Source organism: Onychomys torridus, chromosome 3 (assembly GCF_903995425.1).
Source record: "Onychomys torridus chromosome 3, mOncTor1.1, whole genome shotgun sequence".
Lineage (NCBI taxonomy): Eukaryota > Metazoa > Chordata > Mammalia > Rodentia > Cricetidae > Onychomys > Onychomys torridus.
In genome coordinates this window covers 28,172,985-28,245,073 of record NC_050445.1, presented here as the reverse complement: position 1 = coordinate 28,245,073, position 72,089 = coordinate 28,172,985, and the positions used below count along the sequence as shown (strand labels likewise).

The 72,089-nt window shown below is 42.0% G+C and overlaps 3 protein-coding genes and 1 pseudogene across 3 annotated transcripts; all 4 read left to right on the top strand.

The window, feature by feature from the left end:
• The first annotated feature begins 21,005 nt into the window (after positions 1–21,005).
• On the top strand, positions 21,006–21,890 carry LOC118579995 (taste receptor type 2 member 143-like). The gene is given in 1 exon segment (XM_036181837.1): positions 21,006–21,890. A coding segment is annotated over 1 exon segment (885 nt).
• Positions 21,891–23,253: 1,363 nt separating this feature from the next.
• Positions 23,254–27,458, top strand: Tas2r60 (taste 2 receptor member 60). The gene is made up of 2 exons (XM_036181836.1): positions 23,254–23,263; positions 26,449–27,458. Exons 1-2 carry the CDS (start codon positions 23,254–23,256, stop codon positions 27,456–27,458), a joined length of 1,020 nt encoding a protein of 339 aa, XP_036037729.1.
• Positions 27,459–57,362: 29,904 nt separating this feature from the next.
• Positions 57,363–58,113, top strand: LOC118579313 (annotated as a pseudogene).
• A 2,861-nt stretch (positions 58,114–60,974) lies between these two features.
• Positions 60,975–61,901, top strand: Tas2r41 (taste 2 receptor member 41). Its single transcript, XM_036180510.1, has one exon. The coding sequence runs from the start codon at positions 60,975–60,977 to the stop codon at positions 61,899–61,901; it is 927 nt and encodes a 308-aa protein (XP_036036403.1).
• The last annotated feature ends 10,188 nt before the right edge of the window (positions 61,902–72,089 follow it).

Genomic DNA, 72,089 nt, shown 5'->3' with positions numbered 1-72,089 from the left:
AGGGAAGAGAGCACACATGTCTTAGTGAACTGAGGCATGTCAAAAATTTAATAAGGGCAGGCTGAGGCAAGTGCCAAATGCAATCCCCCGGGAACACGGTGAGATCTTGGTCATTGTCAAGAGTTTACTGGTTGGATCTTGGGAGGGGAAGGGAAAATGGCAAACTGATCGTGGTTTAAAGTTGGTTTTTAGTTTAGCAAGCATGGGCGGGGAGAGGACTAAAGTAGACTGCCAACTACATGTTCCAGGCTAGAATAGTTTAATTCTAGACTGTTTTGCCAGTCTAGGCTAGCATCTCTAGGGAATTCATTTCTACAGGGAGCCAGGAAGAAGGCTGGCATAAGCCGCACTTATTTTTAAAAGGCAAAGGTTCCTTTGGCTTTAAAATCGTATTTATTTATTTATTTATTTATTTTTTTATCTTGTCAAAGAAGTTCTCCCAGCACTTGAGAGGCAGAGGCAGGTGAATTCTTGAGCTCGAAGCCAGCCTGGTCTACAGAACAAGTTCTAGAACAGCTGGGGCTACACAGAGAAACCCTGACTCAAAAGCAACCCCACCTCCCCCCAGAAAGGACTTGGTAGTGTGAGATCTCTTATTTGAGCATAGATTGATTTGCTCTTTGAGCTGCAGAGGTTTTGTTAAGGAATTCTAACAGATAACTTAAAACTTCATCTTAGTTTCTCTTCTATCGCTGTGATGTGGCTGAGGCAACTTGTAGAAGGAAGGGTTATTCTGGGTTTCTGTTTCCAGAGCTTTGGAGTCTATGATGGCGGACCACAGGGAGCAGGGAACAGGCAGCTGGGCCGGCAGCTGGGGGCTCACAGTTTGGACACCAAACAGAAAAACAGAGAGAGCAAACCCAAAATTGTGTGAATCCTTTGAAACCTTGAAGCCTTCCTCCAGCATGATTGCATGCACCTCCTAATTCCTTCCCAAGCAGCCACCCACAGAGGACCAAGTGTTCAAATGCCTGAGATTTATGGGGGATATTTCATTCAAACCATCACAGATTTCTTCTAACTTCATTAGAAAGTTGCTTTTATAAGTTACTGTTATATATGCTGTATATTATTATATACATCTTATATACTGTTACATGTGCATTATATATATTGTATGTATTCCAAATACTATTATAAAGTTACTGCTATAATACTATATATTGTATATATTCCAAATGTGTTTTAAAGTTACTATTCTATAGACATACAGACAATAACAACCGCTGGTAAGAGACTAATGTATAGACCTTTCTAAATCTATCCCTGAGCTTCAGAGCTCCCCTGCCCCCAAAACCAGGCCGTACACTCTGAGAGCCACCTAATGGTCAAGGTTGGTAACTGCATCAGCTCCTTTGAATTCCAGGTATGCCAGCCAGGGAAATTTGTTTACAAATATCACAGAAAAGCAGGTGAACACTTCTCAATGAGATGTGTTGGTGATGTGACGTATTGTCATGATCGTAAAGATCGGTAGGCTGTGAGGCAGAAAGCTTTCTTGTTCTCTTCATTTCACTAAGAACGGCCTTGCCACCAGACCAGGAAGGAAGGGAGGAGTTTGCGAGCAGATGGCTTAACTCTTAAAATGCAACAAAACGCAGAGAGCAAGTGGTCTAGGAAGTGCCTGCTGTTATCTGCCCCTACCTCCCATGTGTGTATGTGTGTGTGTGCTCCAGTTCTGAGCTGGAGACAGGGATTTGCACACTGAACATCTTCTGCTAAAGTTGGCATATCTTCTGGGCAGGGCACCAGTGAAGAAAAAGGTGGCTGTGTGGTGTTCTTTCTTTTTCTTCCTCGAATCCCCTCTAAACTCACGACTGTTTAAACTCTTCCTTAGTCATCCCTTCCTCCTTGCTTTCTCTCGTCCTCATTGATTTTCTGCCCTCCATGTTTGGAATTCCTATCTATATATTAGAGTAAAAGAAAGGCCCAATGCCCCTGTACTGGGTGCTTAGTATACTTAGTTTTTATTGTTTATTTTGAGAGCTACTGAAGTTAGTAGAAAGAGTGTAAGACCTTGAGCTAACCTCCCTGAGTCTGAGTGATTTTTCAGATGGATTCCATAGATTTCCATGATCCTGTTACCTCTTTGGCTAAGGTTGTATTCATATATATGAAGGGCTCTAGTTAGGCTCAGAAAGAGAAAGCTGAGGAGTGCAGCTAACTTTGGCAGGATATCTATGAAAAGGTGATTTTTTTAAAAAAGATTTATTTATTTATTATGTATACAGTGCTGTGTCTGCATGGCCAGAGGAGGACACCAGATCTCATTACAGATGGTTGTGAGCCACCATATGGTGGCTGGGAATTGAACTCAGGACCTCTGGAAGAACAGCCAGTGCTCTTCACCTCCAGCCCATTTTTTTTCTTTTTTTTCTTTCTTTTCTATAGAATATTTATTAGTAAAACAAACACTCTATGAGTTGCTACTGGTAGGTGGATTTCTCATTGAAACAGTTTTTAAAAACTCAGCTCTCTCAAAAGACTAATGATGGACTAATAGTAACAAAGCATCTATTTGGAGTTCAGACATTAGAAAGCAATATCAAAAAGTCTGGCATCCTGGCACATGCCTAGAATCCCAGCACTCTAGAAGACCTTATTCAGTACTGGCCTGGGCTACACAGTAAGATCCTGTTTCAAAATCAAATTAAAAGACACAGCAGCTGGGTGTTGGTGGCACACGCCTGTAATCCCAGCACTTGGGAGGCAGAGGCAGGTGGATCTCTGTGAGTTCAAGGCCAGCCTGGTCTACAGATCGAGTCCAGGACAGGCTCCAAAGCAAACAAACAAAAAAAGACACAGCAGACATGAAAAGGTGATTTTTTTTTTATGTTCACCCTCCAGTGTGACTTCAATGTTGTAGTTCATTCACTCAATGGCCCATTCATTCAACAGAAATTTACTACACTCTTCTGGTAGACTGGACACTGTCCTAAGCATTTTAGATACAATGGCAAATAAGAAAATACGAACCCCTGCTCACCTGGGCTCACTGCTCACCTGGGAGGAGGAGGAGGAGGAGGAGGAGGAGGAGGAGGAGGAGGAGGAGGAGGAGGAGAGGGAGACAAGTGGCACCTTGGTAAGCAGCAGAACTTAGTTTTCAGTTAGTGAATTGAAATAGGTGGAAGGGAAACTGGATTATTGGAGGTGGTGTCGATGATGTAGACAGAGTGAGGATTGAACAAAGCAGGAACAAGCTATATCTGCTGTCAGAGGAAGAGCAATTTCTGAAAGTTAGGCAGGAAGCTAGGACACAGCAGAAGGGCAGGGGCCTTAGCAGAACAGGAGAGGAGAAACCTTGAAGCTGGGAGATAGTGGGGCATGCTGGCACTAGGGACAGGTGACTTGGACACAGACATTGCTTCATTCTTGGGCAGGCAAAGTTTGATAAGAACACACTAGGAGAGTGGTATCTGCTCGAGAACTGTTGTGGTATGGTGGGCTAGGCTGAGGTTAGCAAGGAGAAGGGGAGATAAGCCCAATAAAGAGGCCAGGAGCTGGCCTTGGGGACTGGCTTATGGAGCTTGAAATTCCTTCTCTGTAAATCAGAGCCAGCAATAATTCTGTACATGGAAGCCATTTGCTTAAATAAAACTGCTATGGACATCAATGAGCAAGTGTCCTCGTGGTATACTTGAGCATCCTTTGGGTATATGCTCAACATCAGTATAGCTGGGTCTTGTGGTAGGTTGATTGCCAGTTTTCCGAGAAACTGCCACACTGACTTCCAAAGTGGCTGTACAAGTTTGCACTCCCACTAGCAATGGAGGAGTGTTCCCCTTGCTCCACATTCTCTTCACCATGAGCTGTTGTTTGTGTTTTTATCTTAGCCATTTCGACAGGTGTAAGATGGAATCTCAGAGTAAGAACAGGCGATGTTCTTAATGGACATGGAAGGTTTGCAATGGATGGGGATGGGGATGGGGATGGGGAGGCTTCTGTCTCCCCATGGAGTTTCTATGCAACTGTGTAGTGCTCCTGGAAGGATGGGATAGAAAGAAGAGTATGACCTGTAGGAAGGGTAGCCTTTGTTTTCCTCCGCTGCTTGTCACCTGATAGCAGGACAGAGCAAGTAGAAATTTCAGTCAAACTCTGACATGTTTTCCCTCTCCTTTTTTCTTTCCAGTGTATATCATTCCTGCTGGCTGCTCTTCTAGCCTTGCCCTTTGCTCTGTGCTTCTGCCCTGTGATTTGAGTTTTGCTTTGAATCCCCCAGTAGTGGCTGCAATGGAAGTCTGTGAGCTTCTCTGCATCTTTCTGGTTCTTTCCTTTAGTGCTAGCCTCTCCACTGACCTCAGATCTAGGCTTCTGCCAAGGGTTATGTTTGTACAGATGGGGCTCTTAAGTCTATCCAGTTCTTTACTTGTCTTTCATGTCCTCATGGGGATTGAGTTCACCTTCTTTTATTACCTTTCTGGCTCAACGTATATCCCACACCGTCTCTGTGCAACTTTGAGAACTGAAAACAGCTCAAAACAAATGGCAGCTACTTTGTTGTTATCATAACTATTTTAACCTTCATGAAGTTCTTCATGAAGCATCCAGTCGTAGCAGGCTGATAAGGAGAGCAAGAAAAAGCATAGGTCTTGTGCAGGGAGCTCTTTTGGTGCTTGAAGTGTTAAGAGTGTAATATCAAAGTCCATAGACATTCACATACAATCAAAGCAACCAAATGTCCCAAATATATTGGTCGATGCTACCACTCTTTTGCCTTTGATCTTCATTCACTGCTAGCTGTGAGCCTGCAGGCAAATCTTTTGAGTTCTTTTGGCTGTGAGTAGAAGATCTCACCTGAGTTCTGGGGTAGGACTTCATGGTCTACCATAAAGACCCTTCAACATTAGAGATCACTAATTAGAGAATGCCATCTGCTTGGCTCCCAGAAACAAAGTCGCTGGTGATCTAACACAATTTCAGAATGATTTCTTTTTCCCGTGTAAGAATTCCCAATTAATGTCACAAGAAAGAAACGAGCTGCAATGTAGCCTTTACCATACATGCCGCTGTGTGGGGAGGTTAGGAGTGGAGCTCCCTATGCACACCGCTGGGAGGTCCTGAGACAGAGCACTGATGCTGGCTCTTCTGCCAGACTGGCCGGAGCCACCATTGTCCTGAGCATTCTACATTCATTGCAGTTTGATCATACAGGGACTTACGAATTGCTCATCTGGTGGATAATGAGACTTAATCCAGTAAAGGCCAAGTAACTGGCTCAAGGCTCTGCATCTGTAAACACAAAGGGGACCTTCAAACACAGATAGTCTGAAACTAGATCTCAGAATATCAGTTGCTGCATTGGCTCCTGCTTGTGCATGGACAGCAGGGATCTGATTTATGTGAGTGTCTTGGTAGGGGTGACCAGGTTCTTTGGGGTCCATCCATGGATTGAGAATATTCAAAAAATAATGAAATAGTAAAGAATATTAGATGTCAGGGAATGAGCATCCAGGTCTGGAGAGAATGAAGGTAGCTAACTAACACGGGTGGCTGGTCGTAAAATCAAAACTGTGGCAGGGTTTGATGCCCATCTAAAGTGTGTCTCCTAGGGCTGCAGAAGAGGCTTAGCAGCTAATAGTACTTGTTGCTACTGCAGATAACATGGGTTCTGTTCCTAGGACCCACGTGGTTACTCACAATCATCCATAACTCCAGTTCCAAGGTGTCTGACACCCTCTTCTAAACCCCTTGGACATAAAACATGCATATGGTATGAGTATATACCTATACATACACACACACACACACACATATATGTATATATACATACATATATACACATATAATATATATGCATGTAGGTGAAACACTCATACATACAAAATAAAATAAATCTAAAAGCATGAGCAATTGAGGGACTCACACAAGCTCCTATGAGATCCAACTGCAATGTGTACATAGTGCTCAGAAGAATTCTGGCTCAGATGAGCCCAGCAAAAGAGTTATCCATGGTCTCTTCTCAGAGCCCACCAAACAGTTATAGGACATTGTTACTAGAGAATGTTCTGTCACTAATAAGGAATTAGCTAAGACCACTAATATACTAATATGGGGAAGCTGTATGACTAGTAGTTGAATGAATAAAGCTATTTCAGAAAAATTCCTACATGTACTTGTTTGTCAATTATAAAAACACACATACACAAAATATAGTTGTCTGAATCTTAGCAGTCTTGGGATGATGGAAGAACGAGAAGCACCCCCCTCAGAAGCTCAGGGGCTCTTGTCAACGTTAAGGACGACAGAATAACAAGGACTCACCCTCAGGCAAGGCAGCTTATCCAAATATAGAACACTTACATGTCCCAGTTTGAAAGATGTTTTACACTTAAAAGATCAATTTGTACCCAGCCTGGGGGACAGATGACACATAACAATGGCACTAGACTCTGTGCATGCTGCCAACTCGTTGTGTGGGTCTCTAGTCAGGGTCCTCCCCTTGTGCGCTTGCACGCCTACACACAGCTGCTCAACCTTCTTCTTCCACAGCTGTTGTATTCCTGCTGTTGCTGTCCATCTCGGCGGCTGCTTCCTGCCCTTGACCTTGCCTCCCCACCAGCTTCCTGCTGCTCCCAGGAAGGAGAAGGCCCATCTACTGGAAAGATGCCTTCTCCATCAACTCTGGAGAACTGATTCTTCAAATGACCACTGAGACCTGTTTTCCTGCAGAAGACACACTTGGATTTCTTTTAAAGATTTTCCATTTAGTTTTCTGTGTATGTTTTTATGTCTGTGCCTGTGTGAGTTTTAATGCATAGAGGTGCCAGCAGAGGTCAAAGGGCAACTGAGCCTCTGGAACTGAAGTGACAGGTGGCTGTGAGCCACCTGATGTGGGTGCTGAGAACTGAACTTGGATCCTCTGAAAGTACAATCAGTGCTCTTAACCTTGAGGTCGCCTTCCATTCCCCAGGAGATGCAGTTTATTATTATTTTTTTTTGTGTGTGTTTTAGATTTATTTATTTTATTTTGTGTGGATGAGTGTTTGGCCTGCATGTATGTATGTGTACCATATGCACGCTCTACCCAAGCAGTTTAGAAGAGAGGATCAGATCCCCTGGAACTGGAGTTGTGGATGGTCGCAAGCTGCTATGTGGATGCTAAACCACTAACTAAACCAAAGTCCTCTGCAAGAGTAGCTGGTGTACTTAACCACTGAGTCATCTCCTCAGCCCTCATTTGCTCTTTTGATGGGGAAGTTGAACTCAACAGAGGCCAAGTAACTATCTCCAGGAACTCTGGACTAGGGTTTCTGCTCTGGTGTGAATATGGACAGGATCCTCCAAAGGCCCACATGTTGAGGACTTGGTCCCAGTGGTGGGGCTTACTGGAAGGTTTGGAAGCTTTAGGAAGTGGGCACTGGCAAGAGGTTTTAAATCTATTGCATGTAGTTGTTTTTTTTTGTTTGTTTGTTTTTGTTTTTTTGTTTTTTTTTTGTTTTTTTTTAACTCTTTGCTTTTTGAGGGGGCCAGCCACCCAGCTCCCAAATAATCCCACTGAGGCTTATTCTTACCTTTGAATGCCTGGCCTTAGCTTGGCTTATTTCTAGCCAGCTTTTCCTAACTTAGCCCACTACCTTTTGCCTTTGGGGTTTTACCTTTTTGCTATTTCTGTATATCTTTTCTTTCCTTCTTATTTCAAGTCTAGCTGTGTGGCTGGCCCCTGGCCTCCTCCTCTCCTTTTCCTTTTCTCACTCCCCCCTCTTCTTTTTTCTCCTTCTAATTATTCTCTCTACCTGGCAGTCCCACCTGTCCCTCTGCTGCCTACCTATTGGCCATTCAGCTCTTTATTAAACCATCAGGTGTTTTAGACAAGCAGAGTAACACAGCTTTACAGAGTTAAACAAATACGACACAAAAGAATGCAACACATCTTGCATCATTAAACAAATATTCTATAGCCCAACAAATGTAACACATCTTAAGTTAATATTCCACAACAATACAACAATGGTAGTTGTGTCTTGAAAAGAGATCGCAGGACCCAGTTGTCTGTCCCTTTCTCTTTCTTGAGCATTTCTCTCTTAGAGGCCGCACTGCTTTTCCATGCCACTGGCTGCTGCTCTCATGAGGTTAGAGCAGTCAGGGCCTCCCACTGTTGGGCTTTGGAACTCCAAGGCTGTGAGCTAAATGAAACTCTCTTTCTTTCTTTCTTTCTTTCTTTCTTTCTTTCTTTCTTTCTTTCTTTCTTTCTTTCTCTCTCTCTCTCTCTCTCTCTCTCTCTCTCTCTTCCTTCCTTCCTTCCTTTCTTTTTTATTTGAATCAAATATACTACTTTATTTTTCATGCAGCCTTCTTCCTAGAAAAATCTTAGAGAATAACCGCTAATACACTACTGAAATTAAGTTAATAAATAATACAGTTTGCCTTAAATATGATTATGAACAAAATAATGTCTTCATTGTAACAGAAATATATAAAGAAATCTATTCATAGTAAACAAATACTCATTTTGATCACTTGGCATGGGCACATACAGCAGGTGGCATAATGGAGCAGATAGTTGCTTGCCCCTATATGTAGGGTTCAAATTCCATATATAGGCAGATTGAAGGTGTGTGTGTGGCTCACTTAATTCTTGACTTTTCTCAGATGATCAAGAACTCATGGGAGAGATTCAAACCAAACAAGATTTTAATACTTTTGAATTTATTTAGTTGCTCTATTCCTGGAAAAATCATTACATCTTAGAGCAGCGCAAAAATTACTTTGAGTTTATATTTAGTGTAGTTAAATTCTTAGCTCAGATATTTTTCACCCACACAGATGTCTGGTGGGAGACTCGGTGTCATTGTTGGGGGTGGTGGACATTCTTTGTTGTGTGGGACAGACACACCTTGGCCCCAACCAATGAGTGAATAAGTGCCAGTAGCACTCCCTCCCCTGAACTGGTGACAATCAGAAACACCTAGAAACATTTCCTTGGAACATCTAAGGAGGCGGTACTGTCCTCATTTAGAACAAAAGCTTTTGTTTATTGTTTTCTTTACCCTTCAACTTTTGTTTGAAACAAAGCTTCGAATAGCATCCTTATATGTCAGGAAAATGTTCAGTGAAGAGGTGGCCCATGATGTTTTAGCCAAGGGGTCTTATACTTGTGTTAGAGCATGAGGTGTGACCTCTCCAGAGGAACTTTTCTCTCCCTTTCTCCTCTCTGTGTCTGACCTCCAGACCTAGTTTCACTTGAAAAATTCAGAACCCTGGTGTCCTTCCCTTCTCTAGATTTTTGAATCTATTTCTCTCTGCATCGGGACACGTTCTTGATTTCTAAGAGCTTACCCTACTCTACCAAGAATGGTCCGCTCAGGCATTCTGACTCATCCCCTAAATTTAATACATGATTTCTATAGAGATGTTTAATCCTCATGGGACACTCTTTTGGTGGGTGTGTGATAACGTGAATAAATCAGGATTGGAATAGGAACAAAATAGGCATAAGCTAATGTTTTTAGCCTGCTTTTGATGAATGAGGTATCTTGATTGTACATATTGAAGATTGCAAATGGCTGGAGGCATTTCTTGGAGAGACAATACTAAGGTTTGGGTGTGTGCTGAAGCCCATGTGTAGGAGCCTTAACCCCCAGTGCATTAGCACTGGAAGACAGGACTTTGGAGAGGTGATTAGGATATGAAAGCTCAGCCTTCATGATCAGATTATTGGCATTTTTTGTAATTTGCTGTAATGGTGAGCTCCATGCCCCTTTGTCCTCCTTTGCCCGTCCACTTTCTAGCCATAGGATGATGCAGTATGAAAACCTCCTTCAGGTGCCAATACTCTTTCCTTACATTTTCTAATCTCCAGGGCTGTTAGACAAACATTTCGGTGCTTTAGAAATGACTCAGTCTCAGACATCCTGTTGTAGCAGAGCCAAGGGGCTGTGATAAGTGATAAAGTTGGACTTTTTAATCCAGAGAGGCTGATGAAAAGGAAAGAGATCAAGGTTCTTAGACAGTAACAGGAAAGAGAGAAGAGTCAGAATCCTGGAGTTGCAGATGGCAGGAAACTTTGAGGATTAGTCTTGAGCTTTGAATGAGATGCCATGAGGGGGGAGCCTTTTTGGGTACCACAGGTGATGGAGGAAGCTACTGAGTGTTCTGAAAGAAAGAAGCCGAGCTCCAAATCATTAAAAAGATGTGGTTAAAAGACTGGAGATTTATTTATATATTAAAACATACAGTCCTTTTTGTTGAAACTAAAGAAAGTATATTGAGAGTGTGGTGAGATGGCTCACTGGATAAAGGTGCTGCTGCCAAGCTTAATGACCTGAGTTTAATCCCTGGGACCCACATGGTGGAAAGAAAGACTTGATTTCCACAAGTTGTCTCTGACTTCCACCAATGTGTCATGGCACCCTCCATCCCACAAGTATACAGATAACATAATTTTTTGTTTGTTTGTTTTTCAAGACAGGGTTTCTCTGAGAAACAGTCCTGGCTGTCCTGGAACTTATTCTGTAGACCAGGCTGGCCTTGAACTCACAGAGATCCGCCTGCCTCTGTCTGCTGAGTGCTGGGGTTAAAGGCTTGCACCACCACCATGCAGCTCATAACATAAATTTTAAAAAAATTAACAAAAAGTTTTTAAAGTACATTGTCATAGGGATGCGGTGAGAGAATTTCCCTCCAGGAAAAGGAAAACCACAGAAAGCATTGTAGGCTTGCATTTTGTTTCTTTTTACGTTACATTATTTCACACATATATGAGTGTGAACACATGTGTAATCAGAGAACAACTTTTGAAGGGCATTTTCTCTGTCCACCTTGTGGGTTTTGAGGATTGAATTCAGGCTTGGAGGTGAATGCCTTTACCTGCTGAGCCATCTTGCCCACAGCATTCTGTTTCTTGTTTTTTTTTTTTTTTTTTTTATTCACAAAATGTGTGTGTGTGTGTGTTGGTGTGTGTGTGTGTGTGTGTTGTGTTGTGTCTGTCTTGCTAATGACTGGACTGTAAAGAGCTTAGCCATGCACAAAGCACAAAACTTTCTCTATTTGTAATATTTAAGACAGGGTCTCACCTTCCTAGTCTTAGGTCTCACCAAAGCTGGTCTACAGCTTTCTATATAGCTGGGGGTGACCTTGAACTTCCAATTTTCCTGTTTCCAGTTCCCAAGTGCTGGGATCACAGGTGTGTACTGCCATCTAGGTTATTCAGTGTTGGGGATTGATCCTAGCTACATGCAGGCCAGGCAGGCATGCTACCAACTGTGTTGTAGCTGGAGCTCCTCCCCATATGTTGATTGCCTGATCATGACCTTGTCTAGTGTTATTATCACAGTGGTTTGAGGAAGAGACATCCTAGATTAGAATGAGAAAGCAACAAATACCAAAAAGAAGGCAGGTCTAGACCTGAACTCCATCTTCCTTTACCACAAACCAGCTCTAAGTTAATTTTATTCTGAGACTGTCAAGATGAGCATTTTCATTTTGCAGCTTTCTTTGGAATGGCATGCTATTTTCTTAGACTGCTTCTCATGTTTGCCTGCTTGGGCGTATTTGTTCATTGCCACCTGGTGGTAAATAAGAAATATTATGAGGAACTAGAGAAGCAAGAAGGTGAGAAAACAGTTGTTAGTGACTCAGAATGGCAATCTTAGTTCAGAACTGTGCAATGTAGGCACTGAAAAATGGCAACAAGATAAAGCCTGTTTGTTTTGACCAGGATAGGCAGTAGGGAATACAGTGAGACCCTGTGGTTTTAGGATGCTCAATTCAGGGCGAATGTTAATTTGCAGAGTCTTCCTTATAGTTTTCTAAGAACAAGGTGGAGGCATAGACTTTGTGTCTAACGATAAAGAACAGAAGTGGACCATATATGTCATTCCTAAATAAAATTACACAAGGAAAAGATGATTGCAAACGAGCTTTACACAATGCCAGCCATATAGGCTTTCAAAACAGCTTAGTCAATCTGAGATCAAGTTTCTTTTCTAGGCTCACTTAATACCTTGTGATTAATTTTTTTTTTTGGGTTCTATCCTTGTTTTTGCTTCCTTGGTGTGATGGGAAGAAGTGAGCTCACCAATGATAGATAATTACATGTCCACATGGTTGGGCTTGCCCTGGCCGACCGCCTAACTATTTCCGGTTCAGAATAGCCATCTCCGGGTCAGACATCTCGCAGGACCAGGACTCTGTGGCTTTACATGGTTGCGTCAAGCACGCGCGTGCTTAGCCATGTAATCTATGCGCATGCATGGAGTACCCACAGGAGTTCCTGTACGCATGTGCAGCCCAACCTTTAAAAAGCCAGTGCCATCTTGCATGAGTCCCCCCCCCCCCCCCCCCCCCCCGCCCCATCTCCTTACCCACGTGTGTTTCACACAGGCCTGTCACCTCTATCCTCTTTAATAAAACTCTTCTGTGGTCTTGTGTTCGGGACGTGTTCCTAGCGCCACTTAAATATTAACAACCAACCTTCCCGCCTACTCAGAAACACAAAGCTTGTCTACTCTGGCTTCATACTGAACCTATCCAGTGTTGGTGCAGCTGCTGGCTGTCTCTCTCTCTCAGAGACAGCCCGGTTTAGCCACACTGGAATCCCTCTTTTCATCTCATGCAGATAAACACAAAGACTGGGATTTTCTGCAAGAACGGTCAGGGAAAGTTGCACTATGGAGATTTGTTTTTTAAAACAACTCTTCTCCACTGACTTCAAGGGAAATTGTGGGAGTTTCCACATTGTTTGTGAGAAATAGTGGGTGCTTCTTCATTTGCTTGTCTTTTATCCTCTCCTTCCCAGCACTACTTCAGAGAGGTATGTAGGTCATCACATTTTGGCCTCACCCCAAGAACACATTTCATAACCTGCTACCACCAACACTCCCCTCAGACAGACCTGTGCCTGTAGGAAGGGTTGGGATAGTGTGTGGTTGGGGGTTGTTCAGGATGGGAGGAAGTGCAAGGAAGAGGTCACAGGGCAGAAAAAAAATCAGGAGAAAATTACAATTTGGAAAATGGAAATTTTGGATTATGATTTTTCTTTGTAAGCAAGATTAAGCCATTTCAGCAAATGTGACTCATAGTGATTTCTACCCCCTTCTTCCTCCAAATGATTATGAAAAACACATACTTGGAAGATTTTATGAGTATTAGAAATTATGAGTATTAGATGATTATGATCTTATTCATGGACATGAATCCAAAACTTAATTGAAAGAAGAAAGTGAACTCTTACTTATAGGAGGTACCACTGTTGGTAAACATCAAGGGAACATAACTTGACTCTTTTTGTGAGTAGCCCTCACTCCATTGGCTGCTTTTCCTCATTTTCCCCTTGAGAGTTTATCAAAATTACATATGCATCTGTTCCAAGGAGCCAGATATTTGTACCAGATCTATTTTGAAAAAGCAAAACAAAACAAATAAAACAAACTCTGAGAACACTGATTCTTGTTCCCATCCTTTTGACCTTTCCCCTTTTATGGGAAGCTGTTTTTACCCCTTTTAGCTTGTGTGTGTGTGTGTGTGTGTGTGTGTGTGTGTGTGTGTGTGTGTGTGTGTACATGTGGATGTATGTGTGTGTGTACATGTAGATGTGTGGATGTGTGTGTACATGTGGGCATGTGTGTATGTGTACATATGGATGTCTAAAAAATATATTACCCATCCTGCTTTTGTTTTTTCAGCTAAGAGCATGCTTTCCACTCTAGAAAACGGTTCTGGTTCTTCCTAACCTCCAGCCCTGGTGCACCCTTCCTGCAGCCCACTCTTCACTGTAGTTCTAACGCTGGTTAAATGCACACGCACCATTTGGCTCTGACAGTGGAAATGCTCTTAAAGCATGTTTTAGATGGAGACAACTTCTCTTTTTCTGTACACAATTTGTTTTCTTTCAGCCTAACAATTGCTTGTGTGTGTGTTTTGCTCTTAAAGCCCGGTCATTGGTGTAAGTCTTTTTCAACAATTTTGGATGCACCAGTGCTCGGGTTAGTTTTTATTATCAGCTTGACACAATAAGAGACACTGGGAGGAGTGTCTCAATTGAGTGATTGCCTAGATCAGATTGGCCTGTGGCCATGTCTGCTGGGAATTGTCTTGGCTGTTGACTGATGTGGGAGGTCTTAGGCCACTGTGAGCACTGTCACCTGTGGGCTGGTGGTCCTGGGTTATATAAGAAGAGGGCCTGAGCATGAGCCAGAGGAGAAGAAGTCAGGAAGGAGTGTTTCTCCTCAGTGTCAGCTTGAGTTTCTGCCCTGACTTCCCTTGACAATGGACTCGAAGTGTGCACAGACACAAACCTTCCCTTCCTGAAGTTGCTTTTGCTTAGCATGTTTCGTCACAGCAACAGAAAGCAAACTAGACTAAGTAGGTACAACAGAATTTTATTTGCCTGGGATTGTCCTCCCGGAACCTCTTGCTTTGCTCCAGCTTGGACTTTTCATCCCCCCCTCCCTCCCTCCTTTCCTCCATCCCTCCATCTGTCCCTCCCTCTGCACCACCTCTCTCTCTGCCGCACCCCTGTGGCACCCCTTGTCTCTGCACATCTTGGAGCACGTATTGCTATAACCATGTCTTCTGTTGCCCCAGCACATCCTCTAAGATTGGAGAGTATGTTCTGCAGTGGCTCCCTGGACAGGTGGATACAGAATGAACTTCTCCTTGATCTTAATTTTTGCATTACCACAAAACATAATGGATTTTTGTCAGAGCATTGTCATACCTAGAATATGTATGCCACTATACTTTTGATTCTTCATCGTTTTCCTTCCCTCTCTCCTTCTCTGGCCCCCCTTCCCTCTTTGCCTTCCTTATACTTCATCTTTCTCTCTCTTTTCTTCCCCTCCCTCGTTTCTCCCTCAAGATCTCCCTGATCCCCTTCCAGTTTCCTTTCTAGTTTCATCTGGATGAGCACGTGTACACACACATGCACACACACACACATACATGCACACACATATACACGCACACATTAAATCTAGAGTCTTTGTATGAGAGAAAGCATGCAGTACTTGCCTTTCTGAGGCCATTTCACTTAAATGGTCTTCGATTGCAACCGTTTTCCAGAGACTGTCCAGATTTCATTTATCATTACAGGTGAGTGATTACATTTTGTGTATTTACTTCGGAGAAAATAAACATCTTTGAAAGTTTGTCTGTAAAGCCTGTAAAGTTGCTTTTGACCTACATGTGGCCACATCCCAGTAAAGCCATTGTCAGTTGAAAATAGTGTTAGTCGAAAGTGTGGTTGATATATCTAACCTCCTGAGTAGCACAGCTTGACAGCTCAGCAAGCAGAAGAGGACTGGATGTACCCTTTGTGACTACATGGTTGTCTAGAAGCTGCCCAGCAACTCAACTGTGTATCACTGGCCTGGGAAAAGCTTAAACACAAAACCCAAAGTGTGATTTCAACCAAATTTGCAAAGCTTTTGCATGGGTGTGATGTCAGAAAAAAAGAATGGGTTTGACCTTGCAAATCAGGAGGAATTTACCCTTGCATTTGAGCATCCAGTTAGGGAGTTCTAGGTTCATGCTAGTTTTCCTTCAGCGAGGGAAACACATTTGTTCCTCTAGTCTCTCTGCTCTAAGTATGTTCCCTTGTTTCAACTCTGACAATTCAGCCCAGAGAACCTGTTTACCCTCTACAGAGAATTCACCTGAACCTTTTCCTAGGGGAAGGACAGGTGGTAGCCCCAGTTATGCAAAACAGGGGAACCTGGGAACCCGAGTCCTTTCCTCTCCACTCACCTCCTTTCTTCCTCCCTTCCTGCAGTGTTGAGACTCAAACCCTGGACCTTCTTTCTGCATGTCAGGCCAAAGCTCTGCTACTGAACCCAGCTATTGGATTCTAAACTGACACTTCATTGTCCTCCAGTGGCAGCTGGTGCCATTTTCCCAAGTACAGGTCGGGCTCATTCTTGACTCTCTCTTCATGAGAAGGATTAAGTTCTCACAGAGAGGCTATGTCTTTGACTGCTTGTCCATCTACTTTTCAGCTTTCCAAATGAGTTTTGTTTTCCATTCTCTCTGTTATTATGGCCCAATGCCCTAAATAATTTTTAAAAATAATTTTGCTGTCATTTTAGAAGAGTTTTGAGAATTGAATGAGACAAAAACAACGAAACCCAGGCTCTGTCTGTCTGTCCTTGTCCATTTGTTTGAGTTTTGGTCAAGGACAATAGCTTCACATTTGTTTCTTTTTGCAATGGAGTGAAGTCCTGATTTTGAAATCTCCTGGCAAAACTCAGTATAAAAAAATAATTGTCAGTAGATCAGCTCTGTTGGATGAGAGCTGGAGGTTTTTCTTTCTCTAGTTCTTCTTAGTCTGGCCCCTGAGAACGTCCTGGAAGCACGGTCTTCAAACCACTGACTCAGTGGCTTGGACGCTATCATCTCTCCCACAGACGTAATACGTTAATGAACTTTATGGCATTAAGGAGGGAGCATTGATTTATTCCTATAGAGTTCCCTGGAATTGTTCCTGGTTATTCAAATGGTATAAGAAGGTGAGAAAGCGAGCTGGAGAGATGGCTCGGTGGTTATGATCCTGTACTGCCCTCACAGAGCACCTGAGTTGCCTTCCCAGCACACATGTTGGGCAGCCTGTCATGGCAGTTCCAGGGGATCAGACACCTTTGGCCTCTTTAGGCTTTGTACTCACGTATCTAAGGTACACATGATTAAAAACAGCAACAATAAATATTAAAAAAAGAAAGTGAGAAGGAAACATTTCAATGATTAAAATAAAAGTGGATGAGGACTCTCCTTGAAGGATACTCTTACAGTTATGAAAATAACCTGAAAGTCCTGTTTTTCAATGGAAAGGAAAACAATGAGAAATTTATTTGAATATTACCAATATTAACTGTGTCTAAATTGGTTATTTTTTGTGCTAGGTTATGATTTTTGGTATTTAAAAAACTGTTTTCTTTTGCTTTTTTAATATATTTTTTTAATGTGTGTGTCTTTGTATGTGGATGTTAACATGTGTGCTGGTGCCCGCAGAGGCAAGGAGAGAGTATCAGACGCTCTGGAGCTGGAGTTACAGGCAGTTGTGAGCTGCACAGCATTTGGGGATTTGAACTCCGGTCCTCTGCAAGAGCATGGAACACTTTAGTGTCTGAGTCATCTCTCTGGCCCCATTCTGTTTTTGAGATAGGAGCTTACTGTATAAATGATAGAAGCTGGCACTTAAAATCCTCTTTCCTCCTGAGTGCTAAGGTTAGAAGCCAGTAGCCCCACACTCAGATACGTATTTTGGTGAATGAGGTTATTGGAATTTTCCAAATTTGTTCTCAGAGAGCTAGAATTTTATTTTATAATGGTATGTTATTAGAATCAATGCTACAATCTTAAATTATTTACCTAAAGAGAATGAGGAGAAGTTGGTAGGTCTAGAAACAGATATTTAGAACATTTTTAAGAAATATAACTCAACTTTATGCATAGTTTGGCCTAAAATGTGTATACTACTTAGACATTAAACCATTATTTCCTTCTCCATTCACCTTTTCCTGGCATCACTGCCTGCAGAAACCTTGCAATAATATGGAAGTATTCATGCACTCACGACAGGGCACCTAAAGTTTCAATGGAGAGTGAGCCAAAGGATTAACAAACCTTGTCAAATGTAACATATTTTTACATATCTCAAAGATGACACAATGCATTACAATGTAATAAGGAAAAAAGCAAAACAAAATGAAAAATTAATGAACAGAAATGAACAAACAAAGACATTTACTAGTGTAGAGAAATAAAAGGAAGGAAATATGCATAGCTCTTTGCAGAATTTTCCATCTGGAACCCAAGATCCTGCTGTGACTCCTTCGACACCAGTCCTCTCCTAGAGGACTCAAGCATCATCCTGCAAAACAATATTGTGTCACAGAAAAGAATTTATTACCTTCATTCGTAGGCACCTTTAGGAAGAGAAACAGGGTCTAGAGTTTTATGAGAAGGTTTGATACTTTGATTACTGTTTTGTGTTTGAAGGACTGTGGAAAACAGCTAAAGTGATGGGCCTGCTTGTACTGCCCTTTGGTGGTAGACTGTGAATGGGACAGGGGACCTCTGAGACCTGTCAGATGAACCACTGTGAGCTAGAACAGGTAGCTGGGGGAATCCTCTTCCTTCTCTTCCTCCTTTTTGTTTTTTGGAGACCGACTCTCACGTAGCCCAGGCTGGACTGAAATTCACTACAGATTTGATGACCTTGAGCTTCTCCTCATCTTCCCTCCAGTTCCAGCGTGTTGGGATTACAGGCCTGTACCACCATCTACAGCTGCTGGGGGTTGAACTTAGAGCTTCCACAGACAAGGCAAGCATTCTAACAACGGAGCCACATCCCCGTTCTGAAGTTGGCTTTCTCACGGGAGGGAATTGAGACATGGCATTGTGGTGCTGTCAACTGCAGAGAAGGTAAAGTCTTGGGACGGACAGACTCGTTCTGACCAGGGATGGGCTTTGGTGGTAGAACAAATAACATGAAGGTGCCTGTGAGCACACAATGTACACTTGGTTACACATGGCTACAGCAGGGCGTGGGTGTCATGGCCTCAACTTGCTCGATGATGACATCAGGAAGTTGGCCTCTGGCCCAGGAATTTTGAGCAGAGCCAAACATTGTGAAATGCTCAGGGGCTGCTCACTGCTGCTGTCTTCGTGGAGAGCCAGAGGGAAGCCTGCAAGGCACTCAGCCTAGACCCCAGGGCTGCCTGCAGAGCCAGTCCTATTGCCTTATTGTTCCTTCGAAGACCTTTTGAAAATTTAGTAAAAAAAAAACAAAGCATTTTTTTTCAACCAAATGCTCTTCTCTAATTGGCTATATTTCTTTTCCCTGTAGTTGCCACTGTAAATCCGTAAATGCTTGATTTTATTTCACTTTGGTCTTTCTTACATAGACTTCTCGCTTGTGGTATTTTGAGTGGGGTCACAGAATATCACCAGTGAGGCCATTTTCTGTGAGCCATCCTAGAACACTCTGACTTCAGGATTACTGGCATCTGAAGGAGTTCCTCTCTTGACTTTGTCCCAGCATCTCTGCCTTATGCTGCAACGTCACCTCCTCTTCACTCTTTTCCTCCTGGCTTCTCCCATGTCCATGAGCACAGGCTCTTTCCTTTCTTAGCTTACCTCAGTGAGATCGTCTGCACTAGCCCTTGAGCTGGGTTGGCTGATCTGAACTGGCTTACTTTGGGTGGCTGGTGGTGAAGGCAAGACATAACCTGTGTGACATAAATCACTTGATGAATGGCCAGGCTAGTTATTCTGGCAGGATAGTTATTATGATCTTAGGTGTTGTAGAATGGAGCTCACTCCACATGAGCCAGACTCTTCTTTTGGCTCCAGATTTGTCCTGAGCTCTTCTTCTTGGTGTAGCTTTGTTTCTCAGCTTCTACTGTGATGGACTTTCTGGGCTATTTTTCCTTCTTTGTCATTCCTTCCTCCTCATCACTACTTAACTTCTTTCTCATATCCTCAGTGCCATTTTAGGAACAAATACATTTTATTTGTAAAACACATCAAAGCTAAGATGTTAATGGATTATCAGGCTTGAATATAATACATCAGAGAAGTTCATATTTTAGCTAGAGACTCTACTATGGTGTCTGATAGGCATCTCTAAAGGTTACTGTGTAGGGAGATTTTTCAAGCCTCGAACATACATTGTCTCCCTATGTCACTGACCTAGGGGGTGAAACTTAACATAGTGTTTAAAGAGCACTTAATAAAATATTTACTCAGGGCATGAAGATTCAGTTTCAGGGAAGGAAATACAAGTAGCAGCATCTTTTAAGAAGTACTCTGGAAAGAAATAGTATATTTAATAAACAATGTGTTCGCTAGGCAAGATGTCCGCACTGGTGTAATAGTGGTCTGACGCTTATAGGGGTAACCAACTGTTTTCTGACCGAATTTGAGGCTTCCTATACAGGAAAGATTTCTTGCCTATCACTGTAAACCCTGCCAAAAGCCCACGGCTGTAGAGGTCGTAGACTCTATCAGGGAATATCCAACTGCCTTATAAGTATCTGTGCTTTATTTATACCCAGAGATTTGTACTACTTTCCACATTGGTCAAAGAAGTTCCTTTCTGCAGTAGTTACAGTTAAGACAGAAACTCCCAACTGCTAAGGTGCTGAGAAGAAGTGACTGTGAGGCTCAGCTCTAAACTGGGCATTTATATCACACTCCCTAACCCAAGGCCCAGAGGACATCATGGAAGAAATGGTGGGAAGAATATGAGAGCTGGGTGGGGAGGGCTGCTGTGAAATGCTGTCCTCTGGGCATGATGGGGCCATCACACTTATGAATTCACAGCAGCTGTGATTATTTACACACAGTCCTCACAAGGTTGAGTCGATCAAAATTCCAGCATGGATAGAGGAGGGTCATAAAGCCCCACCCCTAGCTGAGAAGCTAATTGGAGAGTCATTTTTCTTCAGGAGTATGGCCACTGATAGGTTGTTGATGTAGTAGTGGAAGGCCCTGTCTTTACACCTCTATGTGCACACAGGAAACACTAATTAGACTCAGTTAAACAAAACAAGCAAGAAAACAAAAACTCCAAAAGACATGAAGGTGTGTGTGTGTGTGTGTGTGTGTGTGTGTGTGTGTGTGTGTGTGTGTAGGTGCTGAAGAAGTGGAAGGGTGATTTAGGAATGCATATGATCAAGATACATTGTATACATGTATAAAATTGTCAAAGAATAAAGGAAAACACTGTAAAGAAAAGAGAGAGAGAGAAACAATCTGCAAAAAAAGGGGTATTCCTCAGCACTCTGGAGCATCTCCTGCTAACATTTGCCTGCACCTGGCTGTGGCAAAGTAGGCAAATACAGGTTATACAAATTGAGGCAGGTGTCATTGAACTCGGAGTGATTTCCATGTCTAGGGAGACTGTAATTACTATCATTTCAAGTCCCAGGCACTAGAACTTGGCTGCTTTTGCATGAATCCAGGGTGAGAGTTGTCATGTTTCTGGTCTAATGACAGTTTGGCGATAGATTCTGTTTTCTCCTGTACCTGTGTCTCAGTGCTCTGGAACCTGTCTGAACAGATGCAAGATGCCCTCTACACCCACACTGATCTTCATGATCATCTTTTGCCTGGTGTCGTTGACTTCTCTGTTGCACAATGGCTTCATGATCATCATGCTGGGCAGAGAGTGGATGCAGAAGCGGGCACTGTCAGCCGCTGACACAATTGTGGCCTCTCTGGCTTCCTCCCGGTTCTGCCTGCATGGGATGACCATCCTGACCAATCTCTTGACCTCCTTTGGTTTTTGTTACCAAGCAAATCTTCTTGGCATCCTCTGGGACTTCACCAGCACTCTCATTTTGTGGCTTACTGCCTGGCTAGCTGTCTTCTACTGTGTGAAGATCTCTTCCTTCTCTCACCCTGCCCTTTTTTGGCTCAAGTGGAGGGTTTCCCGGCTAGTTCCTAGGCTGCTGCTGTGCTCTATCATCATGGGTGGCCTGTCAGCCACCATATCAGCTACTGGGAACATCATTGCTATTCAGATGACCATCTCCCAGAGTTCCCTTGGAAATTGCACTCTTGGTCACATGACATTGGACTTCCTTTGGTACTGTTACTTGGCTCATGCAGTGCTCATGTGGCTCACTCCTTTCTTCCTGTTCCTGGTGTCCATTATCTTGCTCGTGTTTTCACTGTTCTGACACGTGGGGAAGCTGAGGGACCATAGACCTGGGGCTTGTGATTTCCATACTCAGGCTCATACCATGGCTCTGAAATCCCTTACTTTCTTCTTCATCTTCTATATATTATTTTTTCTGTCCCTGGTAATTTTTGCTACAAAAATCAAAACTATGCAGAGTCACTGGTATTGGGCCCGAGAAGTCATCATATACATGGGCATCTCTTTGAACTCCATCATGCTGGTGCTTCGCAACCCGAAACTGAGAAAGACCATGAAGATGAGACTTTAGGACATACACGCTGCCTGATCATAAGCTTTGAAAGCTTTGGACCAAAGGAGTCTCTCCTCTAAAGTGATTATTATCAGGACTGCGACAAATGAGTTCATGTGTAGCAAGAATTCATAAAGTTTGGATACTCGCTCATTGCTTTCTCTTTTTTCAGCTTCTTCCAAGCTCCACAATAACGTCTTCCTAACTCTCTGTGTTTCTTTTGTCCCCTTCATTTCTGGTAGTCCCTGTCCTGAGTTCTAAATCATCCAGGTTTTTCTTAGCCAATGGCTTTAGTTCCTTAGATGCTCCTGTGGCTCTCTGTGAAAGCAACCCACATCATATTCTCCAAGCCTCATTTCTGTAAGTACTTCCCTTATGAAGACATGTAACCATTATCAGTTGTTTCCATGACATAGATTCCTGCATGCCACCCACCGTGTGATCCTAGCTGCCGCCCCTCAGCTTCTGTTCTGCTAAGCCCAGTCTCTTCTCAGTTCCTTCTACTTTTCTCTTCTTTTTTTCCCCTTCTTTTCTCTCTTCTTACCAGTCTTTGCCTCCCTCATCATTTGTACCCCGACTAGAGCTGATCCCACCAAAAGGCCTTTTCCAGATTGACCTAGAAGACGGAGGGCAGGAAGAGTTTGTGCTAATGTAGGTCCTGTCCACGGCCTTGTGTTCAGTGGAATTGCATTGTCTGATGTGAAAACATGTTTAGGTTTTGGCCAATTGAAGACAGATGGAAAACAAAAGGAATTCTCAGATTTTGTTTTATGTTCGTGCTGGACATCCAGCCCTGGGCACTGCCCATGCTAGATGGGGGACTTGAAGATGCAACTACATCCTCATACTACGGTGTTTTTGAGACCAGTTCTTATGTAGCTCAGGCTGCTCACAATCTTCCTGCCTCAGCCTTTTAAGTGCTTGATTATAGGCAAGTGCCAAGCTACATGGTAATTGTTAATTTTGATAATCTTACTTCTGCTTGTCTTGCTCAGGGGGCATTTCCTGGATGCTATTGCCCAGGTTAGCCTTCTCCAGGCTGGAATTTGGGAAAAGTGACATACTGGGAGTGGAAAGGAAAATGTGGCCATTTCAATTTCCATTACCTTTTATCTTTTTGTGCATGTTTTACATAGCACAACAATGAAGTGGACATGATTATAATTAATAAATATGCATATGGTTGGTTTAGGCTCTGTATCAGAATACCATAGTCAAAGTGATTATTTCTTACAGTGCTAGAACCTGTAATGTGGAGTGCCGGCATGGTTGAGTTCTGATGACATCCTTCTTCCTGATTGCAAGCATCTATCTGTCACAATGTGACAGAGAGGAATCTGGGATCCTTTTATATTCCAACTTTTCAGCCAGAGACACCATCATGGCTTCAAGTAAATGTCTGATGGAACTCAAGCATATCTGGTCATACTTAATACATGTGCATTTCTTTTAAAGTTATTACGTGTGTGTGTGTGTGTGTGTGTGTGTGTGTGTATGACCCCAAAGACCAGAAGGGTACAGTTATGAGCTGTGTGAACCTGCTGACATGGGTGGTAGGGACCAATTTCAGGGTCCCTGAAAGAGCAGTAAGCACTAAATACTCCTTAACAATAAAACTATCTTTGCAGGTTACATAATTGTGTTCCTGCCACTTTTACCATTGCCTTACTCTTCTGACACACAGCACAGCATTTTACCCATCTCCACCATGTTTTATTGTGGTATGCAAATGTTGGGGCTGGTGAGCACATGACATGGTAGGCTGGGGAAGCCAGATGATAGCTTTCAGAAATAGTTTTTTTCCTTCCACTATATGGGTCTTGGGGACTCAGGTTGTTAGTTGGCAGCGAGTGCCTTCACTTGCTAAATCTTATACCCAGCCCTGCTGAACCCTTCTAAGAGTTCTTGGGAATGACTAGGAAGTTACATAACATTAAAAGACAACATGCAGGTCACTTTTTCTCTTTTAAGCTTTTTGAGGCAAAGCGCTGAGTTGAGAATTTCTATCCAGCACATCTATTCTAGATCCCTATCAAACTGCTTTCATATTTACACTTATACAGACGATGAGCCAATGGTGGTGGCGCACGCCTTTAATCCAGTCACTTGAGAGGCAGAGGCAGATGGATTTCTGTGAGTTTGAAGCCAGCCTGGTCTACAGAGGGAGTTCCAGGACGGCCAAGACTACACAGAGAAACTCTATCTTAAAAAAAAAAAAAGACTATGAAAAATTTGAAATTATCAGTCTTTGTGTTTACCTAAAAGCTAAATCTAAATAAGAGAAGCAAAACATCATAAATACGGGGATGAAAATCACCATGGAGTATGCGGCTGCAGAGATGACTTTGTGGTTAAGAGCTCATACTGCTCTTGCAGAGGACTCAGGTTCAGTTCCTAGCTCCCACATGGTAGCTCATGACCATCTGTAACTCCAGTTCCAAGAGATCTGATATGCTCTTCTGACCTTTATGGATACCAGGCATAAACATTGTGTATGTATATATATATATATATATATATATATATATATATATATATATATATATACACACATATATGTATATACACACACATACACACATTTATGTGAAATACTCCTGCACACAAAATATAGTAAGTTAATATTAAAAATTAACCATAAAGTAATTATGTGTTTAAATATAAAATACTGCTCATCTTTTGGAATGAATGTAATTTGCACATCACATATGCACAGTAAATGTTTTTTGGTTTGTGATGTGTGCATACAAGCACTTTGATGGCACTAACTCACTGTTGCAGACCAGTGCTTTTCATACCCTTATTATGGAATAGAATAGAAGGTGCTTACAGACAACTGTTAAATCAATTGAGGTTAATTACACATCTTATGAGCCATCGATGGTGTAGGAGGTAGAAGGAAGAAACCGGAGTTTTCCACATTGCAAGGTTTGTGGCTCCACAAACTCCAGAGTTCAAAGACCCAGTTTGCCTCATTTCTCTGGGTTTCACTAGAGAAATGTTATAAGTCAGCCAAAGAAACTGGGACACAGAGAACGAAGTTTGGAGCACTATCCCCTGGGAAATGGCATTTTCACAAGAAGACACAATCACTGTGTCAATTTTGTGTGCCTTCTTTCCTTTACTCATTGAGATAGGGTCTCCTACTGAACCTGGATCTCAACCCCCACCCCCACTAGGCTGGTGGCCAGTCCCAGAATTCCTTGTGTCTCCCATACCCAGCAGGGGTATTACAGGTTCTTAGTCATTCTTGGAGTTTTCCATGATTGCTGGGAGAGATAAACAAAGATCCTCAGACTTGTGTGGCAAGCATTTATTGAGGCATTTCCCCAGTCCTGGTTATTTTTTTCAATTTGAATTTTTTAATGTGTGTGTGTGCGTGCGCTCAACAAGGTGTCCTCTGTAGAGGCCAGAGGACACCTTTGGGGAGCTGGTGCTCACATTCCACCTTTGTGTGGTTTCCAGGGAAGGAACGCAGCTCTTCAGCCTTGCTGGCAAGTACCTTGATCCACCATGCCACCCAGCCAGCCCTAAAACTTTAATCGGCAAAGGAACAGGGATCTGCTAAGGGATCTTGCTAAGGTGGAAGAGGATTGAGGTGTAAGTTAAGTTGCTAACTGTGGTGAGGGCGCTGGTCCTGGAATCAGTGCAGCTCTTGGCCTTCTGCTGTGAGTTAAATATGATTTAAATATGCGTCTTCGACACTTGCGGCTTCATTTCTTCCATCTATGAAATCAGCCTCGATGTCTTCATGCAGCCGCACCCACTCTCCCAGGAAATTCCATGGAGTAGAATGAGTCCTTTTCACGCTATAGAGATGGAAATAAGGAAACAGAGGGGCTCACTGGCATGCTCAAGCACTCACAGTGAGGAGTGAGGCATGGGTTGAACCCTGTCTCTGACCAGGCCTCTCACTGCCTATCCTATTGGTTTAGAGCTCTCTTGGTGAGATGCCATCATGAAAGTCACTGCTAACAGAACATTATCTAAAATTTTGAGAGAAAGTCCCTGCTTCATTCTGTGTATCCATCTCTTTTGGTCTGCTCTGGGATGCTGAATCCTTACCCGACTAGAACTCCAGCTAAGTTCTCTCAGGAGAGAGGTTGGGATCAGTTACTGGCTCTATGCCAAAGGGATGCTCTTACTGTATCTCTTTCAAAGGGTTGCTGTCAGAACTAAATATTTGGAGGGGAATCTAGAACCATGTCTAGTACCTAACAATCACCTCTTATCCTCCCCACCCCCCTACAACATGGACATGAGCTCTGCTTTTCAGTAGGATGCATGTCCTGGGGATTCTATTACCAAGTAGTTCCAGGTGTGTGGTCTTAGGTATCAGCTCAGAGAAGCGTAACTGCCTATGTAAGAGACACCATATGCAAGGGCCTGATACATTATTCACACTGATGTTGACAATAGGTAGGGGATAGGCAAGAGAGCAGGCAAATAAACAGGCGGCAGGGAGACTTTGGAAACTTAGCCTTGGCAATATTTGCATCTATTCTGAAGAGAAGAAATGTTTTTATCCTCCTCAGAGAGCCTGCACCCTCACCTCTGTCTTCACTTTTCACTTAAGGCGTGTGGAGAGACAAACATTATTGGAGAGACCAAGAGTCCTTCTTGGGACCCATGATGTCCACAGGAGAAATGAGCACAGGTCACACAGTTCCGGGATGTCAGACTGCCAATAAGGCAGTCATCACTTTATTTATCATTTTAGTTCTGTTGTGCCTGGTGGCAATGGTAGGCAATGGATCTATCATTATAGCCCTGGACAGGAAATGGTTGCTCCAGAGAACACTGTCAGCTCATAATAAGTTACTGATGAGTCTAGCAGCCTCGCGCTTCTGTCTGCAATGTGTGGTGGTAGGTAAGAATACTTATGTTTTCCCGAATCCAACAGTCTTCCCATACAACACTGTAATGCAGCTCCTAAATTTAACGTGGGACTTCCTAACTGTTGTGACTATCTGGTTCTGCTCCTTGCTAGGTTTCTTTTATTCTGTGAAGATTGCAACCCTAGCCCACCCTGTCTTCATGTGGCTAAGGTACAGGGTGCCTGGGTGGGTACCATGGATGTTGGTCAGTGCTGTAGGGATGTCAAGCTTAACTAGTATCCTGTGTTTCACAGGCAATTATATAATATATATGAACTTTGTAAAGAGTGACCAGCAACCTTGGAATGTCACTGGGAATAGCTTAAGAAACTCACTTGAGAAATTCTACGTCTTTTCTATAAAAATGATTATGTGGACAATCCCTACTGTTACCTTTAGCATTTTCATGATTTTGCTCCTCGTATCTTTGGTAAAACACATGAAGAAGACTCTCTCAACCTTCTCAGGACTTCGGGATGTTAGAGCACAGGCCCACGTGAAAGCTCTCCTTCCCCTCCTCTCCTTCATCATCCTTTTCATCTCCTGTTTTCTGACTCTGGTACTTAGTTCCGCCAGCAGTACACGGTTTCAGGAATTCGGGTACTGGATGTGGGAGGTGGTGATCCATCTGGCCACTATGATACACCCCATTGTTGTACTCCTCAGCAACCCTGGGTTGAGAGTAGTGGTGAAGAGGGGCTGCTGCTGAAGAGAGGGAGCAACCTGAGTGGCAGTTGATGATAACCCTTGGACAGTGGGACAGAAGGCACAAGAGCAACGGACACAGCTTCTTTTTGTGTTGCATTTGGTATTTATCCCCAGTTTACTACATATATATGTTGACATATGAATAATCTCAATGCAATAGGATTCAAGCTGGGCTCCAAGACCCTGAAAATGAGCAGAGTCACTGATATCCATCATGTTATCTGTGGGACTTGATGTCATCAAAAGACCAGAAAGCTTTGACATTCACTGTGCTATATCTCTTGGAGGCTAAAATTATTCCCTGGGAACTGGGTGAAAAGAGCCTCACACAACATAATTCCCATGTTGAGTCACACTGGAGAAGATGCTTATGACTTTTCCCCCCTCTGGAGGCATCCTGTGAACCACTCTTGCCTTTTCACTACTTCTCAGCAGTTTAGCCATTTGCCATGGAGATTTTCTTCCATCATCAGAGAGAAAACTAAGACACTCCCTGATCTGAGTTCTCTAGACAGACCATGGTATACTCTGTGCTTGGGTGCAGCAGAGTGTTTCATCTTGAATGTTTGTGTTCTCGGATGACCTTCTGAGACCCCTCTGAAAGCCCAGGGTCTTGGATCTGTTTTTTATATGGTCAAGACTGTCTATGTTGATGGAACTTAGGATTAAGGACAACAAGACTCTTGGTTTGGTGAGGGACTGAAAATTGCATTTCTGCTTCTGCTAATAAACCTTCTTTTCTCAAGCCTTCATTACACTCAGTTATCCCTTGAGCAGTTCAAACTGACATCTCTCAACTTCTGGTCCCTTTAGCATCTCTCACACAGCTTTACTTTCTGTTTGTGGCTGCTCCTCCTAGCTACTCTATGTTAGAAGAGAAATCCCTGCTTTTGGATTTTCCAGATTGATATTTGTGTACGGAGCCACATTTCTCCTTTCTAGTTCTTCAACTAAGACAAGAATTTCCTCTCACACTAAGTTTTCAGCCATTCTCTCTTCATTACTCTTTCCTTCTTCAACAAATATCCTTCTAAAGTTTCTTTTCTAAAGAAGAAATACATTTCTTCCCCTAACTTCCCCATTAAGGGATCAGCTGCCAACCACCAGTTCCTTGCCGAGCTTGCCTCTGCTCCTCCCTCCTTGTTATTGAAGAGTGTTTCTGTAAGGACACCTATGATTGCCTACTCATTTCATAGTATCCCGGCCCTCATTCTCCCTTAGCTTTCGGTATCTATCTCTCTTGTTAGCAAATGGTTTCTCAGGAAGTTGATGTTTTTGGAACAAAACTTCTAAGTAATCTTTGTAAAGGGTTCAAAAAGATTGCAAATGCAGTTAGTTATAATCTATGCCCTTTATCTTTGAGAATCCAGCACAATCCCCCTCCTTCCTGGAGTCATTTCTCACATAGCCTCGGATATGGCCTCCAGGTGGGTAATTACCAAACTCCGAACCTGTGTTTTCTCCCACTTGCTGAACATTATCACCTACCAGTTCATGAGCACTTCACACATAGCAAGTCCAGATTTTTTATTCCCTGTTTCTGTGTTCTTTCCTTGTGTCCCTAATAGCTACCCCCTTTGTCCTGCTACATCTATTGTTCTACCACTTTAATGGGGGGGTGGGACACGGAAATCAGGCTTCTGAGGTTTCATGCCCCACTTACTATCTGAACAAAACCAGCATAAGAACAACAATGCTGCCATGCTAATATGGACAGGGAAAATTCCACATTGCCCCACCCCTAGATGAAGAGCTACAGGTGGCTAACGGCTACTGAGAGAGGGAGACTCTGGATGCAGCAGGTTATGCACACACAACACACACACACACACACACACACACACACACACGTAAATATTTAAAGAAAAGATCATGAATTTAGTAATGGGGACATGGGTGGAGTTGTAGGTGGAAGATCAAGGGACAGGAGTAATCAGAGGCATTGCTCGTTGTCCTGTCCAGTTTTATGTTGACTTGACACAAGCTGGACTCACCTGAGAGAAGGAAACCTTAGGTGAGTAAATGCCTCTATAGTATCTGACTGTGGGTAAGCCTGTAGGGCATTTTCTTAATTAGTGACAATTTGGGAGGGCCCAGCTCATGGTGGGTGGTGCCACCCCTGGGTTGGTGGTCCTGGATTCTATAAGAAAGCAGGCTGAGCAAACCACAGGAGCAAGCCAGCAAGCAGCACCCCTCTATGGCCTCTGCATCAGGCCCTGTCTCCAGGTTCCTGCCCTGTTTGGGTTCCTGTTCTGACTTCCTCCAGTGGTGAACAGTGATGTGGAAGTGTGAGTCAAATAAACCCTTTCCTCCCCAAGTTGCTTTTAGTCATGGTGCTTCATCACAGCAATGGTAATCTTAACTAAGATACTCGTGTATGAAGATCTCAAAAAAAGGGGCAAAACTACTTAAAAAAAAAAAAAAAAGATAGATCATATGTGCCCCTGTGCTGCCAAGATGTCTGAGAAGGTCAGTTCAGCCCATGGAGTGATGGAAGAACAGCCCATAATTGAGACTTTGAGATTATCAATTAAACCTGCTCCTGAAGTGGGAAATGATGTCTTTTCTTTTCTTTTCTTTCTTTTTTTTTTTTTTTTCAAGGCAGGGATTCTCTTTGTAATTTTGGTGCCTGTCCTGGATCTATCTCTGTAGACCATGCTGGCCTCAAACTCACAAAGATCCACCTAGCTCTGCCTCCCGAGTGCTGGGATTAAAGGCCTGCGCCACCACCGCCCAGCTGAAATGATAAGTTTTACACAAGAAAGTGCATGCACAAGAAAAAAGGAGCATTTGGAGAGATGGTTCACCAAGTAAGAGTACTTGCTTCAAAAGCATCAAATTCCCAGCACCCACATAATCTGGGTATGGCCACTTGTGTGCCTGTGGCCCCAGCACCCTGTCAGGGGAAGAGACAGGGGCTTGCTGGCGCTTGCTGGCAGCCATCCTAAGCCCAGGTTCAGTAAGATACATTGTCTCAAGGCAATAAGGTGGAGGGTGACAGAGCAGGACACCTGAGTTCCTCTGTGAGCTCATACACATGTGAACACACACACACACACACACACACACACACACACACACATGCACACTCGTTCTTTCCTTGTTTCCCTACTAGCTCCCTAGCACCATATATATATATATATATAATTATAAAACTGTCAATTGGTGGACTTAAGTAATAGCTTATCAATGTTTGAAGATATTAATAAAATACTATCTTAAAGAAAAACTTCCTTCATATATATACTTTTAAAAGATTTATTTAGTTTTATTTCATGCATATTAGGGTTTTGCCTGAATGTATGTCTGTGTCCCATGTGTGTATATTGCCTGCGGAGACCAGAAGAGAGTGTCAGGTCTTTTGAGAATTGGAGTTGCAAACTGTAAGTTGCCGTGTGGGTTCTGGGAATCAAACCTGGGTCCTCTGCAAGAGGAGCAATTGCTCTTAACCATTGAGCCATCTCTCCAGTGTGTATTGAGGTGGGGTCTCATGTAGCTAGCTCATCTAGCCAAACCTGTGATAAACTCTTGTCTTCCATGTGCTGAATTGTTTCTGTATTGGAAGCTGGAAAGTCATTAGAAACATTGTTTCAAAAGAAACAATACAATATATGGCTTTTTGATTGTTTTCAGTATGTGTGTTAATAATTGTGTATGAATTTTCAGTATATCTTAACACAATAAAATATCAGTTATGAAATCAAACAATCTAGCCTCAGATATTTTATTATTGCAACACTACTGAACTACAATGGCTACCATTACCATACTAATCTCTGAAAGGCATAACTCTGATCTATTTCAAGAATGCCTAAGCATGTCTTGGTGCCTATCAGACAAAGCTTGGCATTCAGGTACCTCTACAATCTGGCAATGGTTTCCAGGAGAACCCTATGGTTCAGTGAATTTGGACCGTCAATGTGATGAGTGAACCTTCTGCTGCCTCCCTGACACTGGGAAATGTTTTCCTATTACCTATACCTGTCAGAATCCCATTCAACATTTTGCTTTTTTTTTCTTTTACTTTTAAAGGCTGGCCCATATGTTACTGCCCCACTGAAACCTTTTTGAACACTCCCCAAGCTTTGATCCTTCCCACTTTTGAGGATATGTAAGTTGGTATTCGCCAGTTGTGACCTGAATTCTACCTCGTGACGACTCAGTTGTTTGTATGCTGAGTACTTCCTAGGAGATATTAACTTTTAAAGGAGTGGGTGATTCATACTCTTCCATGCATCCTCTGCAGTGTAAATAAGCACTTGCTGCCTCAAACACACAGACCATTGCACCTGAAAACCAACTATGACACACATACGTTTTCCTGCACATTTATGTGCGAGCTGCCTGTGACTCAGTGAGGAGGTTTAGGCTGTAACCTTTTCGTTAAGTCAGTGGCTTCCTTAGTTTAATCTCCTATTTGAGGTACTTACTATGGAGGAGTAATAAATGTAGAGGTATGAGTGCACATATCATTTTGTGATGTCTTTCCATCCTTCTTTTTATACATTAGCATGTTGCTAAGCAACTGTGCATCATCGGCCATCAGGTACTTCATATCACATGTTCTTGCATTTGTTACTGACCCAGTCTTCTTCTCCAAAGTGCCCTATATAAGCTTTGCTTCGTTCCTTTCAGTTTTCACATTGGCTTAGAGAAGCCTAGAGTCTGAGTGACCTACCCACAGGGACAAGGTCGTTTGGAGCTTGAGCACACAGGAAAAGACACAAGCAAAGTTTGCTGCATTTAAGAATACCTAATGATCATTTGTTATTATCATTAGCCTTTATTCATAGACCAATTTTTGCATATATTACATTGTGATATTAGTAATGCTCATTTATTATTTAGTTTGTATAAGGAACGAGGCTAGAATATTACTGAAATCTTTTAGATGCTTGATTATTTATTTATTTATATGAATGTTTTGCCTGAATATATGTCAAGGCCAGAAGGCATCAGCTCCCCTAGAACTGGAGTTATAGATGGTTGTAAGCTATCATGTGGGTATTGGGACTTGAACCCAGGTCCTCTTCAAGAACAACAAATGCTCTAAACCACTGAGCCATTTCTCCATCCTCTATATGCTTGACTTTTAAATATCATAGTAAAATGGAAATTACAAGCTAGGTTTATCTATGTTTTGGCTAGTAAGTAGTAGAAATGGAATTATTGACTGCTATTGTACTTGAAACAGTGTGGGCTGGGATGTGGTTCAGAGCCAGAATGCTTGCCTGCTGTGCAGAAGGCCTTGAGTTCAGTTTTTTAGCACTGGAAAAGCAAAGCAAAACAAAGATCTAGCAGTGTGGTGTAAGAACGATCATCACTACTGGTCAGTGGGTAAGTGAAAAACCGTGTATGGCAGACAGCACTGTAGCCACGGGAAAAAGGACCATTTAGCCGTGCACCAGCTGGAACCAACATTCCATCCTGGAAGAAAAAAAATGATGTCATTTCATTGGAATTTCCAAGTAGATGATATTTAATATAAATGTTGTCTACATTTTTAAAGCTCTGTTTATTTTTTATAAATGATTTAATTTGTTCCCTATATTTTATCCTGTAAAATACTGTCTATAAATTTTAAGGAGCCTAATGGGGCTTGTAATCCTAGTACTCAGGAGGCTGAGACAGTAGGATTACTATTAGCTCACGGCCAGCCTAGGCTATAGAGTGAGTTCCAGGTCAGCCTGGGCTAGAGTGAGGTACTGTTTGAAAATAACAAACCAATAAATTAATAAACAAAGAAAGAAATGAATAATTTAAGAAAATGTTTCTGTACATTCCTTATCTCTTTGATGTTGTTGTAAGGTCTGCATATATCCTTCAATTACTTTAAATAGAAAAGCCCTGCTTTCCTAAGCCGAAGACTAACACTGAAAATAATTTCAGGACAGTCATCACTACAGCTTACTATATTAATAAATCCTAAGAAAATTTGTGTGATTATCTCTAAACATTCTGGAACATCATTGAAAAAGTTTTAATACTAATTTTTGATAAACAGTCATAATACATTTTGTAATATAACTGTTTTTGTACTATCGGAAAACTCACAGCATATTCATTAAATCTAGAAGCAGTCTAACAAAGTTAAAAACAATCTGAGAATGCCCATGACTACCACTGTTTTCATTTTAGTGAAAATTTCTAAGTGAGAGAAAGCAATTAGATTTTAGGTAACAGGAAGGTGAGGGAAAATATTTTTTTATGTTATAAAAATATAAAACCAGGTAGCTTTATTTACTGGAGGAGGAGAGGGAGAGGGGAAGGGAGAGGTACTGAAAACTATTTGTCTAGCAGAATTCATCTTCTCTCATTCTTTTCTACTCATGGTCATTGTCATGTGACCCAGCACCCCAGAACCTCAAAGCCAGCAGTTGCTTTATGTGCAGTCTATTCCAGCAGCAGAAACAGACAGAGTTAATGAGTGTCTATCCCGGGGATTTGTGTTCTTTTAATTTTCTTTTTATTTATTCTTTGTGTCTTTCACATCCTGCCTCCCGATCCCATCCATCTCTCTCTTCCCCTGAATAAAACAAATCTACCATAGAGAAAAAAAAAATGTGGTAAGGTGATGAGGTACAAAGTAAACACACAGAAATAAGTTCTGATATACAAATAGTTACCAGCTAGAATACATAATGAAAGAAAGGATTGTTTTTCCAGTAAGAGCAAATACCTAGAAATAAAACTTACATGAAATGTATGAGATCTATGTGAAAGAAAACATAAAACACTCAATAAAACATGAACTAATGAAATCTTATGTTCTGTGCTTTCTTAAGAATATTTGACACTATAAGTATGCCAATTGTCCTCAGTAATTTATTCATTTAACATAAGATTACAGAAATATCAAATTAAATCTATATAAGAAATATGGACAAAGTCAAAGATTATTATGAAGTTGAATGATGCTTAGAAGAAGACAGTGAAACTAGTCTCTCTTCTAACTTAAAATATAGTATAGCCTCATAATTTAAAAAAGTATGCATAAATATAAACCCATAGACTAGACAGTTCGGGACATCTCTCTCTCTCTCTCTCTCTCTCTCTCTCTCTCTCTCTCTCTCTCTCTGTCTCTGTCTCTGTCTCTCTCTCTCTATCCATCCATCCATCTATCCATCTATCTATAATTTAGTATAAATTCAGTGTAGTTGAAACTACAATTTCAAATCAGAGGAAATTTCAGTCGCTGATATTTAGAAAACAAGATAGTTACTTGGATAACAAAAACAAAAAACAAAAATAAAATACAAGTTGCCACATCTTAAACCATAAACAGGATAAACTCCAAAGATATCAGAGATTTTAATGTCAGAAATCACATATGATTGCTAGATGAAAATGAGAGGGTAAACATCTTTGAAAACCTTGGAGTGTGGAAATCTTAAATCCACAAAAGAAATGATTGGTTCATTACAGTTAAAATATCTGTATGGCAAAAATGTATAAGAATTACAAAATATCAAGTTGGGGGAATGTCTCTTATCTGCACTATAAAAAAGCTTTAATCTTAAGCATACAAACAGCTCCTAGAAATAAAAGGAAAATGAACAAAAATAAGAAAAAAAAAACCCCTTAAGAATCTGAACATGAAATTCACAGAAAGGGAAAGAAACAAAAGAAAAATATTTAAATATAATTTTATAACTGGAGAAATAATTTAAAAAGCCTGCAGTCCTGCAGTCCTATCACTTAAAAAGTCCTCATTTGCCAAACTTTTGAAACATTCACCAAACGTTCTGTTGGTAAGTTGTCAAGGAAGCATTCATTGCTCTCCACACGCTGCTGATGGAAGTATAAGTTGGTACAATGCATACGGAGGATAATTTGGCAATACAAAATTGCACCCTTTGATTCAGCAATCCTCCTTGAGAGTTTGGTGTGGAGCACGCCTCTTCATGGATTACAGCTTGTACCTCGCCCTCTTGGACCTGCTGAGACTGGAAACAGCAGGGAAAGGGGGTGGATCCTGGTTGTGAGCAGGCCTGTCAGCGCTTGGTAAGGAGTCCATTGCATGGTCTGCAGAGAAAGCATGGTCTGTCTTCCAGCATTGGCAAGAAGAGCTGCCTCTGTTGCTTAGGAAGACCTGGTAGAAGTTAGGAGTCTATATTGCCGCCTTTATTGAATTTGTGTCTTCATCTCAGTTTTCTGGGTCCAGCTGTCCCAGATTGGTGTCTTGAGTTTTTTTTTTCTTTTTTAAAGATTTATTTATTTATTATGTAAACAGCATGTATGACTGCAAGGCAGAAGAGGGCACTAGATCTCATTATAGATGGTTGTGAGCCACCATGTGGTTGAACTCAGGTCCTCTGGAAGAGCAGTCAGTGCTCTTAACCTCTGAGCCATCTCTCCAGGCCCTGAATTTTTCAGGGAGTTAGCATTTCACTACAACTCAGTCACTCATTGTGTGGACTTCTGCTTTGTTTCTCAGAAATTTCAGACTTACAATGTGAAAGAGATGATGATGATGATGATGATGATGATGATGATGATGATGAATATGCCAGACTTAGAAGCTTTCTGGCCCTTTATCTGGATCTTGTGTTGGACTTTCCAAGCCCTACACTGATTGTTGTCTTTTTTCCACATTCTCTAGCACAGTTAGAGTCACAGCTTTGGCATCTGGGATCTGTCACTCAAGAGCACAACAATGAACTGGACCTGCATATGCAGCAGATGTGCTAGCTTTGAGCTGACTCTGGGGGGAGGGTGCATAGGCTGCTTCCCTTAAAATGGGGAATGTACCCTGAAGCAATGGCCGTTAATTTGAACACTATCTTCAACCAATAAAATACTCAGGTTCAGGAAGTTTCTGAGAATTATTTTGCTGACCATCTCAGACTCACTCTGAGAATCTACACTTCCCATCCACATAGAATCAGAGTTGATGGGCACAGAGGTCTTGCTTCCCAGGCTCAAGAGCACTACCAAACAGTGACACAAGAAGAGCCCTGAAAACTGTACTGCTTCCACCTAGTTATTTTATGTTCCTGGTCCCAGAGGACCAGGTAGCAAAGAAGAAGTTTCCTTTTGATATGAATAGTTGACCATGATCATCATGTAGAACAGGAGCTATGAGGAATACGTGCCACATTCTTGGGACCATTGAGTTATCTCTTAGGACTTTTGAAGCTGTATCTATTGTACTTGGGCAAGAACAATTGACATGCTTATAAGACACTAGAAATAAAGTCTTGGCCTTCTGAGAGATGAAGATCTGAGAATGGTTCATACTAGTTTTGGCTGTACAGCTAACTTCAGAGTAGAAGATGCCCATTGCTTCTTTAAAACTCTTTGCAAGTATCTCCAGAAATTCCAGCCAACCAGACTTATGGGGAAGCTAAGAGGAGATGGAGTGAGCCAATTGTGAGTGTTAGGAAAAACTGATTGGTGTAAGGGGTAGATTCACCTTCAAGCATCCTCTTCCTTTCCCGACTCTCTACATAAGTTGATATGCTCATCACTACCATCACCACACTGTTGGGCTTTGCCTTTGATTTGTGGGAGCTGCTTTACCTGAAGGAGTTTTCTAGGAGATTTTCCCATAACCTTCCCTGTGAGGGTCTGTGGTAATGATTGATATAGGATGATAACAGTACAGTTTCCATATTGTTGGGTGAGACAAGCTTTGTGGCTTAGTTTGTAGCAAACAGTATCAAAGAGAATGGATGTTGACTATGTAATCACCTTGCATATTGTTGAGCACTTTCCATTGCCCTCTCCTATGTCTCATACTTTTCCTGTGGGTTTGAATTGAAAGTAACTCTTCCAAACATCAGTTGTTGAAATGTCTCCACCTCAGGCTTTGTGTCTGAAAAAATGGAACGGAGTAGTCTAGTTTACATGCGGAATGTCTCTCTGATCTACATGTGCATATCCCTTCTTTACATATCCACATGACTATTTCAAGCCTACATCAAAATCGAACTCTTGATATCCTGTGAATCTCATCCTAACATAATTATTTCACTGTTTTCTGTTTGTTGGCTTTACGTCAGTATGTGACATCTTTATCTTCCAGTTGCTTTGGTCAAAATCTTTTGCAGTCAGTGCCTAATCACCCAGCAATTGGGGTGCCACATTGTTTAACATAGAGCTAAACCATTTGTAGATGACATGCTTCTGGGTTGTGAGTTCATAAGAAGCCAAGACGTTCCTTTCATCTATTGAAAGTCAGATTGTGGCACAAAGGTTTGAAAACATTGGGGATAGAGTTACAGTTGTTTACCTTCCAGGAGAATCTGTAATTCTGTTGTGTGTCACCACCTCCATGGCTACGGTCTGGTGCAAACCACTGTTATCATATGATTGTATTATTACAATTGCCTCCAAACTGGTTCTGCAGCTTCTACTGTCCTTTTGCCTTTAGTCTGTTTTCAACACAACAGTCAGTAGGATCCATTAAAAATACAAATTGTATAATGTTGCAACTCTTTCATAACTGTTTGCTTTTTACCCTGAGAGTAAAACTCAAGTCTCAGGGTGAGAGGAAATGCTTCAAATCTGAAGTCATCTGCTTGTACTGAATTGTCTTCTCAGCTTTTTAAAAGAATAGTTTTAATTTTTTCTTTGGCAGTTTCATGCATGTATGCACACAACGTCTTGATCACACCAAACCCAAATCCTTCTCACACTTCTCTTGCCTGTTTGGCTTCCTTGATGTCACTTGAGCACTTCAGGCATGTTTCTCAGGTCCTTGCTCTTGGCGATTGGAATGGTCTCTAGTGTCCTGGCTCATTCCTTCACTTCTTCCAGGCATTTCCACTGTCACCCTATTGAAACTGCAGACTTTCATACTGCCTATCCTACTTTTTCCTACAATTACCAATATCTAGTCTATTTATTTCTGTTGTCTACAGTTTAATCCCTTCACTGTAACACAAGCTCCAAAAGGACAGAGATTTGTGCCTGTCTTGGCCCCTACTAGCACTTAATACATATTATTTCAATACATGCATAAATATTAAAATAAATGAGACTAATTTTATTTCCACAAAATTTTCTTTCTGTGTCATTAAGAATGACCATTGGAAACTGGATCATCAGCTGACATTATCTTATATATTCAGAAATGTGAATACTTTTCGTAGTTCCTTGATACAACACCTACAGGGATGATCATTACATTTCTTTCACTTTTTAAAAATAAAATTTATTTATTCTATGTGTTTTTCACACCATGTATCTTGATCCGATTCATCCCTTGTCCCTTTGCATCTGCTCTCTGCCCCTGTACCCCTTCCTGAATAAAACAAAATTCAAGAGAAAAAAAATGAAGAAAATAATATGAGAAAAATAATTTTAAAAAAGGGAAGGAATTAAAAATCTCATCATGGAAGCTGCAGTGCAATCTAACAAGTCATACCATATACCCCTTGGATCATACATTTGTACTTGCAAATATCTATTGCCAAGAGTCATTGGTCTTATTCAAGGCCCCTGGTCTCCACTGCACATTTGATGTTGGGCTCTAACTAGGACTCTTTCTGGGTATCTTGCTGGCATCCTGTCTTGTGGAGATTCTGAAGCTTTGAGTCTGCAGGTCAGGTCCCTTCACATGCTCTAGAAGATCATAGATGGTGTGGATGACGGGGCAGGCCAAGTCATAACCCTAGACAGCTGTAGGATTGGTCCACCACATGGGGAATAGGGCCAGCTGTCCCATGCTCACGATTTTGGGGCTGGCTCACCCACATCTCCTCTAATAGGGTTGGTTCTGTTGTGCTGGCCTGGCAGGGTGCAAGGTCTGCTCTACCAAGTGTTTTAGCTGGTGAGTTTCAGAGATAGTTTTTCCAGTCTTATGACCACCTGTCCCAGGCATTGGTGGACAGAAGACGGTGTAGGGAGGAGAGTTTCTTTCCCTTGCCCATGCCACCACAAGACAGATGAGAAATGGGATAGCTCTCCCATGCTCATATCTTTGGGGCTGGCTCACCCACATCTGAGCTAACAGAGTTGGCTCTATTGTGCCGCTCTGGTGAGGTGCAGGGCCTGCTCTCCTGCATGTTGCAGCTGAGGGTCAGGGACAGCTCTCCTTCTCTTATGACTCCAAAGCCAACTCTTTCATCTGTCCAGGGGTTGATGGGTGTGTGTGTGTGTGTGTATGGGGGGGCAAGGTATCTCTCCCCCATCCATGCCACAACAGGACAGATAGGTAATGGGGACAGCTCTCCCATGCTCACAATTTTGGGACTGGCTCACCCATTCCTGCAGGGATAGCTAGCTCTATTATGCTGCCCTGGCAAGGTGCAGGGCCTGCTCTCCTGAATGTTGTAGTTGGTGGGGGTTAGAGATGGCTCTCCCTCACTTATGACCACAGGGATAGCTCTCCCACTTGCCTCAGGTATTGATTGGGAGGGAAACTCTCCTCTGCCCATGCCACCACAAGGCAGATGGGTAATAAGGACCGCTGTCCCATTCTCAAGATTACAGGGCTGTCTCACCTACACCTTGGCTAACATGGTTGGCTCTATTGTGCAGCACCTGCTCTCCTGAATGTTGCAGCTGGTGGGGGCCAGGGACAGCTCTCCTGCTTTTATGATCACAGGTGAGCTCTCCCATATGCCCCAGGCATTGATGGAGGTGGGTGGGGGGCGTGTGGTTTGAGACATGCTTTCTCTGTATAACAGCACTGGCTGCTCTGCAACTCCTTTTGTAGACTAGGCTGTCCTGGAACTCACAGAGATCTGCCTGCTTCTGCCTCCCAAGAACTGGGATTAAAGGCGTTTGCCACCACTGCCTGGCTCCTCTCACTTTTTAACAAGAATTTATTGGGGCTTGGGAAATAGTTTGGCTGATAAAGTACTTGTGTGTGTGCTCAATCCTTAGCACTGCATAAGTGATGTGGTGGTATGTGTCTGTCACTCTGGCTCTCATGAGGTGTGTGTATAGTTAGGGGGTCCAGAAGTTCAAGATTATCCTGGGCTTTACAGCAAGTTTGAGGTGAAGATGAGATATGTGATACTCTTTATAAAAACAAAAAAATACCAGTCAAATTAGTTCAAAAAGAATTTATCCAACATCTAGATAGGATGACCTAGACATACATCTGTCTACTGAGCGATGGGCATGTGGAAGCAGGGTACAAACATCCAAGAAACTTTTCATGCTGTATGGAAAGTCTTTTTCTTCCTGTATGCATAAACTTGTTAGAGGGATGCAAGACGATGAAGAACTAAAGTGACCATAAGTCAAGTTCTAACAGTGTTTAGTACTCAGAGAATTCTAAAATAGAAATTATTTAGGCCATTGCTTAGCATGATCTATTTACAATACGTTGCTGAAAATTTTGTTTGTTCAGATACCACATCTTGGAGAATTTCCATCTATTTCTTACAGTAATTTATCTGGTTTGACTAATGTCACCATAGTGTCTTTTTTTAAAATTTTTTAAAATTATATTTGTGTTTTAATTTTACACATCAGGCATGGGTTCCCCCGTCCTCCCCCCTCCCGCCCTACCCCACCCTTCCCCCATTCCCTCCCCTCTATTCCCATTTCCTCCAGGGCCAAGACTCCCCTGGGGATTCATTTAAACCTGGTGGATTCAGTATAGGCAGGTCCTGTCCCCTCCTTCCAGGCTGAGCAAAGTGTCCCTGTGTAAGCCCAAGGTTCCAAACAGCCAGCTCATTGGTGCCTCCCAAACAGTTCAAGCTATTCAATTGTCTCACTTAGCCAGAGGGCCTGATCCAGCTGGGGGCTCCACAGCCTTTGGTTCATAATTCATGTGTTTCCATTAGTTTGGCTATTTGTCCCTGTGCTTTTTCCAATCGTAGTCTCAACAACTCACGCTCCCACAGTCCCTCCTCTTTCTGGACAATTGAACACCTGGAGCTCCACCTGGAGCCTGGCTGAGGATCTCGGCATCCACTTCCATCAGTTATTGGATGAGAGTTCCAGAACGACTGTTAGGGTGTTTGGCCATCTGATCACCAGACTAGGTCAGATCAGGCTTTCTCTCGACCATTGCCAGCAGTCTACAGAGGATATATCATTGTGGATTTCTGGGGAACCGCTCCAGCACTCTGCCTATTCCTGTTCTCATGTGGTCTTCATTTATCATGACAGAGAGATGGATGAGATCTACATGAACAACCTGGACGACAGGGGGAGTAATGAAGGGCAAGGTTTGAGGGAAGGAAAGCTAAGGGGAGCAGGAGATTCCAGCTGGATTAGGAGCAGAGAGGGAGAGCAAGGAATACCATAGTGTTTTTTGCCTGGACGCTAATGGTTTGCCTCACTGGCTCAGTGAATCAATCACTCAGGTGAAAATGGGCATCCTGCAGATGTAGAAAGCCATGTGAATGTCCCCCAAGTGGGAGGAGAGTTGTGAAGAGAGCTGAGCCTTTGAAATCAGATCAGAAGCATGAGGCAGAGAGCGAGCAGGATGTGCCTTCTGCTACTTCTCCCAGGGCTGGCTTCTGTCCCATGACTCAAAATGAAGCAGTTTTAATGGTCTGGATGACTGGCCTTAGTTACAGATGAAAGATTTGACAGTGGGTTTTAGCAGTGAGTGGCCTGAATGTATTTTGAGCTTTAGTAAGCTGAACTAATTGACACAACTTTCAACTATAAATAAGACTTACTCTGTTTGAAAATGATGGGATCAAGGCTGAGGATGCGAGGACTGTGGTGGGTGGCTGGTTACTTCTGAGTATTTTAATTTTTTATTTCTTGTCATGTGAATGAAATGATTATAGAAGTGAGTGAATAAGCTAGTTAATATAGAATATTTGCATGATACTATTGATCATTGTTTTGCATATAGTGATGATTTTAAAAATGCAAAATTACTTCTGTGTCAATAGACTATTGTACCTTTTGTGTCAGAACAAAAGTGTGTGTGTGCGTGTGCACGCTCGTACACATGTTGTCATGTGTGGTGCAAATTTACATGTGTGAGTGGAGGCCAGAGACTGATGTTTAGTGTCTTTCTTGATCACTGTCCACCTTATATTCAGGCAGAGAACTCAAGATCTCTTGAATGCAGAGATCACTGAATCATGTAGTTTAAGGGTTCAGCTTGCTCTGAGGATCCCCTATCTCCAATTCTTCAGTAGTAGGATTGCAGGAAGGGCTGCACCTGCTTGCCATGTATATCATTACAGGGATTTGAACTCTGGTCCTCACACTTGCATGGCAAGTACTCTACCTACTGAGGCATCTTGCCTGCTCAAATGAAGAAGAGATTGCTTTCTATCTCTGGGGATAAAGAATTTAGAACTAAAACTTGAGGTTAATGGTTATCTGCTCTGCTGACAAACTTTTGGGGCCTTATGACTTGAGTCACCACTGAAGGCAGGTTCTATTCAATCTTAATGCAGAAAGACCATATTATGTGCTCCATCATGGCAGTCCCATCAACCGTGGACTACAAGGGTGATGGAAGTCTCACAGTATAAGGAAACTAAAAAGTTTATAGAGACATTGTAACTAAAATAATTACTCATGTGCTTGTGGGATGGTGGTATAAACACATCTGGTGTACTGCTAGTCATACAGAAGTACAACATAATTCCATAGATAATACTTGATAATGAAAATCAATGAGTATGCTACCACTTTATGTATTTACCATGCTTTATGTTTTACTGTTAATTTAGAGTGTACTGCTGTGTGTCGGCTAAAACCTCACAGTAAGATAATATGCATTCTGCCAGCAATAGCCTCACACGTCTTCATTTGCCACATTTCCTGATTGCATCAGGAATCTCTGGGGAGTGACCATGCAGGTTTGGGTGAGTGTGCTCTGGGAGGTGCATGCCGGATGAAACTGCCGAGTGACTCATTTCTCAGAAAATATCTCTGTTGTTAAGCAATGCATGACTGTACTGTCCCTAATGGTGGAAAGTTTCAAAGGGGGAAGAAAAATAGGTAGTCTCAAGATTTATAGTGAGAAGGAATCTGGCTTCCTAACCACTCTGTAGTGTATTTAAGGAGTCTGTAAGAAGCTGGGGCAGGAGCTGACTTTCTCAAGTTGGACCTAGGGTCTTGTGTGTAGGTGAATAGTAACATTCTTTTATGGCCACCAAGCTTTGTTAATCTATTATTATTATTATTATAACTGTTCTCTGAAAGTCATCCTCAACCTTCAAAACTGAGACTAGATTTCAAGGCCTCAACAGAAAAGACTGTATAACGTATATTTGACTTATTGTCAGAAAATCCCAATATGCAACTCCTGCTGGTGTCACACTTGGGATCTGCCCGTCTTTACTTCCTGAGTGCTGGTATTACAGGCAGTCACTGTGATTTAGTTAGTCTTCTGCTCATGTTTTTAAGATAGTCTTCTACTTTATTATTTATTTAAACTTTACTACTCATTTACTTTGTATATGTATGTATATGTATATAATATGGAGGCCACAAGGGTGCATGTTTGGAGGTAAGAGGTGCATGTTTTCAAGAGTCAGTTTTCTCCTTCCGTCTTCTGGGTCCCAGGGATCAAATTCAGGTCATCAACCTTGTAGCAGTTGCTTTTACCTGCTAAACTATCTCATTGCCGCCTTATATTTTTCTTTTTGAGACAGAGTCTTGCTATGGAGCCCAGGGTGGCCTTCAACTACTGTTCCCCCAGTCTCAATCTCCAAAGAAAAATATCTTTGCATTTGAGTCACATGTGTAGATACCTCAGCAGTATATGAGGAAAATCAAGAAGACAGAAATGTGGATATCGCCCAGCAAGATGAGAGCATTTCTGCTTTTGCTATCATAAACAGTCCATTTTCCTAAGATTACTAAATACTGAAAGCATCTGCTATGAAAGATACGCTCACAAATGAAGATTATCTCAAAAAGGAAAAGCAGCTACCCCTCAGTCATAGGACAGGTATTCTTTTGGGCCGTTATGTGGGAGTTGAAGGAAACCATGTTTGGCCATTGGAAAATGATATGTTTATTATAAGACCCAGAGCCATGTCTGTAGTTGCAGTGTGTGCTCACGAGTCAGATTTTACACTATATTCAGCAAACATTCTTTGTGCAAATCCTTTTGAGAATCAGAAACCGAATGGTAACACATACTTTGTAAGGAAGGATCAAGCATCATAGTTAATTGAAGTATTTGTAGGTATAGGCATTGGTAAGGTGTGTGTGTGTGTGGTGTGTGTATGTTTTATAAGTTTTTAGCAAATTTTTAAACTGAAGCAGGAAAGAGAGGAGACATTGCAGAGCACCCAGGATGCAATGAATAAAGGTCCTTCACACGTGGGGAACAGCTTGGATGCTGCTTTTTGGAGCACCACTTCAAGATTCTGGAAAGTTCCCAAGGCAGTGTTCGCCTTGCACATGCTTCTGAGCCCTGCTTTCCTCTGGAGAGCACCTATGGGTAGCTCTGGTTCTCTCACATCAAAAGAGCCCTAAAGTGACTGAGTTTGGGGCAAATGGTCTCTGTCCTGACCTCGATAGCATTCATTCTTGGGTGAAACTGAAAGAAACCTTGTGATGTTTACCTTACTTTCCTATTCACATTTGTTTGCTTATTTTCAGTTCTGGGCTCCAGCTTTTGTTTAAAGTTTCCGGGAAGCATGAAATTTGGAAAGCCCACTGGTCTCCCAGTGACAACACTGCTCCATGCATCTTCTCTCCAGCTGGGTCAGCCCTGGGGCCACTGTTTTTGACCCACATTGTCAGTCCCTATTGCTTTTGTCTTTGTCTTTGATTTTGATGCTGTCATCCTTCAAGGAGTCCCCATATTTCCCCTCCGTGTTTTTCTGATCACCCTGGCAGCAGAACAACCCTGAGACGTAAAGTTGCCAAACTGCCAAGAAGTTGCCTCACTTTAGTTTTGATTTAAAATTTGTGAATGGCTGCTGTGAACCCAGGGAATCCTGTGGGGTCGGGACCAAAGAATTCATAGTAGGGGAGTTAGGGTCATTGGTCACAGCCAGATGTCCTCCTAATCTCTCATTCCTAAAACACAAAGGAGAGTCAGCCACTTGGGTTTTCTATATTCAGTGCCTTCCTCGGGCTTCCTGATCCCCCTTGTAAACAAGCAGAGATTTGCAAAGGGGAATGATAGTTGCTCAGAGATGAACCCAGAGGTAAACCAGATGTCACAAGTGACAGATCTGAAAGTATGAGTGACACTGGCTTGCAGTCAAGATTCACGTTCAAGTGATACTTCTTCCTTCTCCTCATGTGATGACTTTCAGAAAGGCATTCCTATCACAGTTCTTCAGATTCCTCAGACTTTGATGGGCAGTAAGACAGCAGTGCTGGTGATCGGTAGCGGGCACATGTGTCTGTAGGGAGGGCCAGAACAGATGTTCTGAGAGGTTTAGTTTGGCCAGTTAGTCAAAATTAAGTCTTCAGAAGATTAATATACAACTCTTTTAAAGTGGTGGTGGTCAGTCCTGCTTCACCCATTCTTCAAACCTCTTCCCCCATGTTTGGGTAATCCATCCTTCCTGTCATAGGATCTTACAAGTTTGGGTTCACAGGTAGATAGAGGCATTTAGTTTTTGTGAAATACATCAGGCTTATTCCATTCCCACTCTGAGAAAATGTGTGACACTGAGTAATTTATAAACAACAGACATTTATTTTCCTGCCACTCCAGAGGTTGAGAAGTATGAGATCAAAGGACTGAGTTCCTCATCTGGGGAGAGCTTATTCTATTGGTGACTCTTTTACTTCATGTCATCTTCATAACACGGAAGGTGTAAGAGAAAACAACAACAACAACAACAAAAATGGCAGAAGGGCAGAAGGCAGAGTGTTCCCTTCAAACCCTGTTATGAGGGCACTCATCCAGTCCCCAGGGCTTCATAAGTTCCTCAAAGTTCCCACTTCTCAATGCCATCATATTGGTAATGAACTTTAACATGAATTTGGGGTGACACATGAAGGTCATGGGAATATCACACATTATTTAGCAATTTAAAAACTTCCATGTCCTTTTCCGGTAATATGATCACTGCAGAAAACTTGGAATGTTGAGTGTTATAGAGAAAATTAAAAATCTCTATAGACCCCTTGAGATAATTGCTCTTAGCACCTATTACTTTTTCTAGATGCTTCTTCTCACTCTCAATTGTGTGATGTTTATTCTACAAAAAAAAATGTTTCCAACATATCAGACATGTAAACATAATTTTACAAAGTTAAGAAAACACACCTATATTATCTTCCAATATGCTGTGACTTTTTGTCTGCAGTGTCAACCTCAAGAATCCCTTTCTGTAACAATGAAAAGAGAGTTTGACATATAAAAATGAGTGGGATGCCTAAAAAATATCAAGCAATGAATAACAAGCAAAGGATTCTTTCCATTCCACAAGAGAAATCATCTGTTTTGACAGATGGCAAAGTTCAGGACAACCAAATACAAGGAAGTATGCTGTAACACAAGAAAAGCACCCATACAGTGCTGTGGAATAAAAATATTTGACTAAGTCAGTCACTAACAGAATTCTATTTTTATATCGTCACAAACATGTAAATGGAATTAGAATGAAATAAACACAGTGATGTGTCTGGACTGCAACATCATGGGGCTGTTCATCCTTCATTGGACCCCAAAGGTCTGAATAGGCACAGATTTCAGGCAAGACCTTTACATTTTTGCTCAGTGTTTGGAACCTACAAAGTGAGGGTTGTTGTAGACATTCAAAGAGTCACCATGAGCTGATCCTACCCAGTGTCCTCAGCCTTGGCTTCTCAGCCCTGTAACATCATGTCCCAAGCAGCATGTATTCAGGTAGCTTGGCAACATGTATTATTTGAAACTGCTACAAACACATGTTTTATTATCCCAGACAGGCCCAGACACTGTGTTAGTTGGCTGGCTGTCACTTTGGAGATGTTTATTATGACTATTTTATTTTGCAAGAGTTTTGTATCATTTCAGTGATATTTCTCTGGTCTGTCTATCATATATACAGTGAAGTAGATTTGATGGCTTTTACATAGCAGACAGAGTATAAGATTCACAACAGAAAAATATCCAAATCTAATTAGAAGATTTTCCTTTAGTGAGCTTGAAGAAGTCATGTATATTTTTGAAATCTTTTAATGCTATGATTGTGTTGATTCCTAGCCTACTGTATGTTGTGGGAGTAAACTGTGATAATGAAGGTTAACTGCTTATCATTTTACACATTTCATAAGTGTTGTTAAAATTCAAACGAGGATGATATTTTTCAGTCAAGAAATGCTGGTGCCAGTATTCTATCCAAGCATTTGGATAAAGGTTATTTGCAAAATTACCTTAAATTCTTATTTAAATCCTGGAGAATAACATAGAGGCAAGTAATATGCTCTTTCTGTTCATTCCTAAAGCTAGTCAATGGTCTGCACTGCAGGCTTCAGAGAACTTGCTAAAGAGACTAAATTCACTCTATATTGCTACAAAGCAGATGACAAGCTCCATGGTTTGAACAGCACCTACTTTATTCACTCACATTTCTGTAGGCCAGTACTCTATGTTCTGCCTGGCCAGAAACATTGCTCATTGTCCTGGGCTTGATTTTGATTTTAATCTGAGTCTTGACGTCCTCTTCCTGACTCACTGATGTTGATTGCCTTAGCTACAAGATTGAAGACCTCATTGTAAAATTGGTTTAACATTTTTGACAGTTTCTTGCTTGTATATAATATATAGTGATCATATTCACTCATTATCTTCTCTTATGACCCTCCCATTCCTGTTGACTCCTCCCTCCCTCCCTACTAGCAGCCACCCCATCCCTGTTTTCACATCTTGTGCATATGGTCATAGTTAGTGTGTGTTCATGATCACAAAGGCTATTCCATATTTTGAGGCCATCATTTTATAGTGTTCTTCCCCAGTCTCTGGCTCTACAGCTTTCCTTACCCCTTCCATGATGTCCCCTGGGCCTTGGAGCTGGTGGAATAGATGTCATATGTAGGGTTGAAAACTCAGCAGTCTCTTATTCTCAGCACCCTTTATTACACTGTGAGTCTTTGCTCTGATGGCTGCCCGCTGCTAAGTGAGGTGAAACCTTCATATCTACTTCTCATCTGGGAATTGTTCTCAGTGTTTAGAAACCACCAGTTCCTTGCCACACAACTATTATAGACACTATCAGACATTTGTTTTACTCCAGGCTAAACCGAGTATGACTTTCTGGCTTCTTATTTTCAGCTATTAGAAAACAAACAAACAAGCAAACAAACAAAATGCCTCTGCCTTTCAGTTGCAATGACTACGGTCACTTGACCCTAGCTGAAAACACTCTTACTGGGCAACCTATGTTATAGCTCATCCCTGAATGATGATGGGACATTGTGATGGCATCCTTGTTGAGAACTGGTGTTTTTAGGGTGGTATGGCCATAAGGGGCATCCTTGAATCCATTTGGAGCGGGGAAGGGTTGTCAGAAAGTGAAGTGGGATGCTGAGATTTCAGAGCTGGGAGATTTGGGTGTCTACTGAAAAAGTCGACTTCACAGTGATCTTTTTGAAAAGTTAACGGTTTCTATTCCTACAAATGTGGTCCCATGGTGGTTTGAAGAGTTTGGGATACTGCAGGTTTAACTGCTAAGTCTAGACTTGAGAAACATGAGCATACATGAACTATAGTTAATGAATCCCTCATTTGTAACAATGAAAGCACCCACTGCTGACTTCTGTGTTCATTGGTGTTTTCTGTCTCTTCTGTGGGGAAATTTCTATTCAAATCTTTCTGGTCACATTCATCCTTCCATCCTTTATGATTTTCTACTCCATCTACTCTCCTCCTCTTCCTCCCAAATTCCCACCTCTGATATGATTACTCTTTTTTTCTATTGCTGATTTTTGTTTCTTTGTTTGTTTTTTGTTTTTCGAGACAGGGTTTCATCGTGTAGCTTTGCGCCTTTCCTGGAACTCACTCTGTAGTCCATGCTGGCCTCGAACTCACAAAGATCCTCCTGCCTCTGCCTCCCGAGTGCTGGGATTAAAGGGGTGTGCCACCATCACCCAGCTCTATTGCTGAATTTTAAAATCTCTTTACATTTTTGGAATTTTTTACAAATTCCTTCTCAGATCTGTGACTTGTAAATATTTTCTCTCATTTTGTGTGTTTTTTTTTGGGTGGGGTTATGATGGCAAAAACAGTTTTAGTTTTGATTAATTCCAATTTATTTTCTCTTTAGTCATTTATAGTCTGGTATTATAGCCAAGAATGCTTTGTTCCAGCCAGATTATGAAGACATACTCTTCTGGTTTCTTTTTACGAACTTTATAGAGTCCTCACATTTAGAGCCATGACTCATTTTGAGTTTTTGGAACCGTCTTAGCATCATTCTTGAAATTCATTGAGTTTTTGTGAAAATAAAAATATTAATATATTTAAAGCATTTTGGATAGTACAGGAGGAGGCATAGCATTCACAAGTATAAACTTGTGGTTATTATTTTTATCATTTATTACAGTCTGTCTTTCTCTCGCAAGAGACTATCTCAGTCATTATACAAACATGCCGGGTCTATTGTCTGACAGACATGTGATGGATTGATTTTGTTCAATGGATGGATAGATAATAAGCAGGCCTTTTCTGATGAAAAAGTCAGCAGGCAAAGCTTTGGGTAGATGCTATTCACAACACTGATTGTTCTATTGTAGCTGACTGGGTTTGGAAGCTGTCTTAGTTAGGGTTTCTATTGTTGCAATAAAACACAGTGACCAAAAGGCAAACAGGGAGGAAGGAGTTTATTTGGATTACACTTCCATATTGCTGTTCATCATCTATGGAAGTAAGGACAGGAACTAAAGCAGGGCAGGAACTTGGAGGCAGGAGCTGATGCAGAGACCATGGAGGGGTGCTGCTTACTGGTTTGCTCTCCATGGCTGGCTCAGGAGATCCTTTCTTTTAGAACCCAGGACCACCAGCCCAAGGATGGCACCACCCATCAATCTAATTAAGAAAATGCCTTATGGTCAGATCTTATGGTAGCATTTTCTCAATTGAGGTTCCCTCTTTTCAGATAATTCTACTTTATATATTAAGTTGACATAGATTAGCCAGCATAGAAGCTGAGGGCAGCTCAAACCTTAGAACATGTTAGTCACATGTTCTTTGGAGATATCATCCCAGATAGCATGATCTAGAACCTTTGGGTGCAGATCACTTTGGGGAATCTAGTATAGAACCTTTTAGGTATGTTTTCTATTCTGGGCAGACACTCCCCCATCTTTCTGTTTCCTCTATCTTTTGTCCTGAGTGTAAGCTCAGGATGGAGGAACCTCTTCAATACGAGTCCTCTATAATACTAGTTGGATTCTTGAGCTTTCGACCTCTAAAAGCTGAAGGTTTAATGCTTACTCCAGCCCCCTTTACAGTCTCCACCAACATTTTCCTTCAGATGATCTCATCCAGTTTAATAGCTTTAAATACCATGTAAGTGTTGAGTCTCCAAACCTGTTACTCCAGCCTTTGCTACTCACTGAGATCCAGACTTACATTTCAGTTGTCTAGCTCATGTCTCAACTTAGATATCTAACAGGCATCTCAAGTGCTGCAGGACCAAAACAGATTTCCACCCACAGACATCTTCTATTCCTTCTTATCTCAGCAAGGGACTCCATGAAAGTCTCTTCAATGACAAAGTGGAAACTTTAGGATTGGTGCTAGATTTTTCTCCTTTTCTTACCCCTATTGACCAGATAAATTATATCAGGTTTACATGCATAATACACTAGCATCTTATTGCTTTCCTTCTCTCAGGTTTCTACCTGAGAAACTCTGATCTGCATGTACAGTTCAGGGTAGTACCCTCTACCTGTTTTCTTCCACCCTAGCCTGCCCAAGATCTGTTATTCATACAGTTGTCCAGGGGACCAACTTAAGAAGATAAACTTGATTGCATTACTCCTTACTTTAAACCCTCAAATGAATTTCAATTATACTAGAATAATATCTAAATTTCTTCCCAGGACTAATAAATTTTTTGATGCTTCTTTTTAGTTACATGCTGCTGAAATTGATATTTCTATGGGGAGCAAAACTTTAATAACATGAGAATTCCTCCAGTTTAGCCTTCCATATTTTCATAGTCAGTACAAAAAAACAAACATAAACAAAACAACAACAAAAAACAAAACAAAATGAAACAAAACACCCTCTTCCAATGCTTTTTAAGTCATTTGATAAAAAAAAGTGGAATGTTGAGATGGTTAGGGAGAGAAGACTTTGTGGAGAGTAAATAATTGACGAAACTCTGTTGATTCTCCTCTTGTGGTTTGTGGAGAAAGACAAGGAAGTCTTTCTTTTCACTTCAAAAACTTGTAGGGATCAGGAGTGTCCACCACAATATCAACAAAGCACACTGTGTTATGTCTTCAGTTGGGAGTCATAACAGATTTGGGGTCTTGATTCTGTCAGAAGGATGTAGAGAGGGGGTGCTGGTTAGTTTTTGTTAACCTGATCCATGCTGATAAAACTTATATCATCAGGGAAGAGGGAACCTCAACTAAGAAAACAAGTCCAGAAGATTAGCCTGTGGGCAAGTCTGCAATGCAGTTTCTTGGTTAATGATTGTGGTCCAGAGTTGTACAAGAAAGCAGACTGACCAAACCGTGAAGAGCAAGCCAGCCCTCCTCCGTCTTCAGTCTTGAGTTTCCCCTCATTTCCCTCAGTGATGGAGTAAAACCTGTAAGCCAAATAAAACTATTTTCTCCCCAAGTTGCTTTTGGCCACGGTTATCACAGTAGTAAGAACATGCACCAAGGCATAGGCAATACACAGTCTGTTTGGATTGATTTTGGAGACCACAGGCATAAGTTTACACATATACAGCTAACTGAACTGGACATAAGACTGGCCTGTGGTCAAGCCTGTAGTGCATTTTCTGGATTAATGGTTGATGTGGGTGGGCCCCTCATGGGCCTCTCCCATGCAGTGAAGGATAGACAATGGGGTCATGATAGGTTCCTCAGTAAATTATGCCAGGGAAACTGGATATCCAAGTGTAGAAAGGTCTAGTAGGAAATCTTCAGATCTCAGAAAGAAACCCAGGAAGAAGAAGGGCATATTAATTGTTTTCCAGGCCTTGTAAGCACAAGTCAGATACTTGTACTGGTCCCAGTAGCTTCCTCCTGTCCATTTTCCAACTTCAGCATCAGCCTGTCTCAGAAGGGTTGAAGCTGCCGCTACATTGCTACCTAGGATTTCTATACTGGGATGGTTTAGGCTGCTTTACTGCTTGAGGTGATCGTCTGATCATCCATGTGATCAGAGTGAAAAGAAAAGCTATGCATTCTGCCTTGGCTTGTTTCCCTTCCTAGAATCTAGTTTAAAGTAATGGTGAGGGGGCATGAATACAGTTACAGTTAGATAATAGTACAAGAATGAACGTTCGTGCAGTGCAAGGCTCTGCTCTCCTAGGCCTCTCAGCTCACGTGTACTGCCTTGAGAAACTTTCTCTTAACTTTCTCCCTGTTTCCTGTAAGTACAAAGGAGCAACTTTCACTCTCCAGCAAACTCCAGAAATCTTTTATTTTCTTCAAAGAACTAGTAAGTATTTGAAAACACCTTGTTCATGTACTTACCTTCTATAGGACTTCTGTGGCAGCAAATAAGAGTGCTTATATGTTGTAGAATACTATTTTAAGGTGTGTTACTTTTGTTTATGTTGCATTTGTTTAACTTTATGAAGCTGTGTTACTGTGCTTGTCTAAAACACCTGATGGTCTAATAATGAACTGGCAGGAGAAAGGATAGGCAGCGCTGGCAGGCAGAGAGAATATATAGAGGAGAAATCTGGGAGAGAAGAAAGAAGTAGCCAGAGAAGGAGGAGGACACCAGGGGCCAGTCACCCAGCTACACAGCAAGCCACGGAGTAAGAGTAAGATTTACAAAAGTAAGAGGATGGGAAAAGCCCAGAGGCACAAGGTAGACAGGATAAGTTAAGGAAAGCTGACAAGAAATAAGCCAAACTAAGGCTGGGAATTCACAATTAAGAAGAAGCCTCCGTATATGATTTATTTGGGTGGCAGGCCTCCCAAAATAGCAGGAACAAACAACACCACTTACACATATGTGTTGCGTGCTAGGGATACACCTTAGTACTAGAGTGCATACGAGTTCCCTGAATCACAACAAACAAACGTTCATACATTTTATTTAGTAGATACACAAATACATGAAAAACAATGTAAGATCTGTGATAGCGATAAGACTGCAGGTCCAGATGGTTTCAGAGGAATTGCTCTTTTTATTGTAGATTACTGATTCTCACACAGTGGTAGTAGGGCCTCTGGATCCAAGTTGTTGGTAGCAACTGGAAAACATAGTAAAACCTATGTCTGTAATGATCATGTCAAGACTTTTTTTTCCTTATCATTATAAAACCATCCCTGGGAGGCCTGCTCTTTTAAGTAGGGAAATGGAGAAGGGGTGGATCTGGGAAAGAGGGGTGGTAGTGAGAGACTGGGATGAGTGGGGGGAGGGGAAACTGTGGCTGGTATATAATATCTGAGAAGAGTAAGTAAAAAAAAAAAAGGAAAAAATCCAGCACTTTACTTAAATAGTATTTATATTAAACTAGGCATTACAAACAATCTAGAGATTCTCAGAGCATACAGATGTGCACAAGTGACATGCCACTTCTATTCCATTGTGTCAAGGGACTAGGGCATCTTGAAGATTTTGGTACTCATGGAAGGTTAAGGAATCATTCCACATGAATATCACAGGAATGTCTTGGTGCCCTTATGATGTAGGGATATCAGTTTTCATATTATTAGTTGGACTAATTTTCTCACATGACTCTTTCATGATAAAATAATATTCTAACAGAATACATGAATGCTTAAAAACAGTCATAGACAAATCAGAACACATTGGAAGTATTAAACAGAAATCTCTTAATATAGTTTAACTTGAATATGTTTTCACTCTGAAAATATTTTTGGAACAAGATGGCAGACTAAGGGGTCATAATCCAAGTCTCCCCACAAAACAGTAATAACTTCCTCCTGAAGACAGTTGTTCTTGGAGAGCTCCAGAATAGAATAAGCTCAGCTATGAAGCAGAGCACAGAAGCGAGGATGGCTACACAGAAAAAAAGATAGGGAGCATTTAATGTGTCTGATCCTTGCCAGCAATCATCAAAGCTCAATGCAGATGAGGAATATTCAGCTGCAGAGGCCCCATCAGTGGAAAGTAGAGCAGGAGGCCCATGGTGGCCTCCACTGAGCAGCCTTTCACCGTCAGAGACAGCAGAAGCTCCTTCCATGGAGGTAAGCAGCAGTTTTCATCAACTCCAATCTCAGCTGGTGGAGCTGCCCAGAGTTCTTGGGTCCCTCTGCCCTAGGGCCAGAGCCATTACATCACCGGGAGCTGGAGCCACCATTGTCCTCCCCATAACTAGAGGGCGATGTCCCATCTAGCCTGTGACTTCATACTTACACACACTTAAAAACTTCTGCTTTTGTTTTTGACACAGGGTCTCATGTAGCTCAAGCTGACTTTGCACTCACTGTGTAGCTGTGGAGAATAGTGGACTGCTGATCCTCTGGCCTCTTCCTCCCAAGTGCTGGGATTACAGGAATTAGCCATCATGCCTGGCTTGTTTTTCAATGTTCATTTTTTTTTTGTGTGTGTGTGGTTCCTTTGAAACCCAAGTTTGTAGAATCTGGGAAAGATAATTGCTTCTTTGAGTGTGCAGAAATCACACCCAAGATTATATGAACATTAAAAAAAAAAAAAACCCAAGGAAACACAACGCTAAAGGAACACAAAAAATTTCCAGTAACCATCTCAAAAGAATGCATACAATATGGTACTGGAATAAAACAAGACATATAGACAATGAGACACAGCAGAGAGCTCAGATACAAGTTTATACACATATGGTCAACTAAATTTGGACTAGAGTGCCAAGAATATGCAGTGGGGGCAAAAGGGGTTTCCTCAATAAATGATGCCAGGGAAAGTGGGGGAAACTGGATAGCTATAGGCAGAAGAGAGAAGCCAGGCCCTACATTACACAGCTCACATACACAAATGACTTAAAATAGGTTAAACACTCAAGCTTAGATCTTAGTCATAAAACTAGAAGAAGTGAAGAGAATTGAACACTCCCTGATGTCGATATGGGTGCTGAGCTTTAGAACATCATTAAAATAGAGAAAGAAGTTTTTATCAGACTAAAAAGCCCATGGACAGCAAAGGAAACAATCAACACAGTGGAAAAAATAATTGTTCTTCAGGCATACAAACATCGCACACAATGCTATATGGGACATGGAAGATCAGAGAAACACAAAACAGAAGTAACACAACAAAGTTCCAGTAACTAGCCGAAAAGAATGCAAACAACACAGTGCTGGAATAAAACCAGACATATAGACCACTGAGACACAGCTGAGATCTCAGACACAGGGTTTTACACACGCAGACAACCAGACTTTGACTCAGGTGCCAGGAGTATGCAATGTGGAAATAATGGTTTCTTCACTGAGAAAGATGAAAATTGTAAGGGAATTATACAGCTCAATAGCAAAGTCATCCCCAAACAACCTGATTTAAACATAAACAGAGGATCTGAGGGGATGATAGTTTTCAAAAGTGGCTTACAAACACACGAGAAATTCGTGAAAATGTGCTTAGCATCATCAGCTTCAGAGAAATGCAAATCCAAACCACGAAGAGGCATTACCTCACACCTGTTAGTGGTTACCAAAAAGAGATAAATGTTGGGAGGAGGCAGAGAAAACAAGTCCCTGTATGCAGTGGTTGGAATGTGAATTGGCACAGTCAGTTTGGTAAATAATGTGGATGTTCAAGAAAAAAGAAAGAGTGAAAGAAAAAAAAAAAAAAAACAACCCAAACAGAACACTTTATTATTCAACAGTCCCGTTCCTGGGTTTTCGTTAAATCTCAGGTCATTTCCTGCCACTATAACAAAATACCTTAGACTAGGTAATTTCTAAAGAGAATGGTTTAGAAGCTCAGGATATGGCACTGACATTTGCTTAGCTTCTGGCAAGGGAAGGAAGGTAAGTGGGTGTATATGGAAGAGAAACCCACATCAAGAGACTATGGCAGCACCTTACATTCCCAAACAGTCCAGTCCTACAAGACTGAGAACGTGCATGAGAAAGACTCCATCTCTCCTAATGAACTACTCACCGCTAAAAGTCCCCAACAGTTTTTAATATGGCCTGGTTGGAACTGAGGTTCAGCATGAGTTTTGGTGTGGACCAAGCGTATCCAAACCAGATTAGCCAATATCCAAAGGAAGTGAAATCATTGTATCAGAACTAGCAGCAATTTTATGTCCATCAAAGTGTCAGCTACAGCAGCCAAGACATGGAGACAAAACAAAAAAGTACTAGTCAGTAAATGTGTAAAGAAAACATGATGTATTATGGTGATATTGTGTTCCCCCATATATCATGCACCCTAATAAATTTATCTGGGTCAGAGAACAGAACAGCCACAAGACAGACATAGAAGCCAGAAAATGGTGGCACTCACACCTTTAATCTTAGCATTCCTGAGGCAGATATCCGCCTGGATCTCTGTGAGTTCAAGGCCACACTGGAAACAACCAGAGTGGTATTAATCCCAGGAAGTGAGCCTTTAATCCCAGGAAGATGGCAGAAAGCAGAAAGGTATTTAAGGCATGAGGACCAGAAACTAGAAGCATTTGGCTGGTTAAGCTTTTAGGCTTTGAGCAGCACAGTTCAGCTGAGAGGTATCCAGTCTGAGGAAACAGGATCAGCTGAGGAATTAGAGAGGTGAGGAAGCTGTGGCTTGTTCTGCCTCTCTGATCTTCCAGCATTCACTCCAATAACTGGCCTTGGGTTTGGTTTTATTAATAATACTCTTTAAGATTCCTGCAACAATACATGACCACTATAGAATATTTTTCAGACTTAAAAATGAAATACTAGGCAGTGTCACTGTCAGCTGCACCCAGACAATAGGAGCTTCAGGCTCTGGAGCAAGATGGTGGTGCAAGTGCTCAGTTGAGGAGGCCTGCTGTGGTCAGCTGCCCCTGGCAACTTCCTGCCCAGGCTCAAGAGAGTGACATCTTCAAGTTACAGAGCTCAGGAGGACAGCTGGCTAAAGTCTTTATTTGTAAGAGAGGTTGATCCAAGAAAAGATCAACTCTAACCTCCTAGCCAAAAAGGGAAGACAAGCAGTCTGTTACAAGTTCCAGTTTCACAATGTTAAATCCAAACGTCTGATCGCATACAACAAAACTAATCAAGAAGTGTTACCAAAGATCCAAGAAGACAAGCTGTACCCTTGTACCTTGCTGGGGACATGGAACACATGGTGTGGCAAGCAGGATCAAGCCATCAACCTCTGGTGGTATGAAAGGGGCTATCCAGCCCTCACAGAGGTCATGAATGAACCAAAGAAAACCAGAAATTTGTAAATATCCATGGGCCAGAAGTGACATGCTTCTCTCCAGAAGGAATCAGCTGCTGTTGGAGTTCAGTTTCCGGAATGTGTTGGTGCTGAGATCAGGACCCAATATAAATGAACTCGGGTCCTACCAACTCCGACCAGAAGCATTGATTGAATGGGGGCAATTGTTGCTTATAAAGGTCTTCAGACCAGAGAAGAAAAACATATGGAATGCGCATGGCACAAGTCTGGCTGGGAGGAACTGATGCATCACATGGTCCCACTTATTCAGGAAATGGAGTCCAGAATCATGATCCTGCTCAAGATCTTGCCCCTTCAGTGAAGTTTCCATATGCCTACACAGATTCCCATGATGAACATATGTCATGAATTCATTTCAACCATTCATCAAGTGAAAAAAGAGACTGAGATGTAAAGTGCTGTACATAGCTTGTAAGATCTCTTTTCTGGATAATTTTCATAACCATGAAGGGAAATCCAGAGGACTGGACTAAGTAGAGTAGCATTCTGAAACATCCCTGCTTACCAAATGTTACTTAGCCTCCAGCCTTTCAGGATAGCATGATAATTTGGAGCCGGGCATGGTAACTTGGCATTCAGGGAACTGAGGTAGGAGAATTACAATAAGTCCTAGGTCAATCTGGGCTATGTGGAGAGTTTCAGACCAACTTGGACCCCTGGCTTACATAGTGAGACCCTGTCTCAAAAACCAAAATTAAATTTGAGTTGGCTCTGAGTAAAGTTCCAGCTATGAAGAAGAATCAGTTATTTCTTTCTATTGAAAAAAATCTCACACACAAAAATTATAGCTGGGCGGTGGTGGTGCATGCTTTTAATCCCAGCACTTGGGAGGCAGAGGCAGGCGGATTTCTGTGAGTTCGAGGCCAGCCTGGTCTCCAAAGTGAGTTCCAGGAAAGGCACAAAGCTACACAGAAAAACCCTGTCTCGAAAAACCAAAACAAACAAACAAAAAAAAAAATCTCTTTTATGTTTACAAATTTCTACTGATTTCCTTCCTTCAGGAAGAAATACAAATTATGTCATGTTTCCCAAGCAGTTTTTCTGAATCTTAAACTAGGAACACATTATAAGTGTATCCAATGGCTGACAACGTTGTGATTTTGTGACTTTTGGTCAGTCAGAGGGCTGAGATGGAAGGGTGGTCATGGTGCACCTGACCAGTAATTCAGTCTCCACTAGGCACTGTGTCTTAAAGGGATTGGTATGAGCCAGTGTATCACATGTGATTTTGGAATAAACACCTCAAAGAGTATTAATTTTATTTGTAATATTTTTCTATAAAACCAGTAGCTCTTGGAAAAGAGGTTTTATTTTGTAACCCACTGTTTGTGACCTCTGACCTCTGGTTCTATTTTGGTAAGTTCACAGCAGACACTTCCAAGATTTTGTACGACAGGCCAAATTAGACCCTGGGTCTAATTTGGCATAGAGCTTCCTATTTTGTCTGTCTCCATTTAGTTTTGTTTTTAATATAGTGTGCCAATTTTGTGACTGTAATCATGTGGAAGTCCCACTGAACTGAAAAATTATGTCTGCTCTACAAATTGATATGTGTAAAGTAAAACCTAAGCCCCCTATCAGTTGTCTAAGTTTTACATGTATGTGAATGGTTTTCTTTAAGAACATACAGAAGTAAATAAAATCCTCTTAAACAAAGAGAAATACTCATATTTGGAACAACACAAATGAGCATTATGCTCTAGAAGACATTAAACTAAGCAAAGGACTCTAGATATAGAAAGATAAACACTGCAGAACTTCACACTTGAAACTAAAGTAACCGAACTTGTAGATGTCAAGAGTAGAGTGGTATTGCCAGGGATCTAGGGTGTGAGGACGAGTGGAGAGATATTGGTCATGGGGTCCAAAATTTCAGCTATGCTAAACAACTCAGTCCTGGAGCCTAGATGTACAACCATGTGACAGCAGCTGGTCATACCAAAGTACACTCTTGCAATTTGCTGAAAGAATAGGTCTTATGTGTCTTTGTCACACATGAAAATCATTTGAAAAAATGTAACTCCCTGAGATGATAGGCATGTTAAAGTAGTTTTACTTTTCAATGTGGTCCTGTAGGGATTTCTCTAATGTTGGTCTTGGTAGACGAGGGCTCACTTATACCTCATCCTTGTGGACAAATCTAAGGTGGCCTTCATGAACACCAACCCTGACTTTTGGAACTTTGTGGATTCCTCACTTTCCCAGTTGCTAAGAGCCATGTCTTGAGTCTAGGCAAAGGAGTCCACCCTGTAACAGAGGTGTGGGTGTCTAGTCAATAACACAGGCAAAGGAGATCAGTTGAGATTCTAGAATTGAGTTGTTTATGTCTTGCTCATACCGCACCCTGCTGGTCTAATGAAGTCAGTGACCATTTTTAAATAGCTCATTTTGCAAAGATGGAAGACAGCCTTTGTGGGACCCAAGTGTCTCAGTCTTTATGGGACCCAAGTGTACTCTAAGCAATATCCATAAAGAAACAAATGCACTCAGTCCTGCAACCACAAGGAAGTGTATTATCTCCCTGGAAAGAGATTAGCTGAGATGTTAGGGAAATTAAGTAGAGATTTGGGTAGAAAGGTAGACTCAGGTATTGACTTTGAAGGAGTGACTATTCATGAGTGAGGGTAGAGGCATGGTAAGGACACTCAGCTAAGACTGACTTCTTTAGTGTCACTATTTTTCCTAGGTATCCTACTGTACTGATTATCTATGGATCTATGTATGTAAGTATCTATCTGTCTATCTATCTGTCTGTCTATCTATTTATCTACTTACCTACCAATCTATATCTAATAGAAAGATGAATGGTCCTATAGTCCAATGATGGGATAAGGATGGAACTTACTTACGAAGACTAAAATCCCTCCCCATTGATGCTATTCCAAGCACAATAGGATAGGATGTAGGCAAAATCAGAGAAGGCAAATCACGAGCAGCTGGTGCCCCATGGTACCCAAGCCCAGGGGGATATTTGCATCATATCTAAGCCCAGAGCACACCTTTTATCTACTGCCTGAGCATCCTTCACATTGAAATTCTTGCTCAGATGCAGAACCCAACCATTTATCTCCTGTCTCCATAAGGGAGTGTGAGGGACTGTAGGTAGGGGCAGGGAGAAGGCCAGGGGCCACAGTTGTTGTGGTGACTGGAGGAGGGGCTGAAATGCTACCAGCACTGACAATTTTCTTCATGTTGATCTTTGTCTTGCTTTGTCTCCTGGGGATCCTGGCCAACGGCTTCATTGTGCTGATGCTGAGCAGCGAATGGCTACGGCGTGGTAGGCTGCTCCCTTTGGACATGATCCTCCTTAGTTTGGGTGTCTCCAGATTCTGCCAGCAGTGTGTTGGGCTAGTGAACAGTTTCTACTACTTCCTTTACCTGGTTGAGTACTCCAAGGGTCTTGCCCGGCAGCTCATTGGTCTCCACTGGGACTTCTTGAACTCAGCCACGTTCTGGTTTGGCACGTGGCTCAGCGTCCTCTTCTGTACCAAGATTGCTAACTTCTCCCATCCTGCCTTCCTGTGGTTGAAGTGGAGGCTCCCGGCACTGGTGCCTTGGCTCCTGCTGGGCTCAATCCTGGTGTCCTTCATCGTAACTCTGCTGTTCTTTTGGGGAAACCACGCTGTGTATCAGGCATTTTTAAGAAGGAAAATTTCTGGGAACACGACCTTTAAAGAGTGGAACAGAAGACTGGAAATAGATTATTTTATGCCCCTGAAACTTGTCACCATGTCAATTCCTTGCTCTCTCTTTCTGGTCTCAATTTTGCTGCTGATTAATTCCCTCAGGAGACATACCCAGAGAATGCAGCGCAATGCCCTCAGCTTGCAGGACCCCAGCACCCAGGCTCACAGCAGAGCTCTGAAGTCACTCATCTCCTTCCTGGTTCTTTATGCACTGTCATTTGTGTCCATGGTCATCGACGCCACAGTCTTCATCTCATCGGATAACATGTGGTATTGGCCCTGGCAAATTATACTTTACTCGTGCATGTCTGTACATCCATTCATCCTCATCACCAATAATCTCAGGTTTCGAGGCACATTCAGGCAGCTACTCCTGTTGGCCAGGGGTTTCTGGGTGGCCTAGAAGGCATGGTCTCTTCATCTAGACCCTTTGAAGAGACTCAGGTGAGGGTAACCTCCCTTGGAAGTGAGCTCACCTTCATGGAAATGTCTTCACAGGCAGACATGGGGATCACACTGTGGACTTCCCTCCTTGGGAAAGAGGAGAGGAAAATACAGGGACTCTGAGCATTCTTCCTTACCTTGGAGATTGTGAATCCTGGAGAGCCAGTATTGACTTAAAGTATGAAATACAATAAGTTCTGTTGCTTTCATGTCTGTTATTGCTTTATTACTGATTAATTCTTTAGGTAAAAGTCTTGATCAACTGGATCACCTCATCTCAGCTAGCTACTGGGGAGTTAAAGAAAATATGTTTGTGTCTCAGCTGAACTGGGATGTCCATGTGCGTGGGAAGCAACAGTGTTCTTGAGGACAGAGTAGCAGTCAGTACTGGAACCCCAAAGGACAGGTGTCTCTGGCTGCACTGATCTGGGCTAGGAGTCCTGATCACTCCTCACCCTATGGAGGTTATTCATCTCTTGCCAAATTTGGAAACTTCAGCTTTGGTTTTGTGGAGATTACTGGGGAAATTCTTGCTGCTACTCTGTTTCATTTCTCATTAATATTTCCCTTTTCCTGCCTTTAATTTTTCTCCTCTCTGCAGCTTCCCATGCTCATTATTCCTTTCAAAAAGACCATTGTGATTGCCTCATTTTCCTAACTGTCTTAGGGAACCTTTTTACTTCCCTCAAGCAAATGTTACAAACCCACATCTGCACTGAATAAACATCATCTTTTTGTTAAAAAAAAAAAAGACCTAAGAATCTCACCTACTTTATATCCAAATGCCATTAAAAAAATTCACTGTACTAATGTCCCAAATAATCTTTTAGAAATAATTTGCTCCAATTATTATACAAATGTTTTGAAAGGTAATTCTGGAAAGAAATGTGGTTAAACATGAGTGTTTGTAAGGCAGAATGAAAATGATGAATCTGATGCTGCTTGAGTATTCATTGTTATTCAATAAATTCTGGCGTTTAAGGAAAGAAGAACTTTTGTTAAAAGGCACTAATATGTAAATTTTAGAGAGGAGTTTACAACCAGATTCCTGATATAGAGAGATCGCACTCTCCCCTGAGTAAAAACAATTGCCCTGTTTTGGGATATATTCAACTAATTGAGCATGGGCTGTGGACTGCAGTGTTAAGGGCAGTGGGACTACATATTAAATTTAAACATTTTTATGTGTAATACAGTGACATGATTAAGAACTCAAACTCTATTGACAAATGTATTTGGAAAATCTCCCTTCTAACTATCGTGTTGGCGGGCACTTCTAGCAGTCTTATGTTTGTGGTCCTGGAAATATTTGTCTGTATTAACACCTCCATAAGGAAGCAGTCCATTGACTTACAAACCGGTAACTCTACACTCCCAACCAAATGCCTTATTCACTGTGGTGTCTCTGTGTCTTTGTATGCAAATGGTTGTGTAGTATGTCTGTTGCTCAGCTCCTTGCTCTCCCCACTTCACAGCGTATCTCAGAGGTCTGCTTGTGTAGGCACAGGTGGAGCTTTTTCATTTTGTTTGTTTGTTTGGTGTAGATGGAGCATGATTTAACTAGTCACCTGACAGCACTCATCAAAGTTATTTCTTATCTTTGGGTATTATGACAATATAGGGGCTGAGGATCTGGGTCATCAGATAAGGGGGTTTGCTCTGCAAGCCTGAGGACCTAAATTTGAATTTGCAGCACCACTAAAAAAAAAAAAAAAAAAAAAAGCTGGGTATGGCTGTGCATGCATGTAACCATGGCACTGGGGAATGGAGACCAGTAGATCCTAAAAGGCCTAAAAGGTAAGCCAGCCTAGGCAAAAGGGAGAGATTCTGGTTTAGTGAGAGATTGTCTCAAGGTAGACACAATATCTTGCTCTGGTTTTTGTATACGCACACATGAGTGTACACCTGTATACTCATGTGCATGCATCACACACATACTCCCCACCCCCCACCCCCACTATCATCTTGCATGTACTCACATTAACCGTAGACTAAATTCTATGAAATGGGCTTAGTCAAATAGCACGCACCTTTCTAATTTTGCTAAAAATTACCCTCCTGGGGTTTTCAGCAATTTACTTTCTCACCAGCAAGCAGCTTATCCTCACACTTCTTATTTTTGACCAGTCTGTTAGGTTAAAAAAACATATGTATAATACGTTTACAATTTATATGACTCATTATGATAGGATTGTCATTATCTTACATGTAGAAATCAGCTCTTCCTTTGTCATATGGAGTTTAAATTTTTTTTCTTGATTTTAATAAAAACTTGAAAAAAAACTCACTGGGAGGAATAATGGTTCATAAGACATTACGAACATAATTGTGAGTGGGTTTGTTTGGTTTGTTTGTTTGTTGTTGTTGTTTTTCCAGGCAGGTTTTCTCTGTATAATATAGCTCTGGCTGTCCTGGAACTGGCTCTGTAGGCCAGTCTGGCTGTGAACTCACAGAGATCTGCCTACCTGGCCTCTGGAATGCTGGTTAAAAGGCATGTGCCACCCCCACTGGGGTTTTGTTTGTTTTTTGTTTTTGGTGTTGTTAGTGTTTTAACTTTGAAAAGTGTAAATCTTTGAGCCAGGCACTGTTGGTACTTGGGAGGCAGAGACAGGTGGATCTGAGTTTGAGAGTTTGAGGCCAGCCTGGTCTACACAAGTTCCGGAGCTACACAGAGAAACCTTGTTTCAAAAAAAATAAAAATAAAAATAAACAAAGTGGTGATGCCTAATCCTAAGCATCCTAAGTGTAACTACCCCTCTGTGTCTCAGTTTCCTGGTATGCTGAGTGGAGTACCTTCCTCCTAACAGTTGTAATGGTTAAAGCACACCGTGTACACATGACGTAAGGAACGCTCATCACAGTTTGAAAACAATTGTAATAACTCATAATTAATGTCGTTAATTTCTGTGGCTGCATCAGCAGGAAGAAGGTAGAACAAAACAAGGACATTTTCTGGCCGTGAGCAAAGACTTCCCCCGACTCTGATCTTTTGTCCATATTTTGCTCACAGTTTTCCACTTGTTCCCTTGTCAAACAGGGAAACACTGTGTATGGGGAGGAAAACTGTTCTGGTTGGTCAGAAACTGCTGGAGAGGGATTTTTGGCACGGTCACATGCTTGGAATTCACTAGAAGGCTGCTTGTGGGTGAGGTTCTAATAGAAGGCTTCACCCAAGCAGTATTTTAATGCCAGCTAATGGAGGTAAATAAAGAATCCAAGAGAGATTTTATTCCTTTGAAGGGGAAAAATGTAAGAAAATTGGGAGTTTCCAAATGTGGCTATTTCTCCAATTTTTTTTTTTTTTCTAAAATCAGACTACCAATGGGAACTCAGATGTTTGGACGGATTCTGGGTGAGGGTTGCAATGTCCACTACCCTTCCTTGCTGTCCAGTTCCTTGGTATTGTGAAGGTCTACTTACAGTTCTCATTTCACCAACAGCAAACACCACAGCTCCCTGGTAAAGTGTTTTTTTTTTTTTTTTTGTTTGTTTGTTCATATTTGACAGGGTCTCACTATGTAGCCCTGGCTTGCTTGGAATTCACTTGGAATTTATTGGTAGATAAAGCTAACCCTGAACTCAGAGATTCACTTGCCTCTGCCTCAAGAGTGCTGTGATTAAAGGCACCAGGCACTGATAAGTCTTTATAAAAGACATTCCATAAAACAGAAAAGCATGTTCATACAGAATGATCTATAGGGTAAAATTTTTGATAATTGGTCTAGTTACTACTTTAAAATATGCATATGAAGGCAATGCCTGTGTCAGGGGTAACACAGGGGACTCACAAGTGCAGTCTCCTCTTCAGGGAATCAGCAATCTTGTGGGAGTCAGGAATTAGGTGTCTGACAAGTAATCACATTGTTACACATTGGGAAAAGTTCCTGGAAGGGAAAGTCTGTGGCCTATCAGTGTATGAAGACATGGCTTTATACGGCAGAAACTCAGAGAGAGACTGTCATCAAGGAGCAGTTCCCTAATGAGGTGATAAATGTGCTTGTGATAGGCATTTGGAAACCTAATTCCAGGAGTAGACACACCCTGAAATCTGTCAGTAGCTCCAGTTAAGATCCCCTGCTCTCTGTGGTGGGATTCCTGGTAAAGGTCTATTTAGAACGGAGATTGCTGGATGGGGAGATTATATTTTGGACAGAAGTTTGGGTTTGTGTTGTCCTGGGGAAGCAGGGGCTTTCTGCTGTTGGGCAAGTCCTGTTTGTGGGTTAATGAGGCCTGTCAAGAATAGTCATTTGCTCTCTTCCTTGACTCTAAGAGATTCTGTAAATACTTAGCAATACTTAGTAATTTACTTAGTAATAAATACTCCTCCCCCCCCCCCCCCCCCGTGCCTGCATCCTCAGTGCTCTTTAGGGGACTGAGTCCTGGCTTATGCTTTGACCATGGATGCTGAGTGCTGAGTTTTGTTCTCAGGGCCACCATATATTGACTTACTCTCCATAAAAATACTCTGAATTCTTTTCCAGACTAGTAACAGGTGAGATTCAGACTCCTGTGTGAATCAGTATCAGAAAAGCAGGTTCCTCATACCAGCCTCACCTGGATGTGGGTTGTCTGGTTAGAAGTGGCCTTTCCGAAGCATGGTGTGAGGTCAGACAAGGAGGCTACCAGAGACGGCAGGAAGAACACCCAGGGGTTCTGTTCCTTTTTCCTCAGTTTTCAGAGCACTACCCAGGTGGTGTGATGTCCTCTGATATTAACAGAACAAAATAAAAACAAAACTAGTTGGGGATTTAGCTCAGTGGTAGAGCACTTGCCTAGCAAGCACAAGGTCCTGGGTTCAATCCTCAGCTAAAAAAAAAAAAAAAAAAAAAAAAAAAAGAAGAGGTTTTTTGGGCTGGAGAGATGGCTCAGAGGTTAAGAGCACTGACTGCTCTTCCAGAGGTCCTGAGTTCAATTCCCAGCAACCACATGGTGGCTCACAACCATCTGTAATGAGATCTGGTGCCCTCTTCTGTATACATAATAAATAAATAAATTTAAAAAAAGTCCCCAGATAATTCTATTAAAGAACAAAACAAAACAAACAAACAAACAAAAAAAAAAAAACCAAGACTAGAAAGTAGAAGGCACTTTGAGGACAGTTGTATCTTTGGTTCAGTTCTCAATATCAAGATTCAGTTTTGCTTCATTTTTCTACACTCGGAATAACTTCTAGTCTGTGTGCTCACCAATGTTTTAGTCCCTAAACCCTCCCCTAAACACCATACAGCCTATGAAGTCCACTGTTGTTAAGGGAAGTTGAATTATAAATATTGTTTTACTTATTCCTTCCTCATAAGCATGGGACAGAGACTCACTGGGGCAATGATGAAATAAAATGCACCATGTGTTCTGTCCCTATGTGTCCTGCAGGCCTGGAGGAAGACAGCTTTTAGTTACTGTGGTAGATATGCTTGTCCTGTATGAAAATCCTTGCCATGTGGTCATCTTCTAAAATGTAAAATTCATGGCCTTATTTTCCACAATCTACCATACACAGCCCTTCTGCAGCCCAGGCTCCTCCCCAGATCTTTCTCAGATTGGTCTACTCACATCTCACCAGAGCCTTTCTGGTCTCTGTTTCCTCCTGGGTCATGCCATAGGAACAACCCATTTGCCTCCACTCAGTCATCTGCTGAAAATTGACCATTTCCCAAGACTCACCCTGTTTTTCTCCTTTAAATCCATTTCAAACTACAAGGATTTCCTCTCTCTAATTGAACAGCATTAACTTCTAAGGTTTTTCTAACTGTCTCTTGTTTGGTTATTAACTGATACTGTAAAATTATACTTCTTGCATTGCAGGGTTATGTTGGAATTCTGTTTCCTTTATTTATTTTGTCATTAATCTCTTATCTCTCCTGATACTCTCCAGGCCGTGGGAAGATCTGTTTCTTGCAGCACCTGACACTGTGTTCTGCACTCTCTGGAGCTTGATGTGGTATTTGTTTGGAAGACTGCGATTCCTGCAACACACAGGAGGAGGGAGGTTGTAACAATTGTGGAGATGACAGGAGCCAGGCTTAGACACAAAAAAGATATCTGTTTGTAGAATTTGACTGAATGGTTGATTGATTGATCATGGATGAAGAACTTGGTATTCAGGGCAATGATGAAAATGATGAGGGCAATTATCCTGATGTTCACTGAGTCAGCAAATACGTGCATGAAATTTCTGGATGGCATACACTGCTTTTGAATCCTATTATGGAAAGAGAAGAACTATAAAAAGGATTCCAATGCACATGTCATTATTATTCAGACCTCCAAAATCAGAGTATATCCTCCAACACTCCTCCTTCACTTCCTTGTGCAGTTGCACTTTTTGTTACCTTAATATAAGCTGTATTGTCCCAGGATCAGACCTTTCCTGACACTGAATTCTCTATACTTGAGTTCTTACTCTGATGTTCAGCTCAATTGACCGACTGGCAGCACCATTATTCTGCTGCCCTACATGACAACCTAGTGTGTGTTTATGAGTGTGTGTGTGTGTGTGTGTGTGTGTGTGTGTGTGTGTGCGTGTGTGTGTGTGTGTGTGACATGTGCCTTGGCCACAGGGTTCAATAAATTGTGTCCCCAGATGAGTATGCATGCAGTGTTTACTAATTCCATGGCAGAATTAGCCAGACCCACAAGACAAAAGATATAAGCCAGGTCACAGGAAACCTTGGAATCATCATTGCTAGGTAATGCATGGGGGAGGGTCACAGATGGCTATGTAGCAGGAACTTGGTCTCCACAAGAGTGAGTGAGAAGTTCTAGGTCCTCCATAGGAATAAGAAGGTCTTATTATCCATGAGGAAGAGTGCCTTCATCTGGGGGATTTCTCTGGAGGTATAGCAGATGGCCACCACTGACAGGTGGCAGAGGAAGGACATGGGAAGATAGAGTTGAAGGTACAGAAGAAGGATGAGCAGGGTCAGCAGGTAGGTGGCTCTAAACAGGACAGAGGCCAGCCTGGATATTCTTGGCTCTTGAGGGATGCATTAGAATGAGTTCATTCCCCCATATCATTCCCTCATGGAACAGATAAGTCAGTCTGCTTGGGGATTTAGGGAAACTAAGTCAGAGTCAGAGCTCATGGTCTGGGACTGAGCAAAGGACCTTGACAAGTACTCTGAGAATGAAAGCATGTTCTTAATTAGATGTTGAGCTCTTGAAGTCATAGATCTCTGAATTTTTAAATGCAAACATTCCTAATGTATGTTTTACAGTAAAATTTTTATTGAGTCTGTGAGTAAATACATTTAAGTTGTCTTTGAGGGTTGTTTTCTTTCTAAATGTGTGTGTGTGTGTGTGTGTGTGTGTGTGTGTGTATGTTTCCAAGAACCATGGTATGTGTGGGGAGGTCAGAGGACAATTTTGTGAAGCTGTCTCTCCTTTCACCTTTATGCTGGTTCTGGGGACCCAGCCCAGGTGGCCAGGCTTAGACAATAAGTGTGTTTTCCTTTCTGCCTCTTGCTGGGAATTGTCCTCTGATCACAGAACACAGTATCTGTGTTCTTGGACTCCTCCTTTCCCTTACTACCAGGCAGAGGCAGAGGCAGAGGCAGAGGCAGAGGCAGAGGCAGAGGCAGAGGCAGAGGCAGAGGCAGAGGCAGAGGCAGAGGCAGAGGCAGAGGCAGAGGTCCTTCTTGCTCCTTCATAATCCAGGCCAGGTTAATGACAATAGAAAATTGCCCATCTGGTTCCCAGTGATTAATCAGGCTTAATCTTCTGCTGATAAAATCAGGGCCTCATATAGAACATTATATCAATTATAATTATATTTCATGTTTTGAGATTTTGCTGTCTCCTTGGTGAAATGTTGGCATTTGCTTGGCTGTCTAAGTGATTAATAAAAGATGAATGCACGCATCACTTGCAATGACAACATTTGGAAGCCGACAGTGCCCACAGATGAAGTCAGCAAGGGAGTGTCACTCAGATCCTTTGGCTTTGTTATGGGTAAACTCTCTGTCACAGCAAAGGCATGTTTGCCCTCCAAACATATCGTTGTTTTGTTTGCTGTTTTTTAGCAAAGAATAAAGACCTCTCTCTCTCTCTCTCTCTCTCTCTCTCTCTCTCTCTCTCTCTCTTTTGTACAAGTGATCTTTTCCCTTCATTTGCAGTAAATCTTACTGGCTCCCATTAAAGGGTTCCCCACTTTCCCCCTTCTGCTAGCGCTGGAGATGGAACCTAGGGTCTCCTATATGCTCGACAATGGCTCTGCCACTGAGCTTCAGCCCTAGCTCCCTGGTACACATTTCAATATTTATCTCCCGTCATTTTGCAGTGTGATAGGAGGAGGGCAAATGGCTATTATGAGAATAAGGGGTCGGTAGAGACAAAGAGAAGACCCTGCTTGCCAGATAGTCCGTCTGGACTCCTGTAACTTGAGGCCTGAGAATGAACCCAAAGCTCTAGAAGTCAGGATTTGCCTGAGTAAACTCCATGGAAGAGTGCTCTCAATGTTGACTGTACATTACATCATCCAGAAGCTTTGACAACTTGAGAAGCCTAGATCACCCTCGAAAGCAGAGCAATAGATGTCTCAGCTGCTGAGGCTCATGACTCTGGTAATGAATTCCATGTTTTTCAAGAGTTATACTGTGGAGCCAAGTGTGAGAGTTACCAGTTTAACTGTTCTCTCTCTCTTCTCCCTCTCCTTCCCTCTCTCTCTCTCCCTCTGTCCTGGAACTTGCTTTGTAGATTGGGCTGGCCTCAAAATTTCAGCAACCCTTCCATCTTTCCATCAGAAGTGCTGGGACTGTCTGTGAAGACTACCATATTTGCAAGTTTTGATTTATTTCAGGGAATATGTTTTGAGATAAATTTAGAGGAGGGAAAATCTTTGGAGCTAATGTCATCATTCTTCAGTCAAGTTGTCTGAGTTTCAATGATTTATGGTGACTCATGAGAAACTGATCTGATATCTTACCTTTTGCACAGCCATAGTTGCTACAGAACCGTTTCGCATATACTGTTCTAGAATAGACTTGACCTTGTGAGAACTAGTGAGTATCAGCTGAGATCAGGTATGAAAGAGTCTTTCATAAATTTCAGAACACTATATAATAAAAATAGATTAGCTTTAAGGTTATGAGGGATGGCTTACGGAATCCAATGAAACAGAAAGAAGAAATATTTAACTTTTTAACAGTTAAGAGATGGGGTCAGATGTGGGTGGAGGCCGTGGAAGAAAAGTTAGTTCTACCTCCCTCTGCTCACATCCTCAAGACAGTTGCTCTGTGGCTGAAAGCAGTTCCCTGTTTGACGGCTGAGAATGGAAACTGGTTTTGCATATTACCAGCTGCTGAGTTTCTGTGCCCTGCACTTGGGCCCATGGCTTTAGTCAAAGCTTTCTTTTTTTTGTCAGAGCAGTCAGTACCAAGCTTTGATCCACAAATGTCCTTACTGAGTCAAGAACACCCACTGACATTCTCATGGAAAGGCATTAGCAAGTAAGACTTATGGAGAAAAGTAAAGGAAGAAAGGACTTAGGGTTATGCATTCGGTCTTACTGTTTGTCTCTAACTATAATGTCATGGAGAATCAGAGATCAGAAGTAATGGGTTCACAGTTACTTTCTTGATGGAAGCAGGGCCACAAGTGGGTAGGGGTCACAATGCCCTATCTCTTCCTACAACACCAACTACTCTATCATTCATGGGGCAAGGCTAGCAGGTCTCAGTGTCTCATGGGAGATGGCAGAGGGGTTGGCCTTGGGGAGGGGAAGATGTCTGAAAAAGCTTAGTGGTTGTGATGCTCCTCCATTGAGGCTGATTGAGTCTTTGCATTGCCTTCAAGTTATATAGGAAAAAGCTAAACTGTCCTTTAGAATGGACAGTGGACTGTGATTGAATTAGGACCTCTTGCAGTTTTATCTGTAAAAGGGAACCACCCATTGTGTACTTAGAGTTAGAGTACAGAGATCACATGCCTGGACACTCAATCTTCTTTGCAGCTGTAGGTAAAATTGTAGAGGAACATCTTCACAGAATGCATCTGTTCTGCCAGGGTCCAGCCTCTGCCCCGGTTCAGGTCCTGAGGTGGGGTAGGGGCATCGTGCAAGGAAAACTTCTGACCACCAAGTGCATTGCACTCAAGTGGCCCTGGATAGCTCAGGCCGTCTTTATTTGTACTTAAACGGAGTTTTCCTTACCAG

What these genes read in the sequence shown, in the direction of transcription:
- Tas2r41 (XM_036180510.1), top strand. Translation starts at nt 60,975, where the DNA reads ATGCTACCAGCACTGACAATTTTCTTCATGTTGATCTTTGTCTTGCTT.